This window comes from Maylandia zebra, linkage group LG12 (genome assembly GCF_041146795.1).
Source record: "Maylandia zebra isolate NMK-2024a linkage group LG12, Mzebra_GT3a, whole genome shotgun sequence".
Classification (NCBI taxonomy): Eukaryota; Metazoa; Chordata; class Actinopteri; order Cichliformes; family Cichlidae; genus Maylandia; species Maylandia zebra.
The window spans coordinates 7,086,971-7,155,566 of record NC_135178.1 but is presented as its reverse complement, the minus strand read 5'-3'; the positions used below and the strand labels follow the sequence as shown (position 1 = coordinate 7,155,566).

Below are 68,596 nucleotides of genomic sequence, written 5' to 3'. Positions count from 1 at the left end.
GGTGACGGTGCTGATGACAGTATCTGTATCCTGGTAGGCCTTCTGCACCACACACACATACCTACAGCAGGTTTGCAGAAATGTCTGAGTTTAACTGTGCAAGCAAAAACATCATTTCATAATCCACATATTACCACATCCCCAACCAATCAATCCCCTCCTCTGATTTTATTGGGTACTTACCCAACCACATACATCACCACCAAGAATTGGGTGAACCTGAACACAAATCCTACACCTAAGCTGGGAATAACCAGCGTTTTTGGTGTTTCGTAGTCAAAAGCATAGTGCAGGAATCTCTTGCAGCAGCCTGCTGACTTGCTCATGGCTACACCACGAACCAATGAAGATATGTGAAACAATGACGACTCGACAAAGCCGTCCTTATTCAAATTCATTATATTCAAATCACATTTACTGCTTGGCAAATACAATTTTAAGCATAGTGTTTTTACACTAATTCCAGTTTAGACAACTTACATACTGTCATGGTAAACTTATTTTATGCTGACATTAGACTGTTGGACATGTTTAAGTACATTGCTGTAAATACGATTATTTAACTACTTGTATTGGGTTATTTGATGTAGAAAGCCAAAACAAATATTGGGTCAAAACACAACGCTCCAGCATAGGGCTGCCTCGAGTGCAATAACAGCCAGCCTTGGCTCAAGAAAACAGAAGGATTTATTCCTGCCACCTTTCTACTTCTGAAGAATAAATGTTGGGCCAACATCTAAGTAATATAAATACACATATACAAAGGCAGTAACTATAAGTAACTACACTGGAGAAAATATCAGTCCTGCTAAAGGTTTGCAAGCCTACCTAGTCTTGGGTACAGTAGGCCTATTCATTTTAACTGTATATTATTTTATTCTTTCAAAGGTAATGCTATCCACCCATCCATTCTCTTCCACTTATCCTTGTCAGGGTCACGGTGGGTGGGGATGGGGTTTGGGGGGGTGGGTGGAGCCTATCCCAGCTGTCTTAATGAGAGAAGCAGGGTGAACCCTTGACAGGTCGCCAGTGGTTAATTTAACACATTTTCATAAATGTCACTCGTAACTGTATAAACACATCTCCCTTTTCTCACCCTCAACAGGTTGTGGAGAATGGCTGCCCATCCACGAGCCTGGTTCTGTCAGGAGAAGAAGTTTTCCTTCCCACTGTTGCCAATTGCTTGCTTATAAAGGGTCAGCTTATGATTGGGGACTTCTCTCAGATGTTGTGGGGTCTTTCACCTTACCGTGCACCTTCACCTTTATGACGAATCATGTGGACCCATCTGTTAAATAAACCAGTTCCAAAGTGAGCAAGACGTGGCTGCAAACGAGGTCTAACAGGTTCTTACTGTCATCTCTGCTGTTCAACATCGGATACACACTGAAAGCATAGAATTAGACATAATATTTGATTTCATTTTGTGAAGCGGTGCGAAACCTCTCTTTAAAAGAGTACAGCATCTTCTTTCAAAATGTGGAAATACTGAAAGTGCAGGAAACACAGAACCCTTTGTTGAAACAACTCACCAGAAATTTCCATGCCACTTTCAGATACTGCCAACTCGATCTGATTAAAAATTGTAAAAACAAGCACACACTGAGAACGGCATTGGAGCATTACTACAGACTGGACACTAACATGGGAATTTTCTGTTGTGCGTGAACAATGAAGCAATGAGTAACGGTAAGAAAACAAAAGCAACAGTTAAGAATATTTCTTTATTCGTAACTCACATTGACTTCCATGAACACAGGACAGATACAATGTCACTTTGGTCCAATAGTACCTCAGATATAAATTCTATTAAAAAAAGAAGACCCCTTAGGCTAACAGACACTTTGGCCACCAAGACAAAATGACATAGCTTGCCTTATGTAAAATAATGTTGCATCTCCACTCTTTCAAGTTTCTCCTAAGTCCACGTTGCCATAGTCATACAGTTTAAAAAGTAATCATACAGCAGATTGTGTACATAAACAACATAAAAATGGATACTGTTCATTGTGCAGTTCTTTAAAGGACAGGGTAGACACAAAGACATGGCAATGCATTAATAAAACTAATGATGTTCAAACATTATGATGCATTTCAGTGTTTTTCAATTTTCAAGTATGAGATGAAGGCATCTACACTGTATTGTACAAAAGAAAGACAAATAGTCCACAGTAATGAAGCTACAGTGATGTGCCGATCAGAAAAACTTTGTTCATGTTTGTATCCTTTAGGTAACCCATCATCCATGTCAGTGAACGTCTCACTCACGTGGCCGCCTTTGTTACTGTGTTCTCAAACAGCACAGCCAGTAAGTCCAAAGTGATCTCATATTCGTCCGAATTCAAAGTCCACCCCGCCGTCGTGCAGGCTGCCTTCATTTGCATTATCGAAGCTGTTCTTCCCGTGGATTTGTTTGAGGTGCTTGCGGAGAACTGGCTTGTGAGCAAACACCATGTCACAGTAGTTACAGCGATGTGGCTTATCTCCGCTGTGCAGATTTAGATGATCCAACAACGAGCACTTCTGGGTGAAAGTCTTACCGCAGATCTTACACTGGAAGGGTTTGATGCCGGCGTGAACGCGCATGTGCCGGTGCAGGTTGCCCTTTTGCGTGAAGGTCTTGCCGCACAGCAGGCACATGAAGAGCTTGTGCATCTTGAGGTGGTTGGCGTAGTTCTCGAGTTGGCGGAAGACTCGGGCGCACTTGGGGCACTGGTGGTACCACTGGAGAGGCTTGTCGTAGTTCCTCTGGTGTCCGATGTGTTTCTCTGCAGGTGGAGATGAAGGAGGAGGGCTAAGTGGGTATCCCGTCACGCCAGGCGGAACCGCCATCTCACTGCTGCGGCTGTCAACGGTGGAATTAATGAGCGAGTGCTGGGGCTCAGGGGAGTGGAGCTCTGCAGGAGGGTTGGTGGAGAAGTGACCGGTGATGGAGTTCTCTGCAACATCAGACACAGACTCCACCTTTACTATAGTGATGTCACTCTCCACTATGCCTTGCCTTGGACGCCTGGTCAAGATCTGGACAGGGCTTTTGGGCTGTATAATCACATCATCATCTTCGCTTTCATCATCGTTATTATCCTGCTCCACCTGCTCCACTACCTCTTCCTCCTCCTCCTCCTCCTCCTCTTCCTCCTCCTCCTCCTGATGGACAGTCTGCACCTGAGAGCGCTCTTGTTCTATCTTTGCCTGGGAGGATAAACTCTCCTCCCTCTTCTCCCTCCGCATTTTTATATCCACTTCCAGCTGGCGTGAAGCCTGTGGTTTGATGAACTTGCTGAGGGCCTGAGTGCACTGCTCTACAATGTGGCCCATCTGGAGGAAGCTGGCCACTGTCAGGTAATGCACCAGCTCCAGCTCAGGAAACTCCAGCTGGCCAGTGTAGCAGGACAGCAGCAGCTGTCGGCCAACTTCTGCCTCCTGGATCATAGAGATCTGGACCTCCCTGGAGTCCTGCTGAAGGATGAACTGGTCCCTTAAGAAAGAGGAGCCAGCAGCAAACACCACTTTGTGACCAGGGACCTCCAGCTGGTTGATGCGAACAGTAACATCGCAGAAGCGCCTCTGGTGTCTCAGAAGGTTCATCTTCTGTAGCATGGAGTCTCCAAATGTGGCGAAGCGGAACTGCAGAATCACTTGGTTCTGGGCCATAGTGAACCAGGGGACCACAGCAGCTGTAGTAGACCAACATGAAAATACAAAGACTGAATATCTCTCCTAGGAATAGGCTACTATAAATTTTGCGAATCAAGTCTAGTTCTAAGGCAGGGGTGGGGGACTCCAAGCCTCAAGGGCCAGGTTTTAGATATCACCCTGGGTCAACACACCTGAATAAAATGATTAGTTCATTTCCAGGCCTCTGGAGAACTTCAAGACATGTTGAGGAGGTAATTCAGCCATTTAAATCAGCTGTGTTGGATGAAGGAAACATCTAAATCCTTCAGGACGCTGGCCCTTGAGGCCTGGAGTTCCCCCACCCTTGTTCTAAGGTCACGCACTATCTGGACACCGATTAAAATTTTTAACTTTAGGTGGCAGGTGGTTTTACCTGGATGTAAACATTTTAAAGATTTTGTTTAAAAAAAATTAAAAAATAAAATAAAATACACAGACACATGCATATATATATATATGTGTGTGTGTGTATGTACCCGCCCACTATATAGTTTATATAGTTAACGTCACCTGTGTCAATTACAGCCATACTAATTATAACCACAACAATCAACCTTGCGTGTGCTGCCTGGAGAGCGCGAGGCCAGACTCGATTCACAAACCGGTCAATTTAATAATTACAAGGCTATCGCTTTCAAAAGTTTCTTAGTTAGCGGTTATCTTTCAATGTCCTATTAAAAATGACTGTCCACGCTTTAATTCGGCGTTGACCAGTGTGACATAAGACAACAAAAAATGCTAATTTAAATCGGCTGCTACTATAACTGCTTTTCACGGCGGTAACATCATTGACGAGCAATATTTAAATTAAATATGAAAGTGTTGAATAGCCATTACAGCCTTACTCAGAAACGCATTAAAAGGAAATGTGGGTGTATTAATGATACAATATTGCCAGAATGTACCGATAAACAAGACAATATGAAATTATCGGTCTGTTTTAAGCGAACACTGCAACTTGACTATCGTTGTCTGAGTATATTAGCGTAGCGCCCAGCTAACGCAAGGTTAAAGTCTGGCCTTTATTTAGAGTAAACCTGAGTAAACCCCCCCAAAAAATACATTAATCTGGTATAACACGTCCATGGCTAACGTTAGCTGTACTGTTGCTAAATGGCATCAATCACACAGCTCTATGTGTCCCCTCGGCCTACTCCTTACTGTTCAGCCAGCCGCCCAGGCTGTCCTATAACATGCTTCACTGTTGCTTTATAACGAGCTCTAAAACGGCACTTTCACTTTTTCCTCGCAGTACTGAGTGTTGCGTACCTGCTTAAGCCCTTGTAAACAAACTGGTTTGTGATGCTGTAGGTGAGACGTTGGCCTGTCTGGGGGATATGAGGGAGCTGCTCCGGATGCAAAACACCTTTAAAGGCCCAGTACACACATCTCTCGGCTTGTCTCTGGAAACGCGTTCCACATTCAAATATGCCCCATAATACTGTTTAGTGGTAGTATTCCAGCCCCATCGTTAATACGCCATCTTTTTCTCCTTTCGAGATCATATAATTGGTGTGGACAGATTTTTTAGCTTCCAGGCTCCATCAGATCTGTCATCAGGTTCAGTCTCTGCTGAAGGTCCCAAGAGTAACCTTTGTAAAATAACGTAATATTTCAGTATTTCTTGTGGCAGCAGCATTTTTTTTTTTAGGTCTCTGACAGATAATCGATTATTATCATAATTTAGTGGTTTGCAGGTGAATGATTTCAAGTGCTCACAGCCATAGAATAAGCTCAAGGTGGGAAGGTGATCTGAAAGGTTATACACTTCTTTTGCAAGTCTAGACTAAAGCGAGCTGGTAGTTGAATCTTGAATTGAAATCTATGGAAGAATTTTGACAGATTTGACTTGTGATCCTATACACACAAAGACCACTATGTCAAACCAGTGATTTATGGACCCCTGTCAAATGACTTGGGAAGCAATATGTGTCTATGACAGTTATAATTTATGATACGTCATAACTCTTTAGTGATCAATAATGACATGCACAAAAAAATATGGACTAGGATGATGAATAGGATTTTTGAGATAGAAATGGACTATGGGATCATTCATAATGGTGTAGTCCAAAAAGTAAACTTTTTAGACAAAAAGTTTCATAAATGGTAGTTTTGTTTTGGTTGATTTTTGATTGTATATGCCTTATATTCTAATATTTTTATTTGTGATCCTCATATTTGACTGTCCTGCAGCAACATCTGGAAGAGCCCTCCTCTCCAAGTCTAACAGATACATTGTCTGTGTCAACCACCAGCATTCAGAGCAGTGACACAAGCGATGCTGGATGTCAAATGGTTCAGCCTCTATTGGACAGCATACATGCAAGAAATGTAGATACATACATATTGCACTTACACTTACTGCAATAGCTACACCCTTTTTGCACATGCTCTTTCTTATTCAGCTATTTATCAATAAGTAACATATGTATATATATATATATATATATGCATGTATATATTGTATGTATTGTGCTATTCCTTACTTTTTGTACTGTCTGTCTTTGTTACTGTTTGAACTGGAGCACTGTAACCAAAATAATTTCCCCTAGGGATCAATAAAGTATTCTGATTCTGATACATTACTTAATAGGCTCACACTTGGCTCTTTAGTGACCATTACTTGAAAAAGCTTAAACACGAAGATAAAACAGATTAGAGGAAAACAAATAGTTGTTTGGGTTAAAATTGTCTCCTTTTTTTGTCAGTTGTTTTGTGGTTTGTATCAAATTTATTTAGACAGTGGCGCAGATTCCAACTTCCAAACCAGCAGGGGTGACTGTCATCCATGAGTATGAATAAACTGGGAGTTTGAAAGATTCCACCAGGCGATTAATGGTGAAGATCATTGTAGCTCACATGCATGAAAAGGAAGGGTAAGAGGCATGATGTTTATTCCATTCATTTTTCAAACTGGTAAGAATCTCATCACAAACAACACTTCTGCTTTTGCAGGAGAACTCTAACTAAAGCGACAAAGGAGTTTCATGCACTTGGAATCGTGTCACTCTTCCCATCTTTGAAGGATCTTTACTCCAAAAAGGGATATGTGAGTTTGCACTGCAGCTGTAGTGTGAGATAAGACTTTCAAAGTGTGAGGGGTATATATATATTTATATACACTTTACATTGTCTGCACTTTCTTTCTTTCTCTACGAGCATTTCTATGACATTCAGAGCATTTCTTGAGTGGTGTGTCAAAACTGTGCAACGTTAATCCAAAACCACGACTGCATCACAAAACAGAGTAGAACTAAGAGGGCCCACATCACCAAGGATGTTTGGTTTCACTGATGACTAGCAAACAACAGGTCAACGTGTGGAAGCCAAGTCTCTTCTTCATCACACCATTGACCCGGACATAGTCTTCCAGAAGTTGAGAGACATTCTGCTCACACACTTTCTGTGTCCTGATGAGTGCTCTGACACATTTTAATGTGCTCTGCAGACAGGAAAGACTTGCTTCTTAAAGGACTTTAGTATCATAAACTGACCCTGAGATCCTGGAACAGAAGAGAGGACCTCTGCACACCCAATAATCACAATGTGAGTCTGTGTCAAAAAATGATTTTAATAAGTTTAATATGGTGATAATATTTAATATAAAATAATAACTATTTACAAAATGTACTGCTAGAAACTCAGGACAGTATTAGAGCACGTCAGCACTCAGGAGCATCATGTCTTCTTGAAACACCTGGAAACAAGGACAGAGGGACGTTACGCTATAACTATGAGTATAGATCATTATACTAATATACTGATGGATCAGTGTGTCTACTTAGACATGAAATTATGTTAATAGTGTGAAAATGAAATGTAATGAAGTGTGTGCCATCTTCCATACCAGTGGATACTGTAGCCTCCCCAAATAACCACGGCAACCAGCCCTATGGTAGCTACAGCAGACAGCGATGAAACCCTCAGAGCGTACGATGTAGCTGGAATGAAGAAAGTCTCTGTGACTAAGTGACACTTTGGAAACTGGGGTAAATTGAGAGTGTCATAATGGTGGATAAAATGATCTTGCTGACTGCTTCACAGTGCATTACCTGTTACTTTAGCCCACAGGACACAGGAACTTTTTAAGGCCTAGGAGAGAAGACATGCAGCTAAAGTCCGTCGAACATATTCAGTCATTACTTTTTAACCATAGAATAGCTGCACTCACCGATTTCCACTGACTGACAGCCCGTAAAATGATATAATAGTTCTTGCCACTCTCCAGTGGTGCATTATAAAAGCCACCATAGAGCAGCCCATCTCCTATAGTAAGATTCATCTCTGTTCCAACACGATGGACTTCAAACTGAGCAGTGATGTACTCCGCTGGTGACTTAAGTGTGCTCAAAGGCGGCGCGATTGCAGGAGAGGAACAGTTAAACATCATAAACCCCTCTACAGGAAGCACAAACACTTGGTACAAACTGGGAGAAAAAAGACAAAAAAATTAACTCTAACATGCAACATTTCATGATTTTGTTTGGAAAGGATTCAGAGATATCAGATATCTTTCCCCTTGCCATGCTGATACCTTATTAAGTCCAGTGTGTTGGGTGATCTGCGCAGACTCAACGTTGGTAGAGGAGTGTCAAATTCCCTGTAGTAGACAACTGGTCCTGGAGGTACTATTGATTAAGATCATATTATAAAGTATTTTGCTTAGTATAAAGGGACCAAAGAGAATAAAATGCACAATACTTTTATTTATTTATGAAATATATTTGGTACATTGATTGGAAATAATTTTATCAGACTACAGCAGAGTTGAGGTTAAATTGCTACCTGGTAGACTGGTGTTTGTGGTGACAGAGGCTGTGAACTTGGCAGATGTTGCAGTGATGGTGATGCTATAGTTTGTGACTGGAAGCAAGCCAAGGCAGAGCTTCAGCTGGTCTGCTTTGGAGCTCAGAAATCTCTTCCTTTTGTCATAAAAGGATCTCTGGTAGTCCCTGGATCCAGTGTAAGTCACCTAGAAAGTTTAAACCAAATGTGTCATGGAGAAAAGTCCTGGTTGCTAAAGAAGGTAGGTGATGTTTTATCTGACCTTGTAAACCTCTGTGTCCTCCTCGTACTTTTCTGCTTTCCACTGCAGGCAGCTTTCATTAAAAATAAGCAGGTGATTGATAGGTGGTTTGATTTCTGTGGATGAAAAAAAAAGCATTTTGTGGGATATAATGAACATGTCAACCACAGTATTTACCCACTACAGGCTGGTCATGGACAGTCATGCAGTTGTTGTACTGTATTATTATTGTTATGGTCCTGGGTTTCAGAACCAGTGTTTAATTTGTGGATGTAATTCTTGTTTATTATTTAATGTTCCATTTGGTTCTTAGTTTGATTGTGGTTGATGATCACATTTCTTAGTATCCTGAGCCTCAATTATTTGTTTTGGTTAATGATTATTTCATTAATATTCTGCTTTAGGGTTATTTGGCACAGTCACTTATTTTCTTATTCTTTCTATTGTGTCGTATTATGTTAGTCTTTTGTCTCTGAGTAATTACTTCCTGTTTTATTTTACTTCCCTTTTCTCATCTTCCATCATTATTTTCAGCTGTGTTTCCTTTCCCCCACCAACTCTTGTATTTATTGTTTCAGCTTCTCCTTGTCCTTTGTCAAGTCATCCCTCTAACTGTGGATCATCTAGTGCTGAGTTTGCTTGTGTTTGGAATTCTTAGTATTTCCTGATCTATGGATTCCTAGTTTTCTGTAAACTGCTCTGTGGACTCTGAACTTTGTTTAACACCTGGGAAATCAAAATCAAAGCTTACACCGAGTTTTCTCTCTGCCTCCTGTCTTTGATTCTGTAAAAAGCAACAATCCACAAAGCGTATGACAATTATACTGCACTCTTCCATCAGTTCTGTCTTCAGTTAATAAAAACCATGCTCCATTGGACTGAGATCAGCTGATTTACTTGGCCACTGAAGAATATCCCATTTCTTTGCAACATAAAGCTACGCTTTAGATCATTATCCACATGTACTGTGAAGCACGATCCAGTCTGTTGTGCAGCATGTGGCTGAATCTGAGTAGAGAGTAGCGCCTTGTACACTTTAGAATTCATCCTGCTACTTTTATCAACAGTCATGTCATCAATCATACACTAAAGACCTGATTCCACTGGCAGCCATCCCATGCTAAAGCATTGGCTCTGTCGTGTTTAACAGATGGTGTGCTGTGCTTTGGAACATGAGCAGTTCCTTTCATTCTCTTCCCTTCTTTTCTCTTGCCATCATTATGGTACAATTTAATCTCTTTCTTGCATCAAAAGAATCTTTGCCAGAACCGATCAACCTCTAGTTTGTTTTTTCAGACAAGGACTAATCTGGCCTTCTTGTTCTTGAGTGTAACCAGTGGTTTGCACCTTGTTGTAAACACACTATATTTCCATCCATGAAAGAATTTCTTGGTTGCAGACTTTAACAATCATTCACCTACCTCATCAAGAATGTTCTTATGTTGGCTAGATGTAATGAAAATTATGCAGTCAGCCACTTTAGTTGTCTTCTGCAGTCTTTCAGGCCTTTTGGCCAGCACAGTCCTTTCTTTTAAGAATACTGAGTATTCTGAAGGCCAGTAATCTGTTTTACCAATACCGGTTGTTGATCTGGGTATTATGAAAGGTTTTCCTTTTTGGGGGCTTTTCAGCCTTGTTAACTTGCATCAGAATCTCTTTGGGCCATAATGAAAGATGCACTGAAAAGCTACTAAATACAAGTTAAACAATTGGAATCTCCTCCAGATGACTGTAATGAAACAATGAGAACTGTGGCTTTAACTGTATGCTGACACTTACCTATGCATCTCAGAGTAGCTTTCTGCCACTCCCCGGAGCTCCCGCACACAGAGACATTGCTTCCCCTCCAGCTGTGATATCCTGCCACGCAGTGGTGGATCACAACACTTCTATTATGCCACACGACCTCTGAGTTGGCAAGAAAAGGAGCTGGGCCACATTTAGCTGGAAAATAGCAAGAGTGAATTGTTTAATGACTCAGAAATAGTGCTATTCATTGTTTTTTCAGCATGCACCTAAAGGAAACCAAAATCCTAGAAATAAAGAAAAATATTAAGACCCACAGAGCATGCAGGGACAAACAAATTAATAAGCATGCAAACACATAAACAGCATGCTAATAATCAGAAATAATCATGCTCCCACTGCTGAACAGATACAGAGAGATCGTTACTCTACCTTTGCACTTTATAGATACTTCCCCCCACTCTCCTGATAGTGAACATGTTGACATATTATTCCCACTCTCCTGGTAAAATCCTTCCATACACTCATACAGCACAGTGCTGCCCGGTGTGCTGTTGTGGCCCCACAGGAGGTTAGCGTGGGGGAGGGCTACTGGGGGACCACAGCTTATTTCTGTCTGACACACAGACATGAATGAGCACAGACTGTGGGCTATAAAGAAATGCAACAAGACAGACACACTGTCCAATCCTCCATCAAACATGCCTTTTTTCCATAACAACGACAACAACAGCCCCTGAACATGCATTACGTAATAATCTGCACCTTCACACCACAGATCAATATCCTCCCATAGTCCGTTTTCTCCACATACTGAGTAGTTTCTCAGGCTCCTGGTGTAATATCCCTCTGCACACTGGTAATAAACCACACTACCAATGCGTGATGTGCCATCCCATAACATTTTAGCATTGGGTTTTAAAACAGGCTCCCAACAGTTGATTTCTACAACAAAAAGAAAGCTGGTCATTGTGGGTGATAATAGCTAGATGTATGTTGTCAGCAATGCTTCAATGAGTTTTGAATTGTGTATGGTTAAACTGCACAGTGGTTTAAAATGACTTTACAGTAATTAACACACAAGTTTATAGCTAAATGTCACCTTGACAAAGGATCGGTGCTCCATCCCATTTTCCACTGGCACTACAAACAGATACATTCCCTGTTCCAGCACTGAGATATCCAGGTTTACACTGATAAATAACCTTTGAGCCCACAGTGGAAATTTTATCCCAGTGCATGACTGAATTAGGGATGAGTGGGGGCTTGCCACAGTCAACTTCTACAGATGAAAAAAAATCTATCATTTAACAGAAGAAAATAAACAGTTATTTGTGTCTCGAGAGCGCCAGAAGAAAGATGTTACCTTTGCATGAGATATCTGGTTTTGTCCAGTAACCATTAATTGTGCACACTGAAACATTGTTTCCGTCACTGTGATAAAATTCTTTTTTACAGTAGTAAATTACAGTGCTTCCTGGGGTGGAGCTACCTTTCCACACTTGTCCAGTGTGAGGCAGATTTGGAGGATTCCCACATAATATCTCTATGACGGGATATGATACACAAGGGGAGTTATGGAGGATTATAAAAACAACTGAAAGCACAAGACATTTTAATTTACTTCACAATAAGATATTGAACAATATAGTTTAGTTTGTCATAGCAAGAGAAACAGGTATAATCAAAGGGGACCGACCGGGTCTTAAAATCAAGTGACTTTTTAAAATTGACAATTTAGAATAGAATAGAATAGAATAGAATTCAACTTTATTGTCATTGCACATGCACAGGTACAGGGCAACGAAATGCAGTTACTGAGTGCCACCTTTAAAAAATCTCTTTAATCTTGAATTATCTCATTAAATCTCTACATTAAACCTTTATTTATTTATTTGTTTTTTTTCAAAAGTCCTTATGATGTTTTCCCGTCTTCCTCCTCTTAGCCTGGTTGAAAGAGGGTTTTTCTTTCCCACTGTCACCAAGTGATTAATATAAAGTGCCTTGAGGTGACAGTTGTTTTTTCGGCGCTATATAAAATTGAATTGAATTTAATAATTTAATGCTGTTTTTTTTTTCATTAGAAAACAATCCATTGTTTGATTACCTTGGCATGACAAAGTTGGGGATGTCCACTGACCATTTTCCTGACAGGTGGATACATTATTTCCTCCTTTGTTATAAAAGCCGTCTTTACAGAAATAGAGCACAGTGCTGCCAGGGGTGGAGTTATAACTCCACACCTGCCCAGTGAATTCAATTACAGGAGGATTTCCACACAAGATCTCTACAAGGAACGACAATCACCACAACAACGTAACACAAAGGATTCAGATTAATTCGGTCAGTCAATCATTTTCGATTAGAAATAGTCCTCATCAGCATGAAAGTACAGTGACAGTACCTCGGCAGAGCACAGATGGACCTGCCCACTGTCCAGCTGCAGTGCAGATGGAGACATTTCCCTTTCCAACATTATGATATCCAGAGTTACACTGATAAACCACCTCAGTGCCCATCCTTGTGCTTTTATTCCACAGCAAGCGTGAGTGAGGGACGGCAGGTGGAGAACCACAGTCAACCTCTGGGAGCCAAAGTGACATGCTGCGTGAAAATGTTTTCACCTGAAAATCTCCAACAACTCAAACTGATCCATTTCATAAACAATCCTGTCACTGGCTAAAACTCTCTGGATGTTGGAAAAAACATGCAAATATTATTATTATTATTATTAAGCAAGTTTTTACATTAGTAAAAATAATGCATTAATACTCTTAACAAGTATTAGAGTAACTTGTTTCAGCAAAAAAAACCTAAACTAAACATTTTTTAGGTTTATAAGCATATTAGGAAGAAAATCAGCATTAATACACTCTCCAATGTGACACATGACTTTAAGGTTTTAGTCATTTCTGTTTATGGAATTTAACAAAACTTTCAGCACCAGGGGGCAGCATTTCACCAGTGGATGTGTTCAGATATTTTCTGATATGTGCTGCTGTTTCTAATCTCTCGATTTCCTCATCAGGCTTTGCTTTTGTGTCCCTTGAATGACTAGCCTGGAAAATAAAGGTTACATTCAAATGTATCTTGTGGTACCAATTGGTATCACGTGCGGCTCTCGTTCAGCTTCAGTTCATATCTCGCACATTTCATAGATGCTGTGGAAATAAAATTATTGCGCTTGTTTCTTCACATCTGTAAAAAGTCATTGTTAATTCTGAGAGGGTTAACATATTTTTAAACAGACAAATGTACAATAAGGACCTTTAATGATGTATTTTTAAATGGGTACCTCATCAAAAGTGACCCAAACAAAAGAGTAATGAGCTTAATGATCCTGAAATCCTCTGAATAAGTAAAAATTTGGCAGATAATCACCTTGAGATTCACAGTGTTGTCTCCAGTGTTAGCATGAAAATATCAGTGAATGCATTTTAAAACACATAATGTTAAGCAGAGCCGAACATCACAACAGCTACAAGCACCAAAGAGTTTCATTACCTTCACAGACCATGTCAGGTTTGCTCCACAGACCCTCAGCACCACACACAGAGCTGTTGTCTCCCCTCCTCCACACAAAGCCTTCATCGCAGATGAATGTGGCCACGCTGCTGTACGTAGTTCCTGTGACTGGCACTAGCACCGTGTCCTCCAGTAGTGCAGGTGGGCCACAGTTAACAACTGAGCAGGACAGGATTATACACAACTTAGGTTTACATCCAGCTTTTCTTTACAGCAACTGGTTGCATGGATTTAATTCAAGATTGACTGTCATTGTCTAAGGAGCTTGGTAAGAAAAGCGTCTGGACTTCTTTAAGTGTCCTGACGATGTTTCATCTCTCATCTGAGAGGCTTCTTCAGGCATCTTACCTCACAACACCTACAACATTTCCAAACACCTTGGGCCAGCAACTTCATAAACGCATGGCACAACATAGAGCAACCTCGACAGGTCAAGACTCAGCTGTACGTTTGCATCTAAAGGTCAGAGGTCACTCTTTCGAGGATGTCAGTGTTCACATTTTGGACAGAGAAGACAGATGGTTTGAAAGAGGAGTGAAAGAAGCCATCTATGTCCACTGTGAACAACCATCTTTGAACAGAGGGCGGGGCTTACAACACCAACTGTCTGCCATCTATAATCCAGTTGTGAGATCCCTTCTCAGACGACTTAACGCCCACTCACATCCTGGGTCATTTGTTCTCAATAAATCACATGACAGGGTGGGGTTAGGTTTCACAATGGGTTCACTGGAAACCTTGGCTGATTGTGACCCACACCCATTTTCACACCTTGGCTTGTGTGATTAGGGGCCCTGGGCCCTCTTTGGGACACTCCCAAAAGGGCTTAAAAATCTGGGAGTCTCCACCAATTGCTCTTAGAACTGAAGAAGCTTCTTGGATGAGATGAAATGTCTTCAAGAAACTTAAAGAAGTCCAGACACTTTTCTGTCCAAGCACCTTAGACTACCATGACCTGGATGACTGAGAACCTTCACATTGGCCTTCATTATAATAGTAACCAGATAGTAGTGTGGCAGAGCCAAACCGAGAGCCATATATTTTTGACATTACACCAGAACTCTAGATGAGTGACAAAATGTCCTATAAATACATATGAGCGCACCTTTGCAGGAAGCTTTGTCTCTCAGTGGGTTAAAGGGTTCTACTCCATTATGGATTTTGTATCCAACCTGGCAGCTGCAGTCAAAGCTGCCCTCAAGATTCCTGCATTGAGCTCCCTCTCCACACTGCCCTGTGATCCCGCACTCATCAATGTCTGCACAGCCAAAGAGAGATGATGAACATGTGGCTTAAAATTTGCTCATTTAATAATGTATTTCTAATATCATAGGTGTTGCTTAAAAAACCCTGGGTACAGCGCAAACTCACCCTGGCAGTGGGTGCCATCATTTGGGATGAAAACAGCCATGTTGTTAGAAGGGCTGTAGCCGGCCAGACAAGTACAGTAGTAGCTGCCAAAAGTGTTGTGACAAGTGGTGTGCTGGCCACAGATCTTACTGGATCCTATCTGACACTCATCTTTGTCTGGAGAAACAAAGAAAACGATCAATAAGAATTTTTTTTCTGCAAGTCAAAGGTGTGGAAAAGGTCCATGGGAATAATTACCATTAGAGTTTATAGACATTTTCATAAACCCAAATAATGTGAGATAAGTAACTGCATGATAGAATATTATGGTTAAAATATATACTTTTTAAAAGAATAAACTAAAAAAGAATTTTTTTTTAAGTATTTTAATAAATAAGTTGTTGTTTCAAATCTCCCTAATGAAATTAGCATTGACCCTCTACAAAATACAGTGGAGCAAAAAAGTATTTAGTCAGCCACCGATTGTGCAAGTTCCCCCACCTAAAATGATGACAGAGGTCAGTAATTTGCACCAGAGGTACACTTCAACTGTGAGAGACAGAATGTGAAAAAAAAATCCATGAATCCACATGGTAGGATTTGTAAAGAATTTATTCGTAAATCAGGGTGGAAAATAAGTATTTGGTCAATAACAAAAATACAACTCACTACTTTGTAACATAACCTTTGTTGGCAATAACAGAGGTCAAACGTTTACTATAGGTCTTTACCAGGTTTGCACACACACAGTAGCTGGTATTTTGGCCCATTCCTCCATGCAGATCTTCTCGAGAGCAGTGATGTTTTGGGGCTGTCGCCGAGCAACACGGACTTTCAACTCCCGCCACAGATTTTCTATGGGGTTGAGGTCTGGAGACTGGCTAGGCCACTCCAGGACTTTCAAATGCTTCTTACGGAGCCACTCCTTTGTTGCCCGGGCGGTGTGTTTTGGATCATTGTCATGTTGGAAGACCCAGCCTCGTTTCATCTTCAAAGTTCTCACTGATGGAAGGAGGTTTTGGCTCAAAATCTCACGATACATGGCCCCATTCATTCTGTCCTTAACACGGATCAGTCGTCCTGTCCCCTTGGCAGAAAAACAGCCCCATAGCATGATGTTTCCACCCCCATGCTTCACAGTAGGTATGGTGTTCTTGGGATGCAACTCAGTATTCTTCTTCCTCCAAACACGACGAGTTGAGTTTATACCAAAAAGTTCTACTTTGGTTTCATCTGACCACATGACATTCTCCCAATCCTCTGCTGTATCATCCATGTGCTCTCTGGCAAACTTCAGACGGGCCTGGACATGCACTGGCTTCAGCAGCGGAACACGTCTGGCACTGCGGGATTTGATTCCCTGCCGTTGTAGTGTGTTACTGATGGTGACCTTTGTTACTTTGGTCCCAGCTCTCTGCAGGTCATTCACCAGGTCCCCCCGTGTGGTTCTGGGATCTTTGCTCACCGTTCTCATGATCATTTTGACCCCACGGGATGAGATCTTGCGTGGAGCCCCAGATCGAGGGAGATTATCAGTGGTCTTGTATGTCTTCCATTTTCTGATGATTGCTCCCACAGTTGATTTTTTCACACCAAGCTTCTTGCCTATTGTAGATTCACTCTTCCCAGTCTGGTGCAGGTCTACAATACTTTTCCTGGTGTCCTTCGAAAGCTCTTTGGTCTTGGCCATGGCGGAGTTTGGAGTCTGACTGTTTGAGGCTGTGGACAGGTGTCTTTTATACAGATGATGAGTTCAAACAGGTGCCATTCATACAGGTAACGAGTGGGGGACAGAAAAGCTTCTTACAGAAGACGTTACAGGTCTGTGAGAGCCAGAGATTTTCCTTGTTTGAGGTGACCAAATACTTATTTTCCACCCTAATTTACGAATAAATTCTTTACAAATCCTACCATGTGGATTCATGGATTTTTTTTTCACATTCTGTCTCTCACAGTTGAAGTGTACCTCTGGTGCAAATTACTGACCTCTGTCATCATTTTAAGTGGGGGAACTTGCACAATCAGTGGCTGACTAAATACTTTTTTGCCCCACTGTACTTCTGGATTTTTAAGAGATGGTGCAGAAAACTACATCTGTTCAGAAGGAAAAACAATCTTGGAATCTTACTGCATCTGTGCAAAAGGAAATAGCTGCAATGGACAGATGTGAGGATATCAGTGGTTACACCTCTGTGGAGCAAAGAGGATGCAGGCTGTATCAGAAGATCAGGTTGTCTGATACAACATAAATCCTCTTTATTGCATGAGGGTGTAACCATCAGTTTCCTTGTATCTGTCCACTGCCAGCCAGTTTATTTTTTGTACAATATCCGGCCAACTCTTCCAAGTTCATATGACTCCACATTTCAACTTTTTTCTCAAAATAGTATTTGGACTTTAATCTATTTTTTAAAAAATTGGTTTTTTAATCTGGCCCGAATACTCATTCCTTTTAGTGGTATGTATTAATACAACTCTGTAATTATTATTTTTATACTTCTTACTTATTCACGCCTTTATTAAACTTGCTAAACCATTTCCATACCCCTCAGCATTAGTTGCATTTTGTGTTTTTGCTAATTATTAAATGTAATATGATGCTAACATGCTAAATTAACATCACTGCGAGTATTAGTCACTTCTAATTAGCATTTAGCTCAAATCACCTTTACCCAAGAACAACCCATATAGGTACAACCTCATAGAGCTGTGAGTATGGATTAGACTCTGTCTAGGTTTGGCCTCTTGGATAGAAACTATAATAAGATATACCTTCAAGTGTCAGGAAGCAAGGGGTTGTTAACATACTGAGCAAAGCAACATTTGGAGCTATATTTGTAGCTTGTGAGCTGCTAAATACTCCATCATGCTCACCAGCTTATTAACCTCGCCTGTGGCATAGCCAGCATAAAACATGGTTATAGCTTCAGGCTAGGAAAATAAAGCCAATGAAACTTTGCCTTAACTCATGTAACTTCCAGACCTATTGAAGTCTTTCTGATGTGACCTCTATAACCACGTTAAACTCTGTAAAAACTAGTTTGGGGTCATATGGAATAAAAATGGCATCTACTTTGTTAATTGTGGTCATACTCTGTTTTAAAATGATTGCCTGTGATATAAAACTTTGGCTAACACTTTGTCAATCAGACCGCCTCTTCTCCTCACATCCCTCATTTTGCTGCCAAGATGCTGACAGTGGAGATGTTCGTGTGAAAACTGTACAACAGGTAGATACGTGTAATGTTTTAGTCTGTGGGCTGTTTGGTTACATACTGTTTGATTGCTGTGCAGCAGCAGAGTGCTAACAGATCACTGCTGTTGCTAGAAATGATCCTGATGTTGGCGGTAAAAAACGATAAATTTGATGAAACCAAAATAGTTAGCATAAAGTCGTTAAAGAGCTGTTTGGAGTCTTGGAAAACTGTACAAGTGGATGCTGATTCGCTGTGGGTTTATCCCTATGAGCAGCCTCTTTTACATTACATAAAGTTACTTGATTAATTTTTAATATATTAACTGGAGCAGCAGTACAGATATTTATTTTTTTCCTACCTTGACAGAAGGTTCTTCCATTTCCAACAAAGCCGTACTTGCAGTTACAAACTTTGCCCGAGCCATCTGACTTGTCGTCACACGTGGCATTAGCATGGCAGGTTGAGCACACATCCAACAGACTCTGACCCTCTGCTGGCTTACCTGAGAGGATAGAGAGGACTCTTCTCCAATTATCATGTTGATACTTAAAGTTGTTCATTATGTCATATATATCATACGTTGTAATTATAAAATCAGAATTGTGGGGAGAAAAACGTCACCAGGATTCTCACCTGAAAAAACGAAGAGCAGAAAGAACACAATCATGCTTTTGGTTCCTTCATCCATCCTTCCAGTCTCCCCGTGGACTTCACCCGACACAAAACCTCTTCGTCCTCATCTTCGTTTTTTCTATTTTTTTATTTTTATTTATGTACTTCCTTCTTGTGCACCATTATTAAGCTGAGCGCATTTGATAACCAGAATTGTGAGTGGGTGAGCTGAGGTCACCCTGGGAAAGAAACTCCTTTCTCAATGGTCCTCTAGCAGTTTTGTGGTTTTAGCTGTCATCGTCTGGCATGTTCAGTTACTACTCGCATCTGCAGATGATACGTTCACTACTCACAGTGGACTGCCCACTCAGCTGTGGGAGCTGATAACAGCTATATTTGGCCCCATAAACCTGCTGAATTTCCTCTTAAAAAACATGGTGTCACTTTGTAACAGTTAGTTTTGTGCATATTAAACTCCTCATTACACCAGTTTGGTGTTAACCACTGACACAGCTCTTATGGATTCATGAAGGTTAAGTGCAGTTTACCCGATGCTAAGTGATGGCTCACTTAGATTAGACTCCATAAATATATAAGCGGTGTTTTAAGTTTTTGTATTTATGTTGAAACTAGGGGTCTGCAGTGGGTGATGTGGGAGGGGGAGATAAGTCTGATGAGCTCCTATCTCTCTGCCCAGCAGGGTCCTAACTGGGGTTTTCTGTCACTCAAATTAGTAAGCTAAACTCTTCATAGCTGTGGCTCTGTGTGTCTGTGTGTGTGTGTTTATATATTCACGGGCCAGTTTTAGACATTTTTGTCCAAACTAAAGATCAAAGTGAAAACTGTGTGTTTGTGTGAGCACACATCAGGTCTGGGTAATCACAAAACCATTAGTTTAGTCAAACATCAAGGAAGTGACCCCTTTGAACAAATGAGTAACATCACGTGGAAAAGAGAGAAAATAAAAAATAAATGAATAAAAAACTGAATAAACTTACAATCCAATAGTACATGATTGTTTAAATACACAGTTTATATAATTTTCTCCTCAAACATTTCACATTTTCCCCAAAAGGTTGATTCTCTTCATCTGGACGTAGAGTTTTCAGTGGGAGAAACGTTTCGTCACTCATCCAAGTGACTTCTTCAGTCTCAGCTGACTGCAGGTTTCCCCAAACTTATAAACAGTAGATTTCTACAGTGACTGAAACCAGCCCACTGAATGAACAATGGGCTGTGAGGTCAGTTCCTTGATCATTAATATGCAAATTCTCATGACGAATGATCAACAACCATTGATCAGTGGCCAGAAGTACCATTCACAGAGAGTTGGGGAATGGCTTTAATCACAGCATTGTAAGATGGTAAAAGATGTACCTTTAGGCCCCCTCCTCGATTCAGAGATGGTCTTTCCCTTTTCACGTAAATGGCCTCATGACTTCGTGCTCAAACCAGCTTTCCTCCCCATTCAGGATGTGTACATCCTCATCATTGAAAGAGTGTCCACTGGCTGGTAAGTGTCAATAGGAAACTTTTTGGGATTTGCTTACCTGGATGATTGAGCACGCATCAAGACATTTCACATTTTTACTACTCAAAACAATACTGAATTTATACTTCTTTACACTTGGTCCTTAGAATTATATTGCATGAAATAAATGCAAAATGTCCAACCGTTATGAATAAATAACAATTATATTTATGTAAGTCTATGGGACATACAATATATGTAAAACATGAACAAGTGTTTTTCCTTTCTTTTCCATAAGTTCCCTCAAGTCTGAGGGGAAAACAGTATTTAGCAAGGTTTCAAATGATGTAAACATCCAAATAGTTCCTTTTAAAACTGAGCTTCCTCAATAAAACATGCACAAACGAACAATAAACCATGTAAAGAAGCAGACTACAAGTTCAAGCTTGTCTCAGCCTCAAACTCATCATGTGACAAGCATGTGTTCGACCCCTGAACTGAAGACAGGCCTCTTACACATGAAAACGTGCATAAACATGCTAATTTATTCCTGATATTGGTAATTCCTTATCATCAGCAGATTAGACTTGAAACTCTCAAGTCTCCAGACAGCTGATAACAAACTGGCTAAACAACAACAGCTGGTTAAAAACTAACATTATAAGCTAACCAGCTAATGTTAGGGCAAGTGCCCTAAAAACACAGTTTTCCTCTGATAAACAGTTTGATTACATTCTCACATTGTATGAGAGAGCAGACCCTAACAGAGGCTCAAAGCACTACTTTCTGACAGAAAAGTTAAAGATATCCTCAAGAACTCACCTCAGAAATACTGCCATAGGACAGAATTTAGCATTGCTGTCTCGTCGACTCTTTTTGGACTCCTTTCACAAAGGTCTTCAGCCTCTTCCAAAGCAAATAGACATGGATACATATTGACAGCTGAAATAAACAGGGGATTGACAGCCTAGACTCACTACAGATAAACAGTGGCCAGAGCTGATTGTTCTACAGCAGCTACTGTAGCTAGGATTATGCACTTGAATTGAAAGGGTAACAAAATATAATCCAGTTGACTGCAATTTACTGACATCTAGTGGTGAGGTTTTACACACTGTACCTTTAAAATAATCCCAAAGGTGAACTCCAGACAGTCTCAAAGAATCAAGTCTGTCTGAATTTGTCCTTCTTTAGAGATCGTTTAAGTTTGTATCAGTCAGGCTCTCACTATAAATCACATCAAGAGCAGAAAATAACCACTCACTAGCTCCGTTCTGGTGTGAGAGTAGCACAACTGGACATCATGCATACCTTGTGCTTTCAGGTAGCTGCTGAATAAAAACAGCAGATCAGAATGCACTGGCTCCTGCATTATCACACACAAAAACGTAGTGTAATAGCCAGAGAAGTTCATGGACACAGCGCATGTAAGGAAAAAAGGGTTGTATCTTAAAGAAACACACAGTTTGTATCTTTGAGTTCTGACAAATGTGTTTCACATATTCCTTCCAAATAAAAATAACACTCAGGTGGCACTCAGTTATTTTTGCCTACGCCAGCTGTTGATGAGCACTGAACCATTGCGCCAACATATTTTATGGCGAGGGAACAATGCAGTTAAAAAGAGGATCTATTTGTAAAACAGGATCCAGGGCAACCTAAACCTAAGACTCTCTCTGCATGATCAGTCATTGTGATCTTTGTGCACTGCTGTTACAATTATTAAAGGTGGCGTTATCTCAAATGGACAAAATGAAACTGGGACATTAGTAATATAAGTAGGCGGGACATTTTAATACTGAAATTTCTTATATTTTTTGTTAGCACCTGATATTTCAAGAACCAGCCGTTTATTGCAGAAACATGCATGTATCAAATCGTTCTTACTGTAACTTTTATCAAATGCACCATACTGTTTCCTACATTTCATATTTATAATGAAAAAGCAGTTTGACTGAAACACATTAGTGGTTGATGTTTGAACATGAACATGTTTTGCTGGTTGCTAAAAAAGCATGTCAGGAATGTAATCTTCTTCTGCTTCCCATACCACGAGTGACTGCTCAGGTTTCTATCACAGACAGTATCACGGTTCATATGATGGACACAAAGCTGTGAGATCCTGAAGGGTCATAAAAGTGTGCACAAACAGCAGCTTTTCTTTTCATGTGCAGCTTCAGGCTCCTCAGGAGGAGGCGCGTCAGGAGCAGATGTTTCCTTGTACTCTGACACTGAACCGCTGGAGGTGGACAAAAGCCTGCTGCACACCAGGTCTGCAGCTTTTCCATCCATCAAGGACACGTCTGTCACTGTTTTCTCTCTTAGCGACATATCCCCGTCTTCATCATCATCTATGAGCACAAACTCCTTGAGATAAACCATCCCCACTCCGTGGAGACTGCGGCTCTCTGCTGACTCCTCCGTACTGCGTCCATCCACAAAAGTCAGAGTTGAAGTCTCTGTCAGGGTCTCATGTGGGTCTGTTGAGTTGTCTTCTGGCCCCGAGTAGCCCTGGCTGCTTGACTCCATCGTCCTTATGAAGCTCCTGTGGCCAATCTCGTCTTTCGTGCTGCGCTTTTCTTCGTGGCTGATGGAGTTGATGTCTGGAACGTTGGCACTAGCTCGGCTGGAGAGCTGGTCTCTCCTGGGATGAGAACTGTTTTCTGCAGCATGACCATTTCCAGAATGCATCTTGAAGGCCACCTTCTCATAGTCATGGTAGACCTGCACACTGCTGCTCCCTGTTGGGGAAGAAATGGGGATGCTGGCAGTGTTTCCTTTTCCTTGCTTCTTCATGTAAATCTGCCTTTCACACTGAGACCAAACAAAAAACTGGAGGTTAGCCTCTGACCTTAGAAACTGTAGTCTGTTCACTGAGGATGACTGCAAGACTCAGTTCAATATTATTTATGTAACACCAGCTCACAACAACAGACACCTGGGGCTGGTTTATTTTGTGAGCCCAAAACAATATAGAATAATCCAGTAAATAGGCCTTCCTTTTTTTTAACAATATGAGAATATTTAGCAAACAATAAATACTAATATAATCATTTTAAGATTACTACTACATAGTAAACAAAATGGTCTAAATGAATAAATTATGACATCCCTGCTTTTGGAGGGAAGCTTATTGATTTTATGAGTCTGCATTGTATGTAACGGGAAAATTGTTTTTGCTTTGCAGATTCTAGAAAAAGCAATACAGTTCATTTTAGGAGGCCACATACCTTTGACCCAGAAAACTGGGGTTTGTGCCCTGAATTGTATCATTATTTTATGTATATTGTGTTCATTCTTTTTTAGTTTTTTAAGACTTATGAAATCTGTAAAAAAAAACAAAAAGTCTTTGTTCACCTGGACGGGTATTTTATCTTTTAGCTGTAATACAACTGTATGAATCTGATGAATTTCCACCAAAGAAATTAATTGATGCCAATGTCAAGAAAGTGTCAAGAACATGGCACTACAAAATTACTGGCCCTCTGACGTCTGAGGGTCTGTGAAGATCCATCACAGGAAACAGTGACGTGCAGAGCATCACCTGACTTGAACTGCTTCCCACAGAAATGCTCCAAACTCCTCAAACAAACAAACTGGCATCATGACCAACATGGACACTGATGGTGCAAAATAAGCATATGTTTGCATCATGTATATTAAAATGCTTGATAGTATAATTAAACCCTCTGACAGGAAACAGTTGTTTTCTCTTGAAGGGAAGGAGTATGTAATCGTTTCCATTTGTTTGTCTGTCTGTCTGTTCGTTATCGGTCCAGTGACCACAGTTTTAAAGATATCATTTTTAATGTTGTCTATCTAGACTGGCTAAATATTTGACCTTGACCTTCACTGTTAGTGCCCACAATCAAAGTTGACCTTGAAAGAAATAGTCAAGAAACCATGGCTGGTGTCACATATCTAGTTATTACTAAGGTCTGAATAAAGGTGCTGCTACATGATTTGAGGTCAACAAAATTTACCCCTACTTTATTTATTTAATTTTTGAATTATTAATGCACAATTACAAACTGACTACATCATGCAGTTACATTATAGTACAGTGTTTCGCTAACAGTGTAACTGGGGCAACAAATAGTGGACTTGTTTTATGCGCTGGCCTCTCTGAATAAATAAAAGAAGCCGTTACTTTTAAAGGAAGCAAAAATAACCTGAATTCCCGAAGGACCGGCTCTGTGAAGGTGGAGACAGATGAAGGCCTCAAAAGTGCTTTAACAAACCAAGGAAAGTGAGTGTTTGATCTCTTTTAAACACACCTTCCTCCTCCCCTGCTGCCACACAGAAACATTTCAGATGAAGTGATAAAGGCACTGCTCATCAGAGCATCCTGGAAACCTGCCATCCTACTTATGGGTGTGGAATGCTGACAGATTCGTGTCAGTGGGCAAATCTTCAAGCTTTAGTCCCGTTTTAAAGAAAGGACAAGCGCAAACAAATGCAAATGGGAATATGCAATAAATATGCACACTGGAAACTGTATTGAAATACTTTTCTAGAGGATTTATAGCTCTGTGTGCTAAATGCACTGCACTCTGCACAGGAGCTTTACAAACTGACCCTCTTACACTTGACTGACTCCTGCAAGACAGAATTGGGACTCTATAAATGAATAATATCTGCAGTGTACATGTTGGAGTGGGAATGCTCCAGTTTGTAGAGGTGACTGAGCAAGAACAAGAACAGATGAAAAATAGATAATGTTTTAAACACGTTCATTGGTTTATGGCTTTAGCTTCACATGGCTGGCGACTCCTTTTGTCTCAGCAGTGAGTACGAGCAGCCTGGGAGAAGCGTTATCTCTGGGAGGAGGAACTATGTGGCACAGCCAGGAGAAAATGGACAATAATTTAATATCACAGAGTTGACTTTTTAAAAATGTTGGGCAGTATAGAGTACACTTAATGTATGATGATGGCTATCTGAACGCTAACATTACTTAAAACTGTCCTTTACACATCAAACACACAATTGATGCAACAATGAACATCCACATTTCTGTAAAAATACACATCAATTTAATAAAAACATGCCTTTACCTTAAGCTTTTTAAGCCTGAACTCTTCCCCGGGTCGATGTAAGGAAAATCACATGGCATAGATGGGATGATCAAGCAGGCTTCCTCCTGCTCTGCTGTGCCGCTGGCAAAACTGATGTCTCCTGCTTGCAGAGTATTCCTTGTGGTCTACAAACAAGAAATCCTTCACACACGCCCTCCCCTCATCGTATCCACTACAACTGCTCACAGCTGTAGCTGCACAGAGGCAGACTCGACGCACTCACACCAGAACCTCTTATTTTAAACTTTGTGATTTTCTAATGGATTGACCTTTATATTGATTCTGCTTCACATGTTAACCATCCAGAGTTGACTTTTGAGTTTTCATTAAATTAGAAATAACAAAAAGGCAAACACCACCCAAAACAAGGAAATGAAGAAAGGTTAATTTATTGCACATTATTTGCCATTTTGGAGAATATGCTAACGTGCTTATGCGCAGACAGTTAATAATAACAATATTAAAATAGACAGCTTATACAGTGAATACAGGCTCTTTTCAGCTAGTTTTTAATTAAAATCAAAATGTCAATCTAAAGTTGGCGCTAACTTTTACTGGACCTGGCAGTGAAGTCAGATTATACCTGCAGTCCCTTCCTGAATTCTTGTTTACGCAGAACTACAACAGACACTTGTCCTGATTTTGTCCTTTTAAAACGCCACTTTTTTCAATCCCATGCACTGAACGTTTTCTAATATATAATACAGGCTCTAAGTCTCCGTGTTAAATATTGTGACAAATCCTTGAATTTAAAAATTTCAGCTATTCAACAAATATTGTGAAGTAAAACAAACAAACAAACAAACAACACACCCCTTTCAAAAAATTCTTTAAAATTAAGACTGTGACCTTACAATAATGACTAAATTGGGGATTACTTTATTTTTTTCAGCGAAAGAGAAGGCTCAAAGGAGATGCCACCTGTCAGAAAATGTATTTCTTATGTTGAAGGAAAAACAGTCTTTAAGATTATGTTTGACAACAATTTGGTGTAAACTAAATAAAGCTCAAACAAGGAATGCAAGAATATTTACAGCAAACCCTGAGGAATGCACCAGAGTCATGTGTTAAAGCACCAGGTGCACTGATGCAGAGGACACTCAATGTTGAAACTGCGTCTGATCTTTCACAAGTGATTTCTTATTTTCCAGCAGGTTTTTAGGTCAGAGGCGGTTGTGCACGGGAACTGTGCACCGCACCTCTAAATTAGAAAACCAGTGCTTTCTACTCTCTGTTCTTACTCTTATTGTCTGAGAGAGCAGCTGCTCTTTAGCTTTTTGAGACATTTTGACTTGTCACCAGTGTTGGTCAAGTTACTTGAAAAAAGTAATCAGTAACTAATTACTGATTACTTCCCCAAAAAAGTAATCCCGTTACTTTACTGATTACTTATTTTCAAAAGTAATTAATTACTTAGTTACTTAGTTACTTAGTTACTTTTTAAAAACACGATTTACAACCTGAAGAGGTGATAAAGCGATAGATCTTTCAGCCCAATTCTACTTTTTCTACATAATCCATCATACAAAATGTAATCAAATGGAAAAGTCTCTTTTTTTTAACTTGTTTTATCATTTTTAATCTTTTAACTTTATGCATCAAGCAAAAATTTAATTATATGCAACATTCTCTGACTTGAATAAATGAGTTTAACATTTAAACCTATTTTCTGCACATTCCAGCACATAAAATAAAATAATTTTTTGTGTTTACACTCACTCTTTCAAATAGATGCAAGTAAAACACAGCAGAACATAAATAAAGTCAAAGACTCAGCGGTCCTGTTGCTCTATTTTCACCTGTAAAGCAGGACTGCAGTAGGCGGAGGTTTACCCTGGTGCAGGTGTGCAGCGGTCAGTGGAAGGATACGGTAGTGTCTCTGTGAGTTTCCCATTACGTCGTTGCGCTCTTGGTGCTTCCTTGGAAGTTTAGGGGTTTTTTTCGCTGTAAAAAGAAGTTTTCTTCCCACGCACGATGGACGCTAATGTTTTTGTCACTTTTTATGGAATCAAACTCAAAGTAAGGTCAGTACTTCCACGCTTTAAACGCTGCATGCTCATACTCTCTCCCGCACTCGATATGTGATCCATTGTTGATCTGCACACAGCTGTTGTCACTAACGGCGCACTCGCTTACGTCACTGTCGTGAGACATTCTCGCAAAAAATCACGGTTTTAGTAACGCAGTAACGCAGCGTTCCTACGGGAAAGTAACGGTAATCTAATTACCGATTTTGCAATAGTAATCCCTTACTTTACTCGTTACTCGAAAAAAGTAATCAGATTACAGTAACGCGTTACAAGTAACGCGTTACTGCCCATCTCTGCTTGTCACAAAGGGAAAAGCACATAAATAAATCAAACGATGCCTGAATACCATTTAGCTGCTTTAGCCTCAGGGTCCTGACATTGTGCATGCTGCCATGGTTTAATGGGACACTTTAAGTCAGTGGTTCCCAAAAGTTTTTTGCTAGCCCCCCTTTGTTTTACAAGAAAAATGTGCGCGCGCGCACACGCACGCACTAACACATCCTCCAACCACACACACCCATATTTTGCTCCATTGCTGTTTATTTCACACCTCAAACATTTAGTAAACAATTAAGCAAATACAAGTAATCTGCAATAAATTACAGGTTGTAAGAAAATAAACTACTAACTCTTTAACGCTACGTCCGCACCTGCGCGGGTATTTTTGAAAACGCAGCTGTTTCGTCCACACGTAAAACGGAGATTTTTTAAAACTCCTTTTTTGCGTTTACGTGTGGACGAGGAATACAGAGTTCCTCATGCAACGTCAAAGGTATGTGCCTTTATTCACGTCACGCTGTGCGCCACGTTATTGTTTACATGAGATGAATTGCAGAATAGCAGATAGTCAGATTAACAATATTTTGTCTCTATCTTCAGGTTTTACACGCTTACACACACGCAGTTACTGTCCCTCTATTTAGAAAGGCAGAGGCGTCACGGTGTAATTATTTTACAAGTAGTTGTTTTTTTTCCTGTGTAATAATATTCAACATTGTTATCAATACATTTTTCAAAAATGCCTCTCTGTGCAAAATGGGTTTAAAAACATAAACAACTGTGGATACTGTTTGTCCGTGATTTGAAGAGCCCAGCGCTGCTCCCGATGAAGGGAAAACTAATTCTGCAGGGGAGACCTACCTCGGCATTTGTGCAGGTGAAACCAAAGGGCAGATATGCTTCACCATATTTTCTAGTCTTTGGCTTAGAATGAAGTTGGTTTGGAAACATATTCAGTGATGCTTCATCTCCTGCTTTGCGTTTGTGTGGGCGCCCCGTGCTAGCAGTGTCCAAGCATCCCCCCCCCCATGCAATGACTCTGCGCCCCCCCTAGGGCGCGGGCCCCACACTTTGGGAAGGTCTGCTTTAACTGATCGGAGATACAATTAATGATATTATTACTCACAAGGAAATACCTGGAAACACCTTATCTGCTTACTGGTAAGCACTGAATGGTAATATAGTATATAAGTAATATTTAGTCAGAACAGAATGAAAACATCCACAAGTGTGCTCATTTATTCCTCATTTATTAGACACACAACTCTCCTCTGAACAGCCGACAATGAGCCGACAATGAGCCGACTAAACGAAAACAGCTGGTTATGAGCTAACTCAATACCAGCTAACGATAGGATCAAGTATCCTTGAAACCAGCATTCCCTCTGATAAACAGCTTGATTATATTCTCACATCATATGAGAGTTAATTCGCCAAGTGTCTGAATCTACTTCAAAGCAGCAAACAAGAGCAGCTGGCAGACTAACAGCAGCAAAAAACAGCAGCGCTTATGACAGAAAAGTTCAGAAAAGTTTGACATTATTCAACATATTCAAAAATACTGTGTAGAAAAACATATTTGTTTTACACAAACAGTAGTAGAAATACGCCAGCCAGCAGCAGCTGGCTAAATGTAATGGTTTTGATCTCTCTTAGGTGACTAAAACTTTTTGTTCTATAACAGCCACCGTAGCTGAGATTATGCACTTGAATTGGGAGGTGTAAGAAAACAGAATTCAGTTGACTGTAACCTGCCAATCTACTGACAGTCAAACTGTTAACAGTGAAAATCTGAACAACAAATAACAACATTCTTTGTTAATCATCAACACCTAGAAATCAGTCCCACCAGGTGAGCTTTGCCCCCTCTGTGTTGCTGCATCTGAAAGTAGAGGCTTTGGGACTGATGCTTATTTTCGGGTGCTTCCCAAAAACTGACCGTCACCTTTCCTGGAACCAGCAGAGGCTCCTTAAACTGGGCAGTGACGGTAATGGGAGCGGTGATCACTTTAACCCCTGTTGGCAAAACAGAGCAGCTAGCTGACACCCTAGAACAGGACAGAGCCATCCTTCATAGAGATAATTAATACTGTTATCGTCTGATAAATCGCATTACCTTTGTGCTTTTCAATTTCAGCCAAGCAGACAGAGAACATCCAGAGACTCGGTACTCTGTGAGGAGTGAATCTAAAGAGCCTGGCCGGCAGAGAGAGGAGCTTACATGGAAAACTCCATGTACACTTCAGGTCAGGAGTCCAGGGAACTTTGAGCTCCACCTGCTTCAGAGTGTCCGGTGCTGGCTCATCTTTCTCACCTGCCAGAACAAAGATCAAAGTCATGGTGATCAGGTGAGTTAAAGCCCCAAGTGTGCCGTCGCTTTAAAAACACAAATATTCTGAAGGGGAACCACCGTGACACTACTCACTCTCATTTTCATTCTTAGGTGAACATCTGATGGCTTTGTGAAGCTTGTTTTCGGAAAGCAGTGTCAGGATGCTCTCCCACACTACGCATCTGGAGCGGGAAGTAGCAGACAGACAGATGTCCACCTCCACCCCTAGATCAGTCGGCTGGTACCCCAGGACTTGCACCCGCAGGGTGAATGGACCCTTCTTCAGCTCATCGATTGGCTGAAAGGTTTTTAAACTCTGACGCACATGGACAAGACCTAAAAAAAACATTTAAAACACTCAAAGTTGGATAATTTTCTTTTAAAACCTGCAGTACACATAAAATGATGAAGATTGAAATCACTTAAAAAAGTAAATACTGTACATAATTTCAAATGATGGACTAAAAACATTTAAATATTAAAGTTTTTTTTTTTTACTGGGAAAAACACCTTTTTTGGTAAACAATGTAGTCGGTGCACTAAGTCAAGCTTTTTAAAAAATGGTTAGTTTTCATTCCTGTCCTTGTGTTTTCCAGTAAATTTGAATTTTCTTTTAGTTGTGACTGACTGCTTTTGTGAGCAAAGTGAAATAAATGGATAAATAGATACTTTTTGTGGTTTTCCAAGGTGAGTATGTCTTCAGCAAATTAAAATGGCACTTGTGGGGTTCTTGCATTAGCTGGTTTGTCTTCTAGTGAAACTCATTTGAGCCTGCAATACTGGTGCCTTCGCTATTTGTTTGAAATCCATCTGTCCATACATTTTCTACCACCTGAAGAAAGAGCCAACTCTTCACGGGACAAAAGACCAGGAAGGCACCAAGTCCAGATCGTGTGCCACCTTCTGCACTGATCACCTGGCCCCATCTTGACACTGATCTTCAGCAGATCCCTGGAGCAATTCATCACTGTAGGGACACTCTCCAGCACCCCAAGAAGGCTGGGTACTCTGACCTGTAGTTCAACTGGGTAGTGAATCGGGGTTGAATACCCACCTCTGCCTGCTGCCTCTCAACGAGGGCAACTCCGGATTGGTACAAACTCCAGCCCCTGTCCAGCAGACTGCGGTGAGGTGAGACTGACTATATCTAGGAAAGATCTCCCAACCTCTCACCTAAGCTCAGCATCCTTCCCCACCAGAGAGGTGATGTTATATGCCCCAATAGCCAGCCTCAGCAACCAGGGATTAGACATCGCACACGACCATTACAACTTCTCTTGTGGGTGATGACCCCACAGTATGGCCCACTTGGGATCACTACTTTTAAATGTAGCCACAGAGTTTTGATGTAGTATTTTGTACAACAATCAAATATTGAAATCAAAGCAATTTTGGCAATAAAATGTACCCATCAAGTTTCCACTGAGTTGAGATATCAGCAAAAGAATCAGTCTATGACGCCGTGTCATAGAATCATAATACTTTATCATTCCCTGAAAAAGCTCTATAAATGTGTGTCTTGTGTTATCTATGTCTTACCTGCTGGGCTGAGCCTGAAGTTTTCATGAGTTAACAACATAAGGAGAGGTCTGCCGCAGAGAAACTCCGGGAAGCACAGCGGGATGTCTCTGTATTCACTGTCTGGATAATCCCAACCATAACCTGCAGCACTGCAGAACCTCCGCAACAGAGCATCCTCCACCCTTAGAGACACATACACAAACTCAAGAGGACCTGCTCCCAGCTATTTTACAGTTCAAATGCATGCGTAAAACGTTAGGCCGCACTCACCTGCAGCTGACCACTGTATAACCAGCTTCTTGTTTCTCTGTACCGTATAAGCAGCCTGCTCTCCGGGTCACTCTTCTGCTCAGGTATTTCATGTAAACATACGCATCACTCGGAAGTTTGTCGCTATGCAGTTCGGTTGTTTTCAGCAGCTTGTGAGCGCAGTAAACGTGAACGTAAACCAAATACACGGAACATACAGACAGTGAGGCCACAATGTAACTCTGCGCATTCCCCATTATCGATTATAATATCCATGTAGGCTCACAGATACCGCTTAGCAAGGTGAGCTCCAAGTGCATGCAACAGTACGGCAAGCGCCCTGGGACAAACAGTGCGCTTTCGGCTCATCAGCAATGAAACTCGCACTCGGTGACGTTTTTAAAAAAAATCTTTACTGTCGATGCACAATCACTTATTCCACAATTATTTTACATATTTTTCAGAGTATAAATTACAGCTGTTTCATAGTCGGCTCCTCTCACCAATTTACTAGTACAGTGTAAAAATATTTATTTTTGCTTACTGTCTGAAAAGTTCAAACTATTCAGCAATTCGCTATTTATTTATTTATTTATTTTTCCAAAACGAAAGGGAGATGTCACTCTTATTGGCTGCAAAGAGAGCTTAACAAAAAAACAAAACCATCCAACAACTCATGTATAGAAATATACAAAGAGAACATTCATATCCAGGCTGAAGGGGACATTGTGTCTTCTTCAGTGGTTCCTGAGGTGACGGAGATGTCCTGACTCATCTGTCCCGTCCCCGCTTTTAAACTTCTTCACCCAAATAGAAGCAGCAGTACAATGCAGACTGAATTCACTGCGATCAGCGGCACTGCAGGGGAAAATAAAACATGACATGGTCTGAGCCAAGAGAAGTTAAAATGATCCAAGTCACTCTGTCTGAAGAATACTGAGTGTGTGATAAAGTGGAAACCCACCTCTCATGACTGTCCTGACGGAGCGGATAAGATTCATTAGCTGGACTTTGATGCCTGGTTCATCACCAAATCCCCCGACACTTTGATCCACTCCCCAGCCAACTGAAGATGGTTAAAACGAACGGATTTGTATTAAGTAGAGTGGGAATTAAAAGTACAAAATGTAAACAGACGAACAACATAAAGTCTTCCTGTCAAATGGATAGAAGGTGGTGTAGCAACTTTAAACAAAGCGAAATCACAAACTTTTGCCATTTAAATTGTTCTATTTGACTAGCCTTTTAGCATTAGCCAGCTTAAATGCTGGGCCAATTCTATACATGACCTCTTGAGAGCCTAATATCTGAATTACAGACACTTACTTTTCCTTAGAAATCTTTCTTCGTGTAGTACAGCGACAGCATTGATGCACAGAATAGCTGCTTGTATAAGAGAGTATAAGGTAAATGCCATCTTGTCTCGACAAGTAGCTAGCTAGCTATATGTTAGCTGTAGCTGGCACTATTTACATCCGGAGGCCGCTCTGCTTTGATTGGTCGTCGGGCTTAGGGAGTGGGCGGGGCGCGTCCAATCCAGAACCCTCCCGTAAGAACTGCTACGGAAGGACTCCATCTGTCTTCAAGCAACAACTTCTGACGTGCCCCACAACTACTGGTAGATATTTGCCTCTTGGGCATTTGTGAGAAATTTTTCTTTTATATTTTTGTAGCGTTTACTCACAGTTTGGTTAGGGTCAGGAGAAGACTATTTCTGTTAAATTTATTTTTAGAAGCTTGTCTGACATAACGCCATAAGGCCAAACTCCCTCAATATACAGGCAGCTGAGAACAAGGCCCCTTTCAGAAATCTGGCTTTTCAAGTACAAAAAGTGAATTGCAGTTAGCTTTTCACAATCTGCCCCTCACTCATATAAAACTTGACCAAAACAAGATGCAAATGTATAACCAAGAGCTAAACGTTTAATAATTGTTGTTTGACAGAGCCTTGGGAAATGTCTTGATATTGAGGATGCCATAGTGCCACCACCCCTGAAAAGCAAACAAAAAACCGTGGCAGTTGGCAGGTAAGGGCTGCTGCAGTATCCCTACTTCCCACAGCCTTGTTTGACGAGCATTATGTGTAACATAGCCTCAAAACACCACTTTATGCAGGATGTTTCCTCCTGTAATATCTCATAATGTTATTATGATGTCATTATTGATGGTCATGCCACGGCTGGCATGGTGGATAACTTCGTAAGGCATGTAAATACATATTTAATGGTGGAATTTATTTTTCCCCCCATGTATAACCTGAACATACAAACTTAGCTCTATATGCTGCACAGCTCCAATTTGTATTTGAGTGTTACTTACGGAAATGTACCACTTTCCACAAGCTGCCTTTGATGAAAATGTCATCAGCTGCCTTTAGTGATCTCTACTTGAATTTGACGATTCAAATAGCAGGACCTTGGAAATCAGTGTTGTACAAATTCTCTCAACTCCTTGATTTAAGAAACACAAGAGGCTGAATCATGAGAATAAAAATCTTTATTAGTGTTTTATGAAGTCTGCATAATATGCGCACGCCTGAGAAGCTTATGGTCAGAGAAAAAAAAAGGAAAAAAAAAAAAAAAGAGAAAAAGAACTGCTCTATCAATACCGCCCTCTACTGGTAAAACAACTGCCACATCTACTGTACTGACTGCTTTGCAAAAAGATTACTGTTAAATACACACATACTGTACTACTGTTATGTATATATGTATATGCATGTCTGGTCCACATCAGTTTTTGTAATGCAAATTTTTTTTTCCACATTCATATGTTGTAGGCCAAAGTCAAAACAATGTAACACCGGACCCTAACACTTGGTTCAGTTCCCCAAATCCAAACTTCACTAGGTGCACTTAAAGTACAATCACTACTGCCATATGGTAAACATATTTTGGGGGCGGGAACATGTTAAACTCGCAACAGCCACAAAATGAGTTGAAGCCATAAAGTCTTGTTGTACATACTGTATTTTATAGACAGAACAAGTACGATACAAACACTAACACAGAATGTCCCAGTGTGCAGGCACATTCGCTCCTCTCACAGGAGAAAATAAACACTCTCCTTCCGACGTTCCTGTAACATTTTGAAAGCCAATTATATCTGGTTCATCTTAACCTGCCTGCCGTAAGCACCAGAAGGCTACAAGAGGTCATGTGTGTTTTTTCCAAAAATGAAAGGGGGTGGGAAAAAAATAAAATTGAATGAACTGAATGGCCGAGCTGAATGAACAAATGGCCATTACAAAGTTTTACATGCCACTGGAATCATTCAAACCATTACAGAAAAGTTGATTTCAGGCAAATCTGTTGCTGTTTTAGTGTACTTTAAATGCACCAGATTTTTTCAGAAGAGAAAAAAGGGTAGATACAGGCTGCACATGTGTGGCAGTGATGTTTTTTTTTTCCTTAAACCAAGACAAAGAGCTGCTTAGAAAGTTTTGAGGGAGAGAAAAAAAAAAAAAAAAAAGGAATGATCCATGCCCTCCATGTCACTTTGGAAACAACTGTGGTCTTTATAATATTATTTTAATAAAAAGTGGACGACAGAAATTGTAAGTATATTTATATATAAAAATACATGAGAATACAAAAGTAGCAAAACAATGGGGATATAGGCTAAAAACAGAATGAATTCATTCATTGAAACCTTCAAATTCTCCCAGTGAACCGCTCTCTACTTCACCTTGGAGAGTCCCAGGACTCCCAGTGTCTGTCAAAAAAACAAGAAGCTTTTTGATTAACAGCTGATATTCTCTGGTCCCTGCCCAGTGCACCCTGCAAAGCCTGGCCCACCACCTCTTCAGCTTCCATACCAGGCTGTTCAAGTGGGGGATGTAACTAGACTAAGCCAAGGACACATAAGAGTGCCATATAATGACAAAAATCATAAACTCTTGTCAGACTGAGTTAGCACTTCGTTTTTGAAATATTTATTCAACCAACACTCTTTTCTCCATTACGAGGAATGTCTTATAACGACACCCATCAAGACTTAAAATAAAACTAAAATAAAATTTAAAAAAAAAACAAAAACTGAGGTGTATGTGTGTGCGTGTGTGTGTGAGGAAGGGGTGTTCTGGCAAAGACAATCAAATCACTTTTTAACAAAAACAAAACAAAAACACCGTGGCGTTTCCTTGAGGGGAACGGCCACCAAGGCCATCATTTCTTCACTAAGTCACCTCCCCCTGGCAAGAGACGGGGCAGAGTTTCCCAGAGAAAAGTAAACTTATGTTAACAATGTTTGGGGTAGGCTTTAAAAAAAAAAAAAAATCATGTTACTTATACAAGCAATCTTCAAATACTGAGAAACTATTCACAGATATTTTTGGTATCTCCTCTACCTCCCAGACTAAAAACCAATATACATTTTATTTGTACCACAAATAGATCTAATATTAAGGTTTTGGGAAAACAGTTTTAACAAGGTGCATGACATAGAGGGGTAACAAAGTGCCAATTTTTGTTGTTGTTGTTTTACTCAAAAGTCTGTATCTGTGTGTGTATGTGAAGTTAAAAGAGGGATGTGGAACTGGGCCACAAATACTATGAAGTATGTCACAGAAAAATCAATCTGTGGGATTTCCTTTTTTTAAATGAAAGGACTCACATGTTTAGAATTTAACGAGCTTTATAATGGGCTTTTTTGAGGGGGAGGGGCTATTTTAGGACATACTGGAGCAGCGTGCGGATGGGGAACCCATCTGGGTCAGAACTTTGTCCAGCCACTGCAAGGGCCCGTTCAAATGCAGCTCGATCCAGCAAGGAGTGCTTGTGACAGTCTGCCGCCTGGAAAATAAAGATAATTTCATGAGCTGACGTAGCCTTTTCATGTTTCACGACATGTGACTTATGATGCTTTATGATGAGCTTTGTTAAGTGAAGCACCCATTTCTACAACTTCTTCTACAGGAAGAGGATGTTGCGGTTTGCAGCTCTCTACTTGAAATTCTTAAAAACTACTTGAAAATCTGATCACACATCCCTGGAATAACCTGAACCATTTGCATCCCATGTGATGGAAATAGTTCAGGTCATTATTAGCTGATGTCACTAATAATGGCTCAAACTGTATGCATCAAAACAAAACAAAAACCCCCCAAAAAAAACATTTGCCACTAGGGCTGTGCGATATCACCAAAATCTCATATCCCAATATAAGACATCTATCGTCCCGATAACGATATAAATCACAAAATTTTAACATTTTCTGTAAATTCGGGAGGAGGCCCCGGGGCAGACCCAGGACACGCTGGAGAGATTATATCTCTCGGCTGGCCTGGGAACGCCTTGGTATTCCCCCGGACAAGCTGGAGGAGGTGGCTGGGGAGAGGGAGGTCTGGACCTCTTTGCTTAGGCTGCTACCCCCGCGACCCGACCTCGGATAAGCGGATGAAGATGGATGGATGGATGGATGGATGTAAATTCTTGCGTGACGTGTTTCCAGCTGCGCGTCATGTACCTGGAGTCGAGTGTTTTAACCGATGCATTTTTAAACATAAGTTGTAACGGCCGCCGTTTTCTTTGTGAGTATTTATTACATGGCGTGCTGCGGGGAAAAGCCTGTTCTAACGTTTGAATCTAAGGTTTATTTTTTAGCACCTGAAGGCTCTTTGTTGCTTTTCATCCGTAAATAATCTGCTCTTTCACGTGATTCAGTTTATTTTGAAAAGTCTCAACAGGATCTTGAGCTTTATTGTGAAAGGTTTATGTAGAAAATAAACAAGCGGACACGCGATGGTTTTACCGTTGCTAATGACAACGCATAAAAACAGGCGCTTGTCCGTCCGTAGTGTGGTTATATTAAATATAAGAGAAAGAGAACTTTAATAAATTAATATAGCCACTACAGTGACCATCAAAACGATGAATTAGAAAGCACTTTGGGCAACTATGCTGTTTTCTAAAGTGCTCTGTGAATAAACTCAGATTGGACTCTTTAACTTGGGCTCATTGTCGGCTGTTCTATGAACGCTCTGTTTGGTCTTTGTTATTTGTCCCCTCAAGCTTGACTAATAAATTAATCAATTAGTCAAGTCATTAAGTTCACTAGGAACAAAACTGATAGCGAGGAAGAAAAACTTTACTTTTACTCCATGACTCTGCAGTAATAAGGCCCACAAAGGACCATAGGGTGCAACTAAAGTTCGGCGTACAAGGCTCCACTAAGATTAACTGTTAACGTTTCAAATCAAATTTCCACATATTAAGTATGACTACATCCCATGATTTCCACAGTTTCTGGACCAGTGTTCACCTGTACTCAGCTCCCCAGCCTTTGACAAAGCTCATGCGGATAGTGCACATCCTGGTGAGTTGGTAGACGGCCTCAAAGCCCTGGTTGACTGACTGAGCCAGCAGAGCTGCAAATTCCTGGTTGTTAAAGATTTTTAGGTTACAACCTGAAAGGACAAAGAGAAAAAACAGGGCCGTCGGTTTTTGCTGGTGGTAAAAGATGAATCACAATGAGACTTTGGTTGGAAGTGGTCTGTTATTGTTTTTGCTGTGGATAATTATTAATTACACAGACCTTTTGTGATGATTCTGCTGGCCTTCACCAGTTAGTGATTTGATTAATTTAGCAAGTTTTTAAATTCCTCTTTTCCCACAGAACTCCTTTAAAAACTTTTTATTCTGATATACTGTGAATTAGCATTCTGAGTGCATTGCAGAGAAGTGGACTTTCAGAGGTGATATGAAAGGTTGCTATGGAAGCGGAGACACTGGGAGTGTAATTTCCATTTTCACCTTAAAGCAGGATGCTACACAATTTTAAGAGAGAGAGAGAGAAACTTTTATCATCGTATTTTTTCTTAAACATCTCACCTGGAGGAATTTTACACACTGTTGCTGGATGCCAACCATACCGCTGGTTGCAGTTTGGACTCTGGACAAAGATGGCGCTATCACTCAGGCACTCAGCAAATACTTCCCCCCCAATATAGTAGAGTCGAACTCCTCTTCCTGTAAACACAGATAGAACCCAGTTATTCAGACATACTGAATCGTGTGAATGTAAAGAAAGTAATTTTGAAGGCTTAAAGTGCAACAGGTTTCCTACACACAGTTATACACTCCTAACACATACTGAGCTGTGCCATACCTATGTGCCTTCGGGTCATCTCTACAGTGGCATTCCTGTTAACATTAGACAGCAGGCCGAGGCAGAAGCGTTCAGAGTTTGATGGATCTGTGAATCCATCCACTGTCAGTGAGGGCTGAGAGGCGTGAAACGTCTCCCCGACGCGCTGGTTCAGCTCATAGTACGCTATAGAGCACCAGAAGGCCGGCTCCGAGTAAGTCACTGGTTGCAGGTCTGCAGGAGAGGCAAAACTACACATCAGTTACGAAAGACCAGCACTGAAAAGTTTTCTCTGTGTATGCACAGATGTGTCTGCTTTCCTACTGACAGGCAACCACAAGACCCATCCAAAACCACCACCTCACTAATTTATTACCATTATTGTGATTACCAGCAAAATCCCCGCCCTATGTGTAGGTTTTGCCAAGTCTGCGGCACTTGTTCGCTTCACTCATGTATGCAAACACAGACTTGTTAATTCATCATGCTGGGTTTTTTTTTAATCTTCATTATCAGTTGTACATAGAGCGATGCCAAAAAACACCAAATAACTGAATAAAAATGTATCCTGTTCTTTATAAGCTAAACACTTGTTTTTGTGTTTTTTTAAAATAACTAATTTAATTGAATTTTTTTCACATGGTTCCCTTCCATTCTGTCAGATTTAACATATTCAGTTACACAATTTGTTTGAGTTAAAAACAACACTTACCCATGCTGTGATTGACAGGAGACAGAGTGCTGGGGGAGAGCTCTGCTGGAGAACCTAACCAGAAAACAAGAAGTCATGGGTGTGGATGCATTAAAATGCAAAAAGGTGGATTATATCTTATAATGAACCTGGTGCCTGTCTTGCAAAGAAAAGCCAAAAGGATACCATAAAATGCATCTGCTTGCTTTACAGTGAACAGAAGAGATGCTGTCTACTGTTGCCATAACACTCGATCTGTACATCTTCTAGATGAGAAGATAAAGTTTGAGCTACAGCTTCTTTCACTGCACTAAGGGTGAAATGGATTAGTTATAAAACAGTAAGTAGCTCGCTGCTGCAGTTGAGGTTATCATTAACAGCACACCAAGCTACTTTATTCTTACATCCATTTCCAGAACAAGACACCGAGCGCTGCTATAGAATCTTACAAAATAAAACATTTAACTTCTGTGACTTTAAACTTTAAATGCTTTTCTCATGTTTGCTCATGCTTCTGTGGAAAAAAAAAATCTAAAAAGATTCAATCTGGATTTTGTCCCTGCCACCCTCTTTAAGAAATTGAAGGATACGACACATTTAACCCTCTGAGGTAAAACAGAGGGGGAAGCACAAGAGTTAGAATCAAGGTGGAGGACTGAATCAAGACGCTTTCAATAAAGAACAAGCACTGACAGATTGATGCAAGGTGCTACAGTGTGTCTGACAATAACAGCAGCTTTAAAACTGTTCTTATTCATGCCTTCCTGTGTTGTATATACATACCCATGTCTGAATGACACCAAGCTCTCACTTTAGTGGCCTGATAAGGCCAGCGCGTGGTACAGTCAAAAACTCACCTTTGAACCAGTAAGTGAATAAGACTGTAATCTCTTGACGCAACAATCTAAAACTATGTGTTACTATGAGCATACTTGATCTAGGATGAGCTTTGATGGACAGATTTCATTGGTACTAATCCATGATGACAAATAATCACCAGGTAGATCAGGTGACTACGTGACACATGGAAGTGCAGCAGCACAGGTAGAGTCTGACCTATCGCCCTTTACTGCATGTCTTCTTCTTCTCTCGCTCTCCCTACTTTCTTGTCCATCTTCACTGCTCTACCATCCAATAGAGGCAAAAATGCCCAAAAATGATCTTAAGAAAATATTATAATCATCAATCAAAACTCAGTACCTTCAGTTATCAACTTAAATCACTCAAACAAGTTATATATGGTAACTGAACTGGTGACTGGTCCTTATATAGAACCTTTCCACTCTACCTGAACATTCAAAGCACACTATACAACGTGCCTCATTCATTTACCCATACATAGAAGCAAGCTTTTTCAATCTAACATTCACACTCCAATGAACGCATCGGAGTTCAGTATCTTATCCAAGGATACTCTGACATGCAAACTGGAGCAGGCGGGGATCGAAGCACCAACCTTCCAACCTGCATTCAGGTATAACCTGCAGCTATTGCGACTCATCTGACTAGTGATGTGAGACAGACAGGAAAAGAAGGAGGACCACTAGTCTAGGGTACCTGTGTCCATACTTTGATTCATCTGCTGATCACTGGCCTCCCCATCCTCACTGATGTAGCCTGGTGGAGGTGTTTCTGTTGAAACACACACAAAAAAAGTGATCTTGAACAAAACTTGAAAGCATGTCTTCTCTCAAATCACATTTTCTTTCCCGACATGATGTAAATACAAGAAGCAAACTCACCTGGTATATAGTTGTTTGGAGGTTCGATTCCTGTTGGAAAATTTGTGTTCTCAGGTATGGAATGAGTGTAGTCATCTAGAGGTGGCAGCTCTGGCAGGATTTCTGAGTGTCTTGGCACGAGAACAGGAGGCAGCACTGAAGTGTTGGGGAAAAGTTACCAGAAGAGATTTACATATTTAGAAAAATGGCTTTAAAATGTTGCCGCTCACCATTCATTACAACTTCTCACATTCAAACGGCATGATTTGGCTCACCTGGGGTCTCCACCCTCTGGTAGTGGTAAGGGTTGATGCAGACTTCGTCCTTCTTGAGGTGAAAGGCATACTCACAGGCCTCAATGGCACGCAGCTCGTGGTGGCTGTGAAGGTCTGGCCATCGCCACAAACGGCAGTAGATAACATGGGGAAGGCCCTTCCTGTGGGAGACCTGGAGACGGCCGTCCAAGGATCTGATTGAACAGCAAACAGGAGATGGTGGTGAGAGGGGCAGAACACAGGGGAGGTAGAGGGGGAGGAGTGATACATAATATGGCCAGGTAGGAGAGGTAATGGAGATGGATTGACGAGAAACAAGGATGTTCTCAGCAACCGTCACCTCCAACACTATGATGACAACTCTCCCACATCAAAGTTGTATACACAATAGTTGAGATAGTCACCTGGTTTGGTCAGGGTAGTTGTAAAGGCCTGATGTATCCCACTGTTCTATCGTATTTGGTGTACTCAGTCCCCATATTTCAGAGCAATTGCTGCACACAGAGAAAACAACAAAAACAAAAACAAAAAACAAATGATAAACATGGGACATGACTCATTCAGAAATATCAGTATGGGTATGTAAACACTAAAAGGCCTCTTTTATTGGAGTCTCATGGCAAAAGAAAGACATCAAATTTCAGCTCTGAAAATGAAAGATGGGAACTTCAAATAAGAGAAGCCTTTTTCAACCGAATCAAGGGAGAGAGAAAAAAAGCAAAACCCAAACATGGAATTTGCTAGCACGCACAATGAGTGAGACAAAGGGCATTCTTCACATTGTGGCATTGTATCAAACACTGAAAATAACTCTTTCACTATGATTGTTTATGTCAGAACTTATCTGGAGACATTCAAACAAACACTGAAGGAACACAGTGGCACAAGAGAAGGGGTGGCAACCTTGGCAAAAAAGAAAAAGAAGAAAAAACCTTTCCATTCTCAAAACACTGACAAGAAAATGGGCAGAGAAATGTGAAATTAAGACAAATGGAGAGTAGTTGCTTCTGAATAACAGGACAATAACAGATGCTACGCATTATAAGCTAAAAATACACAACAACATGCAATAGACTTCGTGATTGCAGTGGGATCTCTAAACTGACATTTAAAGTTGGAGTCGTCTGGCTCAAGACAAAGCTGGAAATCCATTTTAGTCCACTTACCCCAGAAACTTTTAGCTCATAATATCAAGTTGTGTTATTAGCAATTTCTACTGCAGGAAACTGCATGATTGCAACCTAATGTCAACGTGACACCTATCAAAGTCACTAAACGCTATAAAACAAACCAGTATAAGTACAGCTGCTTGAATGACATTACTTTTAGCTGACGTAGATACCATTTCATTCACACTGAGCCAGTCACTCTATCACTAAAACCTAAATGTCCTAGAACAACTCTCAGGAGATAAAAAAAAACAGTTATCTATAGACATCCAAACATTTGATGTGGTACTTGGTGGAACATCATTGAAAGATGTCTGTTAACACGGTGTTCCCACTGAATGCAAGTCTGGGTCATGAAGGCTGGCTGACAAAGATCCACATCAATTGAGCTTTCAGAGTTTCTCTCCCATGGGACTAATGCAAACTGTCTAACAGCAAATATAATAAAAGCTTTTAGTCACAGAAACATGAAAAAGCAGAATCACCAACAATCAGCAGTATTATTGTACCTGGGGATGGTAACACACTTTGTGTTACAGTTCTGTGTGGTGATGGCCTTCTCGAGCTCATCTAGCTGACCCGTCTTCTTCAGCTTCTTCACTAAGCTCTTCACGGCCTTCTCGCACCATTTTTCCTCTTGTCCGTTCTGCTCTGCGCCGCCCGCTCCTCCCGGGCTGCTAGTTGATTTCTTCCAGCCCAAAAGCCTCTTCACCACAGGAGGGGTGAATGGCAATATGGAGGACATCTTAAGCTGGACAAGCCAGGAGTCTCCACAGGACTTAATACAAGTTTTCTCTCACACACAGACAAGAGGGGACTGGGAGCTACAGTTTCGGGTCCTTGCTCTCAGGAGCCCCTCTACTGACCACTGAGTCACAGGATGAACTCCACCGCTAGCAGTGTAAACTCAGAAGAGACGGACACCTTGGGAGACAGGCATACACAAAGTACATCATTACAAAAAAAACTACAGAAAAACAACAGCATTTAAGCTTATAAAAATAACAGGCAGGCATATACAGTGAAACGCTAAAGTCTTGAGATACCCTTCATGTCTTTATACTTTTTCTAGGAAACTGGGAAATAAGTGTAGCGATTAACTAAAATGTGTGCAAACATAAACAGAAATGAAATACAGTTTATAAGGCAAAAACCTTTAGGGTCTTTAAGTATTTTTCGGGAATAATTCTCTAGGATTCCCGAAGGACATTTGATGGTATTCTTTGGATTTTGTCTGCCTTTTGTTCTGTTCTCTCTCAAGATGATCCTATGCTTGTTCAATAATGCTGAAGTCAAGGATCTGTGGAAGCCAGTCCATGACTGACTTTGCTCCAGTGTGTGTTTTTATAACCAGAAATGGTTTTACTGCACTGGCAGTGTGTTTGGGATCACTGTCATGTTGTAAAATTAAGCAGCAACCAGTCAGATTTGCTCTTGATGGTACTTTTTAATGCCTGTCATTTCACCGGTTTTGACAAGATACCAAACACTGCTAGTGGAAATGTAGCCCCAAGCCATGACAGAGCCTCCACCATGTTTTACAAATTGCTGTAGGTGCTCACCAATATGCCATATCTGTATTTATTGATATAAACAAAAAGAAATTCGAATTTGAATTCACCACTCCATAAAACCTGTTGCCACTGATTTCCAGTCCAGTTCTTGTGTAATGTGGCACACCACAGCTATTTCTACTTAATACTAGTTTATGCTGGCAAGTCATCTTTTGCATTTCTCAAATATTTAACTAAAGGAATGGGAACAAGTTGTGTTATGAGGCTGCCTAAAGATACACTTTAGGCATCACTTAAGATACAAATATGTATGAATGAGTCATAGGTCAGTGAGAATGGTTTAACAAACAACGGGACAGGGTCTAGGCTAAAAATGAGTAAAAAGGGAGCCAATATCCAAAGAAAACCTTTGAAACACCCTCAGAAAGCTCGGAGAACTACTGTTCAAAACCACTTAAAAAACAAAAGAAAAATGTTAAGAAATGAGGGCGGGCTTAAGCCTTTTGCACACTATTGTACTAGACACCGTTACTTCAAAAAGAAATAAGCAGGACCGTTTTGTCAGCAGCACTGACTCTTGTGTGAAGTAAAGAAATGCCCACCTGATGTTAGCTAGTCAAACACTGCCTGGCACCTCAACTATTTAGCTTGCAAAACAATAAAGTTAGCAGACCGGGTGTGTCTCTTCCGTGCCCAGAAACTAGCACGACAAACTGTTAAAGGGCGCTGTGAATCATATCAAATCAATGTGAGAGCATTTTGTGACAGCCAGTTAGTGCTAACACTGACTGGCTTTGGAAGGCCGGCTGCTAGCTGCCTGATAGGGGCCCTGCCTGGATCAAGTCACCACCAAATCAGTTTATCAGAGCTAGCTTGTGAATTTCTGTAATAAATCAAGCAAAGAGCGAAATGCAAATAAAAGCCACAGATAATGAAATTCAATAAACGATAGGTAGTTTACGGAGAATTCATAATCTAGCTAAGGCAGCTAACGTTAGCTTAAGCAAGCTAGCTGCCAGCTTGTTACCAAAAATCCTTTTGTTGTGATCCACGAAACAGCCTCCTATGCGCAACAGTCAAGTCGCGCTACTTTTCTACCTACCATCAGGCAGTCAAATACAGATAAGACACAATTTATCCAATCTCACAAAATGTCACCATAAGGGTATACACAATGTAGTCCATCAGTTGAATAAAGCTACCCGTTCTCTGTGTCTTTTACTCAAACATAGTAAAATGAGCTAGCATCTTGGACGAACTCTTCCAAACTGACCCTGTCTCCCGCTGGCTACCGGAGCTACATCTCCCACACAAAACAACACGCTTCAAAGTCAAGAAAGCCGCTCTAAACGTTCCAATAATTACCCCAGTCTGAAAATTCCAGCTTCCAGTTTCCGAGGAAGAGATGTGCGCCTCTCTAAACGCCTTGGTGACATAAAAATACATGAACGCTGCTGTACTGCAGCTAATTTTGACAAGGCTCTTCTCAACTTGCCACCAATGCTACACAAGCTAGTTAGCTATGTTAGCTAGACCGGAACAACACAACAAACCTGTTGGCTACGGGCAAGCGATTAGGCCCACCTATCAAAAACGTGATTGGAGGATCGGACGAAGACGTAACTGAATACTGGCTCTTGTCCTTGACAATCTTCTTTGTTTATTTGACAGCATGTGTTTATATCTGTCATCGTTTACGGAGGATTGAAAGCAAAACCGGTTCATAGCAGCATTTTTTTTATTACTTGGGTTATCATTATTTACATTTTCCCAACAAAATTAAATAGTAAATTGAAAAATAGGATAAGTTTTATTTTTCACTCCGGCTTATTTATGAAAATGTATCTTTAGAGCTATCAGGTTTGCTGAAAATTTAGTCAGAACCAATAGCTCCTCCCCTCAGGCAGGTGTTCAATTAGGTTATATTGGCTTCAGCTGGTGTCATTATAAAACGCTACATCTATCCACCTCTTTTGGCTCGTGTTTGTTTTTTGTGGCAATGGGTGGATGTTTGTTTCTCTGTCTGGTGTTATTATCAGACTCCTTACAGGGTGAGTGTGGGGCTACCAAAACTGCTTTTCTAGACCTTCTAATTTTGCAGTGACTACATTTTTTTTTTTTGTTGTCCTTTTTCTCTCAACTTAATTCATGTAGTTCTTTCTGCTGGAAGTGGTCTCAGAAGTTGCACCCGGGACTCTAAACTGTGCAGAGATGGTTCAGAGTGTGTGCTCTACAGGTATCTGTGTGATGGAGAGCGGGACTGTATGGATGGTTCAGATGAAGAGGATTGTGAAACATCATGCAGCAAAGGTATGAGACAGTGTGTATGTTAGATTAGACAAATTGAGTAGCAGAAGTAGTTGAAGATCACAACGGCAGTCACATGAAAGCACAAATAAAGACCATACAATAATTGAGGGGAAGCCAGATTACCCCCTAGAAGTAACCACCTGGTGACAGCTGGAAGGAAAAACTCCTATTTGACAGGAAGAAACCACTGGCAGAACCAGGCTCAGGGACAGCCATCTGCCACAAACAGTTCAGGGTGAGGGGATGTAGAGCCAGAGATAATAACTAATGATTAAATGCATGGTGAGTGAAGTAGAAACACTCAATGAAGCCTAGACCTAGTGCAGCATAACTAAGGGAGGATTCAGGGTCACTTGATCCAGCCTTAACTTTAAGCTTAATCAAAAAGGAAACTTTTAAGCCTAATCTTAAAAGTAGAAAGGGTGTCTATCTCCTGAATTCAAGCTGGGAGCTGGTTCCACAGATAAGGGACCTAAAGGCTGAAGGCTTTGCCTCCTATTGTACTTTTAAATACCACAAGTAAACCAGAATTCTGGAGACAAGGTGCTCTATTGGGGTTATTATGGTACTATGTTTTATGAAGAACTACGATTGTGCATGTGACTGTAACACCTGTAATGCCTGCACACAAGCAGATAAGTTCCAGTGTGCCCATGGGAAGATGTGCATCGAGAAGAGCCAGGTGTGTGACGGTGTACCTCAGTGTCAGGACCGCTCTGATGAGCTTCAGTGCGTGACGCTAATGAGGGGCTGTGTTCATCACTGTGACAACAAGACCCGCTGCCTGCCTGCAAACTTCCTGTGTGACGGCGAGGAGGACTGTACAGATGGCACAGATGAAGCCACTTGTGGTACCTTCTGATGTATTTATAGTACTGAATTGACACTCGTTTTTATGTTGGACTTGTGCATTTGTTTATTTTTTTGGTTTTGAATTATAATGCTTTCCCTGCTGTATTTTATTTTTATTATGTATCCAGGAGAAGACAAAAAGGAAGAAGAGACCATTACAACCTCTGTGCCTACAGTCTTGGTTGGCCCTTCTAAACAGTCCACCTCTTCTCACCCCATTAAGTGTTCTTTCGGCTTCATACCATGCAGTGACAACTCGGAGTGTATCCAGAACCACTATTTCTGTGATGGTGAAGCAGACTGCAGAGATGGTTCAGATGAGGCAAAATGCTCATCGTCTTGTGAAAAGGGTAACCTGTTTGTCATCTGCTTGTTATTAATATGGCTTTACTGCCATCTAGTGAGCAACGCTAGTTTCACATCAGTATTGGTGCATGGCCAGTTGACACTTTGGCTTTTTACTATCAGAGCACCCCTAAAAATTACTATAGCGATAGTATTTTCTTAAGTTATATTTTTCTAACTTTTCTATAGATGACAGGATGGAATGAAAACAGGCTAGATATCCAGTGTTGATGATGTCATGATGTTACAGTGTACTCACACAGAGCCAGGTTTGTCATTAACAGTCTAATAACTCTTGTTCCTGCGGCAGAAAGACGATGCTGAGGTAATTTCATGACACAGATAATTACAAGGCACTGCATATATGACATTATGATTGGGAGCTGAGCCCCCCCAGCATTGCCACTGCAAACTCTGACATTACATGGAGCCAGGGCACTATATGCAGATCAATAAATGTAGACCTAACTGTGGAATTTAGGATTAAAATCTCTTATTGTAACTGAAGCTCAAACTGCCAGATGATATTTGTATCAGCAGATAAGCTGGACAGTTACAAACAATCTAATGTGTATGCAGTAGGATGGTCTATGTGTTTGTAGATTTACAGATGTATGCACTACAAGCCTGAGCCCAAGTGAGAGATTAATGTGAACATAATAAAAAATCATTATACAATCTGTCCTTTGTAGACCAGTTCCAGTGTGCCCATGGAAGGATGTGCATTGAGAAGAGCCAGGTGTGTGATGGTGTGCCTCACTGTCAGGACCGCTCGGATGAAGCAGAATGCACAAAGTACATGGAGGGCTGTTCTCATCAATGCGACAACAAAAGCCGCTGCATTCCCAGTAGCTTCCTTTGTGATGGGGAAAGTGACTGCTCTGATGGCAGTGATGAGGCAAAGTGTGGTATGTGGGCATACTAATGTCCTACCTGGTTTCAGCTTTGCTTGCATATGAGTAATCTTTAATGCTTTGTTTGCCTCCCTCTTGTCAATATAGAAAAGGAGGACTGCAGTGACACAGAGTTCAAGTGTACCAGCGGCCAGTGTGTGTTGGCCGCAATGCGTTGCGACGGTCACCCAGACTGCCGGGACCGTTCGGATGAGGAAGACTGCACCAAAGTGCCAGCCTGCAAGACCAAACTTCGCTGTCCCCAGAGCAAGGAGTGTCTAGTGCAGGAGTGGATCTGTGATGGAGACCAGGACTGCAGAGATGGCACTGATGAGAAGGTGGATGCTAAAAAGCAGCTTCATGCATGCTAAACTTTGAGGAGCAACCATAAAAAATCTTTTAAAAATGATTTGGGGAGTGGTGTGGGGTTTTTTTTTTTTTTTTTTTTTTTTTGTAAGGAGCTAGTGATTTAGTTCAGGTCCTGTTTGTGGATAAATGAAGGGGAAATCATTGTAAATAAAACCAGACATTAGATGTTAGCTGCAGTGTACATCGATGTTGGTGTATTACTGTCATGCCCCTCTTCCTCTGACAGTTTAGATGTCAGGTTCAGAAGACATGAAGCAGGGTTTCTGCATGTTGTTGAATAGTACTTTACTCTCCTTTAAAACTGCTGCATGTCCTCTGATGGGCTAAATGTTCAGCTGGCCTCCTGCAGTTTTTTTTTTTTTTTTTTTTTTCTCTCTCCCTCCATGATCAGGAGTGAAGTGGTAAAGTGCATGTTTAGATGATTAAAATTTAATTGGACTTTCAGGATTGTCCTGTGGCTCCAGTGAACTGTGGAGAGTTCCAGTGGTTGTGCAAATCCAAGACCAAGTGCATCCCTAAAGCCTGGCTGTGCGATGGCATGAAGGACTGCAATGATGGCAGTGACGAGACTGAATGTGAGTAAATTTAGAATTATTCACAGAATTAAACATCAATGTGAAAACTTGTAGCAGTAAGGGTCTTTATCTTATTCCAGTTTTACCACCTGCTATATCTGTTTAGCACATAGTATAAAAGAGGACATAAAATATGTCGATGTTTGTCTGAGAATATTCTATTTGCAAAATGAGACTGTCCCAATTCTTTAATTCAAATTGGGATGTTTAGTTATATGAGCTGTAAAATGCCTGTAATGTGTAAATTCTAGCTGAAGAGTAGTAAATGGATAGTCATGTAATTTAAACTGCTGCTTAAACTTGTGTACATGAATGCTGTTCATGTTTACAGGTCCGGCTGTAACATGTGCCCCTCACCAGTTCCAGTGTGGCAGTCAGGAGTGTCTGGATCCAAACCTGGTGTGCAACGGCATGACAAACTGTGCAGATGGCTCAGATGAGGGAGGAAGCTGCCATACAGACTGTGCAGAGGAAAATATCATGCACTGCTCCCAGGGCTGCTACAACACACCTCAGGGACCGGTGAGAAGTCTGTCTTTAAAATTCTGTGTGCTCGATCAAATTTACCCAGCAGAGACGGTGCCTGAAAATGGATTGAAGGGTGTATGTAGCAATATTGCCATGTAAAGTCTGATTGTTCTGGATAAACGATCTCTTTTGTTGATCCAGTAAAGATGTATATGAAGGCTATGAGCCTGCAGTGACTCAAAGTGAGTAATCTAAATGTTAGATTTGCATTTGGTGTTTCTAGCGCTGTCGCTGTGCAGCAGGTTTCAGGCTCATGGAGGATGGGCTGGCCTGTGCTGATGTTGATGAGTGTGAAGTTCAGACTCCAGGTGTGTGCAGTCAGCTATGCATCAACGCTCCAGGCTCGTACAGATGTGACTGTCAGCCGGGCTTTATAATGGAAGCAGATGGACACCACTGCAAAATCACTGGTAAAGCTCCCTTTAATAAACAGCATGGCGTTGTCACTCTTGAAGTGGAACTGGACAAAGTTGAAAATGTCAGCACGCTGCAGCCACACCAAAAGCAAATGGGTTTGACTTTTGCCCATGCCCCATTTCAAGATTAATAACATTCTTGCTGCATTCTGTTAAATATGACAAAAGCAGATTTATATGTAAAGTTTGTATCTGTCTTGTGTGAAACTTGTATGAAAAGCACACGAGTGAAAACAGATAAGAGCCCTTGAAAGATTATATAAATGAAACTTGTATGTTTTGGATACTTACTAAAACAACATGAAAGTAATGAGAAAGTGGCCACTTTCATGAGTAAATCATATAAGCCTTATATGATTCACTATATGAAGTAGGCCACGTCTTATGCAAGTCTTTTATACGTTTTTTTTTTTTCTTTTTCTATTTCTTTTCCATATGGGTAGCGGGACATTTTGGGAATTGCACCCATTTTATTTATTTTCATTTTTAACGAGTACGCATGCATGTCTGTTGAAACACTAAGCCACATGCAGGAGACCACAAACTGGAAGCGGGGGTAAATACAGGGTGAGGAACACTCATTTTTCTGGTGTGTGACACATTTTCACTTCATTCTCACGCTCACAAGCTGCCCAAAGAAATCTCGTGCCAAATAAGGGCAAGGATCAGAGGGAGGAGAAGCAGTGGGCTCACAGTTGGTGAAATATTTTTATTTTTGTAATGTCCTTATACAAAAGCTTCTTTCAGCTGCTTCCTTAGTCAGAAGAGGTGACAACAGCAGATGGATCTGCATATTTGATTTTTATCTGGAGGACTTTCCTGATACAACCCTCTGAGGGACTCACTTCCTGCTCTCCTCAAACTGGCATCTTTTGTGTGTCAGGCAAATATGTAAACCACAAAATCATGTGTTTAATAGCATTACAAAAATCTAGCCATTCTGCTGAAAGACTCTCCCCTGCTTTTTCACAAGATTTTGCTCACATTTATTGAGTCTTATATTTTTTTTAAATCAACATTAAAAAGGTGAAATGGAGCAAAAAAACCTCAGTGTTGAATAACTTATGCATTATGATCATTTTCTTATCCCTCAGGTGAGCCCCTGCTGTTGTCCTCAATCCAAACGGATATCTACTTGTATGGCTTGCGTAGTCACAGCTTGGTTACATTGCCCTCTTCTGCAAAGAAGGCAGTCTTGTCTCTAGACTATGACTGGAAAGGTCAGAAGGTCTTCTGGGTCAGTCTGGAGATGGCTGCTATAATGTGGTCTTCTCTAGATCAGAAGATGACAGGAAGTCTGATTAAAGGTTCGTACAACTCGAATGTGGCTGGAGCATTCAGAGGAATGTCAGTTTACTCATGTCTGAAAGTTGTATCACGGAACACCTGTGGAAACAAGATGCCACTTGTTTCCACAGGTGTTCAGGCTGATTCTATAGCTGTGGACTGGGTCGGGAGGAATCTGTACTGGATCAATGGGGTGAAGAGTTATATTGCTGCCATCAGATTGGCAGCAGCCTCTGCAAGCTCACTGTACCAAAGCATCATCTTGGATGAAGACTTGGATCAGCCCCGCTCTCTTGCCCTGCTACCACAAAAAGGGTTGATATGAATTTAAAAAAAAGAAAAAAAAAAAAAAAAAGACAGAACTGTTTCAGTTTTTGCAGTAAGCGGCATTCGTGGTCTCTTATTTCATCAGGCTGATGTTCTGGACAGAGATTGGTAATGTAGTGAAGATTGAGCGTGCTGGGATGGATGGGTCAGAGAGGAGGGCACTGGTGAACTCGAGTTTGGGCTGGCCGGGTGGTGTGGCTGTAGATGCAGTCTCTGAGAGGGTCTACTGGACAGATGAAAGACTGAAGGCGATTGGATCTGCAACTCTGGATGGCGACGACATTAGGGTAAAATGTATCTATTTAACCTATCCCAAATCTGCTGTTCTAGCGTAAAGGTTATCAAGCTCTGTCTGTGAAGGCTCTCAGTCATCGTAGTCTAAGGAGCTTGAAGAGAAAAGCCTCTGAAGAAGCTTCTGCCTCTGAAGAAGCTTCTGCCTCTGAAGAAGCTTCTGCCTCTGAAGAAGCTTCTGCCTCTGAAGAAGCTTCTGCCTCTGAAGAAGCTTCTGCCTCTGAAGAAGCTTCTGCCTCTGAAGAAGCTTCTGCCTCTGAAGAAGCTTCTGCCTCTGAAGAAGCTTCTGCCTCTGAAGAAGCTTCTGCCTCTGAAGAAGCTTCTGCCTCTGAAGAAGCTTCTTCAATCGACTTAAAGAAGTCCAGATGCTTTTCTTTCCAAACCTCTTAGTTATCACGCTCTCCTTCCATAACTAAAAATATCACTTTAGATAAGATACCTCTTTATTGTCATTGCGCAGTCATACATTGTTCAATGAAATTGGAAAACTGTCTCATGTCAGCACTACATACGGAAGTCTTTTCCCTAAATGACTCAAGAATATAGAGATGATGATTTTTGTGTAGCAATGAAAAATGTCTAACCTAACTGGTGACTAATACCCTTTTGTGTGTGTGTGTGTGTGTGTGTGTGTGTGTGTGTGTGTGTGTGTGTGTGTGTGTGTGTGTGTGTGTGTGTGTGTGTGTGTGTGTGTGTGTGTGTGTGTGTGTGTGTGTGTGTGTGTGTGTGTGTGTGTGTGTGTGTGTGTGTATATGTAAAATAATATAAATGCCGTTTTCAGATTCTACAGATAAAGGAGACCACAAACCCCTTTTCTGTGGCAGTGTTCAATGACATGCTCTACTGGTCTGATGCCAAGAAACGAGTGGTGCAGGCTGCTCATAAAATCTCTGGTAAAAACCATCAAGTTGTGCTGAAAAGGCCCAGACAGCCTTTTGCTGTGAAGGTAAGGAGTGATGTTGAATTAAAACATGTTAGGAAATGGGGTGGCATAATGTACAATTTTTGGATCCTTTCATGTGTTAAGTGCTCATACAAAGCTATTCCATTATGTTTGAAGATTTTTATTTTATTTTTTATTTTTTTTGTGTTGGAAGCAATTAAGAAGTTTTTGGGCACACCCTAATGGTTAGTCCTGGAAAGCTTGCTGAAGAGTTTTTAATTTAAAATGTTACAAACAGGCTTAGAAGTTTTTTTTTTTTTTTTTTTTTTTTTTGTTTTTTTTTTTTTTTTCTTCTTTTAGATCATCCACCCAATGCTCCAGATGGGCACTGTGAACCCCTGCAAGAAGATGGGTTGTTCCCACATGTGTGTGCTTGCTCCTGGGCCCAGGGCTGTGTGCAAGTGTCCCCCTGGTCTCTTGCTGGCAGAGGATGACCTCAACTGCTCCAACCTGGTCAATTCGGCATTTCTGCTGTTGCTGTCTCTGTCCAGTGTCACTCAGGTTTTGCTAAACGCCTTAATTTTACTCAGTGTAACCTGCATTGGCAGAATATGCTGTATATGGATATGCAACTCAAATGTCTGATAAATTGGAACAATCTGCTCTGGGTAGAAACTTTCAAAGTGGGAATTGGGTTCTGAAAGAGGACAAAATCAAACTGATCTCACACACACACACACACACACACACACACACACACACACACGTATAAAATGCATCCTTTTTTTTTTTTTTGCTTTAGAAATGGTGTATAAATAACTGATGCAGCTTTCCTTTATGTGTATCCTTGGTTTTGGGCTCTTGAGCATTCTGTTTTGCGTCTGCACACCACCACAGTAAAATTAGAATTTTGACTTTGAAGACTTCTTGAATCACAGCTGAAAGTATGCACTTCATTCACATCTTCTTTGTTTGATTCTAAAGTCAACTGTGGTGATGAACAGAAGCAAACATTAGATTGTCATTGGACAAATACTAACTGGATTTAGATGCATTTATTAGGAAATGCTATTAAGGTTACTTGGCAAATTGCTCTGCTCTAAACTAATTGTTAAAACAGAACTTCACTCAAAAGTGAAGCAAACTCCACCCCTGCCCTTCTGGACAGGCTGTATCACACAGCAAGCTACATCACTAATCGAGTAATGCCATTAAAAATGGAAAGACTTTTATATAAATGCTTAATTATTATATAAAGACTCTAATCCCAGCAATCTCTGTAGATCTACTTGCAGTCCCAACACACCACAGCCGAGCTGAAGGGCTGGCCCGAGCATCTGGCCCTGCAGATACCGAGCGTGAACAAAGCCAATCTCATGGACTACATCCTCAAGGAACGCACTCTATTTGTGACAGATGATGCCACTTCTTCACTCAGCTCTTTCAGGCTGAAGGACTCACTCCTGACGTCTCAGGGCCAGCTTCTTGAGCTGCTGGATGACGCCGTCACTGCCATGGCAGTCGACTGGATAACACTCAACATTTATTGGAGCAGTTACAAACAGCCCCACCTGCAGGTCACTGCTGTCACAGGCACATACACAGCCATTCTCATAAAGGAGGGGATCAACAGAGTGGGTTCGATTGCTCTTCACCCACCCAGTGGAAGAGTTTGTTTCACGAATATGGATCTGGAGGCTACGGGCAGCACGGCTACAATAGTGTGCGCCAGCATGGATGGTGGTGAGCAAAGAGTGGTGTGGAAGGATGCTGTCCAACCAACATCTTTGGTCTTCTCTAATAATGGGGATAACATTTTCTGGGCTGACACGAGTAAGCTGACGCTAGTTTACTTTAGTTTTGTTGTTCCAATAGGTTGTTCTCTTAATGACTTGAGTCAAATGTTCTCAGGTTTGGGGACCATTGGCTCTGTCCTGATTGATGGATCTGGATATACAGAGCTGAAGGTTGATGACGGCCTGGCTGCTGTGGCTGTAAGTGACAACCTCCTCCTCTGGATTACAGTCACTGGTAAGAGTCCAAGCATGTACTGTAATAACTGACTATAATTCCTAAAATTCAAATGACATCTTGGCCCGAGCAGCTTTGGTAAATGACTACTTCATAACATGGATAATGGCTCCACAGGAATCAACATCTTTGAGTATAATTTAGTGGTACAACTGACCTTTTTGTTCCTTCAGACAAGACCCAACTCTGGTACAAAGACGCTCAGCAGGATAAGAAATTATGGTTTGAGGTTGGCACACAAGTGGTCGGCTTAAAGGCATTCAGCAAACGGAGTCAGATGGGTATGTAAGAACCACAAACGGAACACCTGGAAAGGCTAACCTGCCCTTTTTAAAGATGTTTCTACATGTCATGTACAAAAAAACCAAACTACCTCATACCTAATTATCTGCTTGATTTCATCAGGCTCTAACCCATGCACAGAAAACAATGGGAACTGTGAGCACTTGTGCCTCGCCACCCCAACAAGTCGCACATGCAAGTGCTCTTATGACCACATCCTTCTGAATGCCACTCAGTGCAGCCCAGAGCAACACTGCCCAGCTGGCAGCAGGCCCTGCCTCGATCACCTCTCATGCCTGCCTGTGGAGAAGTTTTGCGATGGACATGCAGACTGCACGGACCACTCCGATGAGAACTGTGGGACACAAAATTAAAGACTAAAACTGCTCCTGTAGATTGCACCATGGCTAAAACTTTATTTTATTTTTTTCCCCCTTTCATAAAGGTGTTGGCACCCAGCAGTGCCCAGGAGCTGAGGTCTTGGCTCCCACTCAACCTCACAGTTCTCCTCCTCCTCCTTCCAGTGTCTCTCCTGTCTCACAAGTCACAGGTCTGAACACAACACTGAATGTCAGCATTCAACGTGTGAACCTGGATGCCCAGCAGTGCAGCCAGAGGCGCTGCAGTGGTAACGGACACTGTGTAGAGACGAAGGGAGTTGCTACATGTGTGTGTTCACTGGGCTACAGCGGTGATTCCTGTGAAAACCGGCTCGTGAAAACCATGCAGGGTCCCATTGTCTACGCTGCCGTGGGTCTCTGTGCAGCAGTTGTGATCATTGTTGTAATAGTGCTGGTGAAGAGGAAGAAGAGTGCCAACTTAAGGTTTTTTGTTTTTTTTCTTTATTTAAATCTCAAATTTAACTTTTTCCTTGCTCTCTCTCTCCCCGTGGGTTTTGGTGTGGGTGGGCTACAAGACTTGGCAACATTTGTCCCTTTGCAATAGATGGTGTCCTTGGGTTGCAGCAATGTTTAGTTTTGTACACCTTACTGGGAAGCATTTGCACACATTAACCTACTGGTGGTTTGATGTGATAATTATTTTACAGCTCTTCTAATAGCAGCTCTAAGACTTGGGCACAGTGGCTATATGGTGTGAAATGCTAGCAACAGAATGCTAACGCTCAGGATGGCATTTATATCAACGTTATTAGATGTGGGTTAAAATATTATTACTATATTGATTTTATAACTTGAAATCTGTTTAATTGGAGGTTAGTTCTATTGGCTCTCAATTAAGCATATACAGCAAACAAGGATAGTGGTGATCTGCAAGAACGGATGTCCATTTGTGAAAAATCTGTTTGGATTTGGAATAATCTCAAGCGTGTGGGTTTTAAAATGCCATATCAATCCCTTAGTCGGCACATCTGGTTTCAAAATGGAATAGAATAAGCCTTTATTTTCATTGTACAGTGGTCCCTCATTTATCGCGGGAGTTGAGTTCTAAAAATAGCCCACGATAGGTGAAATCCGTGAAGTAGCCAACTTTATTTTTATTTGTTTTAAGGTCATAAAACCCCCTCACTACACACTTTATACACTTTTCTCAGACAGGCATGAACATTTTCATACTTTGAGAGTATTTAAACAAGAGAGAAAAGTTCATACATTCGTAGAACAATAAGTCCAGTATTATAGAATGAAACCAAAGGCACCCACGGTTGCCTTTGACGCTGCAAAACGTTTTGTCAGAAAACTTGCAAACATACAGTACAGCACTTCCAAGATTTATGAGAATTTGACAAGCTGAACGCATTCTGAACTGTGCAGGAGACATGGCACGGAGGAGATTGAGAATGGCCTACAGCTGATCAGGACATCGCACTGTAAAAATAAAATAAAATAAAAAATAAAAAACATGCAAAATTGCAAAAAAATCACTGAAGCTGGGAAAGGTGGACCACTGTACAATGAAAATGCCAAGATGGTCAAAACAAAAAATGCACATCTTAGGTTTCATATGAGACTTCATAAACCAAGTGGTGATTTCATGATAGCAGGTTCCATTTCTTATATGGTCTGCCCACCTTCCATATACAGTATCTTTGTATTAGGATATTTTCCTGTGACTACAAAGCTAAAACTGGGCGTAACCACTTGGAATGATGTCAACGGGAGTAAAAATGTTTGTCCTGTCCATTTGTCTGCTACTGAACCAATGCAATGTAGTGTTGCTACCATAATATTTGAGAGAAAATCCAACATGGTTTATAAGAAAAGTGAGCAGGCTTCAGTCTCTGGGCCATGAATCTCAGCACAATTTGCATAGTAATTCACTGATTCAATTATCCAGTCTAGACTATGCTGTTACGTTTGGATAATCAAATTTTTGCCAAGTTAGTGTGGTTATGGATGGTGCATCATTTTCATTTAAAAACAAAGTCAGGAACTTGATTCTTATTCAGACTTTTAGCGAAAATAACTTGGTGTCTCTACAGTTTGAGAACAGAGCTTTTCTGCATCACAGAATTAAACATGTTCTTGCTGCAGGGGAACTGGACCATCAGCAGGCAAGGAGATGAGCATGACTGACCTGGAGAGCAAAGCGGAGACCATTCCCACATCCCATACTGCCTCAGCAGAAAAGCCAGAGGTGGACCTCCCTTAAACCAGCAGCTTCCCGTTTTGTTGCTTTGTTGGGAGCCGTATCCTCTGTGGAATCGAGCTGATTTATGAACAAGTGATGTTTTAAATAAACAGTCTGCATTTTCCACAGTTTCCTGTCATGTTATTTCAGGTTGTTTACTGTTAGACCATCATTGTGAAGTTTGACATGAATAAGCATGAACACTTGGATTATAATAGATGGTAAAATGTGAGTGCAAGTCTGACTTTAATGCCTTGTTTTGACTAAAAGACCTTTACAGTTGTGTAAAGGGGGGGACTATTACTTAAACTGAAATAACTACGGTGCAAAAGTCTTGACCCAGCCCTAATTTCACAAGATTTTCCTAGGAACATAGGAAATGGGTGCTGTGACATAATGAAACTTGTGAATGCACAGGAAAAATGATACGAGGCAAAGACATTGTTTGTAGAATTCTAGCAAACTTAAACGTCAGTATTTGGTGTGACACATGATCATTGTCAAAATCTGACTGTACTTTCCTCATAATTCTGTGGGTTTTTTTTTTTTTTTGGACAAGCTCTCAAACACTGGCTGAAATGTAGCACGAAACCATGACAGAGCCTCTGTTTTACAAACACTGTTGTACTCTTCTCCTTACTACCAGCATACACATTGACAGCAGTTTGATTTGTCACTCATTGATGAATATTGTCAGATTTTCCCTGTCCACTTGTATAATTTGGCATACCTCAGACTTCTTTAAAGATTGGCTTCTTTGGTCTTTCACTTTTTTCTCCTCCAGTTCCTTCCATTTTTCATCGTCACACACCATGTTGATTTATGTCCAGTTTCTGGCTAGCAGCTTTTTGTTGCAAAACTACAATGTACGCCTCTCAAACTTTTGTCCTTAGCATTTTATTTTTGTAGATTCAACTAAAGAAATTACTTTTTTGGGGGGGGGGGGCAACAAGCTGTTAGTAACAATGTGCCTTACAATACAACAAAACTGGTATTTTGCTACATTTTCTGTTGTGTAGGTGTTTTCAACTCTTGAATGGCTCGTAGCTAAGGAAACAAATCTTCTAAAAATGGACAGATACTGAACTAAAATTGAGTGGGGAAAAGCAGCAAATGGAACTCCTTCAGAAAACCTCGAACTTTTGCTAGAGATCACATTTTAAAAATTACTAGTCTGGCTCACTGTATGCAAAACAAAGAAATGAGTGGTGGCTTAAGACTACAGAGGACTGTAAATGATCAGAAATGTCACTTTTAAGTGTCATGGCACACAGTTGAAGCTATTATTGTTATGATTAATGTTTTATTTAGGTATTTAGGAGAGACATGGTTTGTAACACTTGTGGACAGACACTCTGCAAGGCTTTGTAGTCTTCGTGGTGATGTCACAATCAGCTAGGAAACAATGAATTGCAGTGATCCTTACTCACCTGAATTGTCTTATTTGACTGTTCTGTAAAACACAGGGAGACAAAACGGTGTCCATATAGAATATGTTGTTTCAGTGTCTGCGGAGACACTGGATATTTAATTAATACTATGGAACATCAAAACAATCCAAATCACGTTAGTACTTTTGCACTCAGTGCAAACACTATGCATGAAACTTTGTCTAAAATTCCTTAGGTATTTTACATCTATTTAAATTCTAAACCATTGTTTAAACCAATACCACAAAACACATGTTTACTGTGCTTATGAATAGGCACTTCTGGTGGACTTATTCTTCTACAACCATTGTCCTAGAATTTTTAGCGATCTGTCATTTCAGTTTAGCTGGGGGTGTTTGGTGATTTAGCTTTCATGGTTTTAGGAATCAGCACTACAGTGCATAATATATTGCCAGGAACAGGAACCCAATGATGGCCCGGTACCCACACATTTCCACGGCTATATAAAAAGAAGGCCAACCCAGATGTTCTATTGTTTGCTGAGGACTGAGCAGAAGTGAGAATTTACTGTAATCAGTCTGGAGCGTTTCTATGGTGAGGACACTCGACCATTAAGGTAGGTTCTCAATCATAACTTAGCATTTCACTTTACTGAACTTGTTTTAGTTCAAGATGTTGAACAACTTTACTAACATTCAATAATGCATTTAAATTGAATTCTAAAATGTTTACTTGTGTTACTCTTTAATTCCTTCAAATAGTAATAGATTAGTGGATGCAGCAATACCCTCATTTAAAACTTAATGAATTTTATGCTTGAGACAGTTAAAGGCAATGTTAGCAAAGGGTTGACAAATTTAAATGTAAATCAACCCCTCCCCCCAAAAAAGAAAAAAGATCTGTGCCACTACAAACATGATTCCAGAAATGTCTTTTTTAACAATATTTGAGGTGGAAATCATTTTTAACTGAACCAAGAAGAAGGTACTCTGTTTGTCTCTCGATGTACACACTACCAGTTTACCAATATGGTTCTTTTAGTTTGTTTCAGCAAATACAGGAAGGACAGCAATGGCAGTCCTGAGGGCCACCCTTTGCGCTGTCCTCATGGTGACTCTAGTGACAGCTAAACCAGTGAGTAGCTATACTACTTTACTGCTACATTTTCCCACTGTATAGCAAAGATTGGTGGATTTGTGACAGTTTCATTATAAAACAGGTCCATCTGAAAGAAAGTGAGGATTCACCCAAGTCATCAGAGTCCAGTGAATCCAGTTCATCAGAAGAGACCACCACTAATGATAGGTCTTCACAGGAAACCCTGCAGTCAAATACGCCGGATGCTACAGAGAACCCCCTGGATGCAGCACCGCTTCCCTCTGCAGATGCAGGACCTTCTCTGGCCACTTCTCCTGAAGACCCACAAACCTCTGCTGACCCAGATGCTTTACAACTTGTGCCAGATCCGTCTCATACTGCGATGAGCGTTGATGTTTCTTTAGATGTGCCCAATTCTGGTCCCACAAAGGACTCTGTTAACGCTGTTAACCCTACCCACATTCTACCAAACACGCATCCTTCAGGGCTTTCAGAGACTGGTGTAGTCATAGGTACAATTCAACCACAAGTCATTACCACATACCAAGGATCCACCCAGGGTGTCACTCCACCCTTTCCTACATGTGTCATCCAACCAACACCTACAGCCCCACCACTGATACTCCCTATTGGAACAACACTAGATGGTGGTCCTGTCTGTTTCACTTTCCAGGTCACAACTGCTGAGCCAGATCCACCTAGAGGAGACAGCATTTGATCCCCAACAGAACACAGAAATTGTTGTTCATTTAAGTTTGAGTTCAGCCTAGGTGACCAGGACAGACCACACTATGGCTGTACATATACACAACCTTGACTTGATACTTATATAGATGTCCTAACTACACATGGCTTTTACTTTGCCCTCAACCTTGGCAAATAGGGGGGAAAAAATGGTGCTAATGTATATGCTGTATATATACAATAAACACATCTAAAGCTGTTGCAATAACAAAAGTACAGTCACAATAAATAAATTAATAAACAGCTGAAAATTAAACTGATTAAATGTTTGTCTCAAATCCGGTGAACTGTTTAGTAAAATGAGTGTGTTTTTTTTTTTTTTGTTTTTTTTTATTTGGTTGATCTTTGTTTTTATTATTTATTATATTTTATTTTCAGATGTTACAGACGGGACAGACATGAGTGAAATAATAACTGTAAAATAATATTCATTTCTTCGATAAGAAGTGTGTGCTTCTAAAAGAAGCTAAAAAATTCTCAGTTATCGACTGGGAATGAAGAGATTATAAATATATTCGAGAATGCATATAGAGATGGACCCTATCAAAAAATCATTTACAAATTATATTGTTCACTGATCAATCTACGGGGTCATGATACAAGATATGTTAAAGGAAGATGGGAAACAGAGAGCAATCTATTCTTAACAGGAGAGGAATGGGACGGGATTTGTAGGCAGCAGTGGTCAGTAACAAGCTCCCCCTCGTGGAGGGAATTCAGCTGGAAGAATGTATTTCGTTATTTTATTACCCCAGCCCAAAAATCCAATTATTCTCAGAACACAACATGCTGGAGGCATTGTGGACATGCAACAGCAAATCATTTTCACATTTTTTGGGAAGGTCCCCGTGTGGTTCCATTTTGGAAGGAAATACATAAGGTCATGGAAACAATCTTCCAAAAGAAAATACAATTTCATTTTGCATTATTGTACCTAGGCAACCTAGAGAGTCTTAATCTATGCAAACCGGATAAGTATTTGTTCAGTGTGCTGTCGGTAGCTTGCAAAAAGGCCATAACTGGCCTTTGGATTAAAGAGGATATTCCTACCATAGATGAATGGATTGATGTGATATATAATATTTTTGTTATGGAAAGAATAACTTTTAGGCTAAAGTGCCAGGCGGACGGGCATACTTCTTAGTGAGTTCGTGGAGGGGTTTGGCTATAGAGATTGACAGACCACGTGACTTTCGCGCATTGCATGCCGGTAACTCGTGGCAAAACAATCCAAGTACTGCATCAAATGCAAGCATTTGCAGCACCGCAAAACGTTCATTCTTCGGTTCCAATAAATTCTTGCTTTTTCTTTGCCCCCCAAAAAGGTATGTACAAAACGAAGGAGAACAATGCTGGTCCGTACAAAGACAGACTTAATGAAAAGTCAAAGAAAAGATACGAGGAAAAAAATCAAACCAGTGAAAGTGTCAGACCCTTATGAGCACACAGAGGGACAAAATACGTTAGCGTGCTGCCCAACTTTCACCACGCTCAGATTTATAATTATACGATTCTTGGAGTGAGTGGATACACTCCTGAAGTTTAGTAACTTCAGGTCACTGCAACAAGCCCAGGTACAGTTTACCGACGGATGGGTACAGGACCTTGAAATGCACCGTGTAGAACGAAAGACCATCGTACGTATCATAAGTTTACCAGTCTCACAAATCGTCGTCATAAATACACATTCGTTAACCGTTTATTAATAGGACCTTTGAGCTCAACGGTAATTAATTAGTAGTGGAAATAATTTCTGGTAGCATCACAGAAATGTAGCACTGACAATAATATTGTATGCTGTAATCGTACTGGGCAATTAGTGATACAAAACAACTGTTTTATCCTGTGAATAAAAGTATATGTTTTTGTCAATATACCATGGTAATAACAGAAGCGAAACGCAATATTGTGTCAGGACAATTCACTATTTATGCACAATAAATAAAGGAGCATTTGCTGTTGCATGTCCACAATGCCAATGGATTTTTGGGCTGGGGTAATAAAATAACGAAATACATTCTTCCAGCTGAATTCCCTCCATGAGGGGGAGCTTGTTACTGATCACTGCTGCCTACAAATCCCATCCCATTCCTCTCCTGTTAAGAATAGATTGCTCTCTGTTTCCCATCTTCCTTTAACATATCTTGTATCATGACCACGTAGATTGATCAGTGAACAATATAATTTGTAAATGATTTTTTGATAGGGTCGATCTGTTTATGCATTCTCGAATATATTTATAATCTCTTCATTCCCAGTCGATAACTGAGAATTTTTTAGCTTCTTTTAGAAACACACACTTCTTACCGAAGAAATGAATATTATTTTACAGTGTTGCTGAATCACATACCACCATGCCAATCAGATTACTTATTCCATGTGAGGGTGAGGAGGTGACCCTCCTGGATAAGATGGTGAAGGTTTGCTGCGTTTTGGTGAACAGTGTGATAAAAAAAAAACTGATGTGATGTTCTATAAGGTGGTTTTAATAAAAAAAGAGGCAAAAATTAGTTCGTTTCTTTATTCAACTTTTGAACAGTGGTGCTAACCCTAACCCTACTAACCCTAGTGGTGCTAACAGTGGTGCTAACCCTACTAACCCTAGTGGTGCTAACGGTGGTGCTAACCCTAACCCTACTAACCCTAGCCCCCTAGCCCCTTACCCTAGCAGGTAAACGGCACCGAGGATGGTGGCCGTTATGGGAAGAGGTAGAACTAGACCTACACCTAGAACTAGACCTACGTTCCTTGTTAGGTTGGTAATGTCACTCATTGCTTTCTCACACCTTACACGCCTGTGTTGCTTCCTCAACTCTCTTACAAGGTTGTCTATCCTATCATTAATCACTATGCGTTCCTCTATGAGGAGCTCTAGGCGCTGAGCTATTCTCTCCATTGGATCACTTTGGGGCTGCTGCAGGGACAAGGTCCAAAACGGCGGTACCTGCTCCACGTCACGGGTTCTATTTATGGACTCACCTGGCAACTTTAGTGATGTCACTGCTGATGTTGTCACTGTTGGTGTGACCTCATGACTCATTCATGCTATCTGAACTGTGGTGTAATTATGAGGTCACAGGGGGATGTGACACAACAGAGAGATGAATCTGGCATTGATATTTGACATCACACCAGAGAGATGAATCTGGCATTGATATTTGACATCACAACAGAGAGATGAATCTGGCAGTGATATATAATGCCATATATCAAATGATCACTATGGCATTACTGAGAGTTGAAAAACTGTCTAAAGTCTTTCATCTTTAATAAAATGATCAGCGTTCTGCTCTACCAGGTGTAACAATTGAGTTTAACATCCAGGCATCCATGAAAACGGAATTTATGACATTTAACGGAGTTAGAAGTTAGCAGGGAGTTAGCTCGCTAGCTTCTATCTGAATACAATATAGCATGTCCTGACTGCAGGGTTTTGGAAACAAATTAAAACGTACAACTCTGCTATCACTTCCAGCATAAATGAAGACAGAAAACTAAACAGCAGTGACGTTTGTGGGGTTACTGAAGTTTGGCTAGCTGGTATATAATGATGTGCTACGTGACCGCTAGCGACACAGCTACGACACAGCTAGGTCCACCCTACCAGTAGGGTTGCCAACCGTCCCTTAAAATACGGAATCGTCCCGTATTTCGAAACAAAAGTACACGTCCCGTATTGAGCTAATAAGGGACGCACTTTGTCCCGTAATACAGTGAGAATCAAAAGTAGTCTATAAATGTTTATGGAATTAACGCTTTGTTTGAAAACATAATTCCCAGCCCCTCTCCTGCTTTGTGACCAATGAGCTGACAGCACACTTATGACAATTCGAGTATGACAATTCAAATTACCGCTCATCTCATTGGTCGAGGAAAGGTCGCTTACGGAGAAAATACCGGAAGACAACAGATGACCACAACAAGAAGCATGGCCAACAGGGAAACAAACGCCGTCACTGTGGTGCAAGTCTCGGACGACAGTACACCTAAAGCTGGGCAGACACTGTGCGATTTTTTCAGTCGCGTTATTCAGCTCCTGCTCAAACTGCACGATTGACTCGCAGGGGTTAGAAGTTGGTAGGTCACGATGCAGGTCTCACACTATCCGGTTGTTCAGTCTGACGTCACTAGCCGTGTCTGGGTCTAAACTCCACTGCAGGTCCATATATCAAACGATCACTGTGGCATTACTGAGAGTTGAAAAACTGTCTAAAGTCTTTCATCTTTAATAAAATGATCAGCGTTCTGCTCTACCAGGTGTAACAATTGAGTTTAACATCCAGGCATCCATGAAAACGGAATTTATGACATTTAACGGAGTTAGAAGTTAGCAGGGAGTTAGCTCGCTAGCTTCTATCTAAATACAATATAGCATGTCCTGACTGCGGGGTTTTGGAAACAAATTAAAACGTACAGCTCTGTTATCACTTCCAGCATAAATGAAGACAGAAAACTAAACAGCAGTGACGTTTGTAGGGTTACTGAAGTTGGGCTAGCTGGTATATAATGATGTGCTACGTGACCGCTAGCGACACAGCTATGTTAGCATAATATAAACAAGCTAACTTTTTTTCCACTCGATAAAAGTTAACGTGAGTGTTCTCGGTGGTCAGAAACAAATGTAATCGCATGGCAGGATGCTGTAAAAGGACCAAACTTCAGCCAGGAGAACAACTGAGATAATCCATCCACAATACGAGGTTAGTCATTCATATACTGTTGCATGGGCTGGGCTGTAGTTACATCCTAAGGTTTTAAAAACTGAGCTTAAATAAATGATTAGTGGTAATAAAAGCCGAGGGAGGTCAACAGGGATCACTGACTGTTTTAGGAGCTTTTTGAGATCAAATAGAAGAAAATACAAAACATTAAACATGTTAACAACACAAAAGCCATATTAAACGCAGACTACTTTAGACCCGGAAGTAGGATTCGTCGCGTCATCACTGAACAACCGGATACCGCCCGATGCTCTGATGCGACCTGAGTGCTCACACTGTGCGTCCATAAAATTAAGGTTATAACAGAAAATCTGTCGCTCGCTCTCTCTGTCTCTCACTCACACAGACACACCACCACCATCAACTTTGCTAAATTGCTAATGAAAAACATGATCAGGCAGCTGTGATTTAGCAGCGATGTAGATCCAACTATTTTCACGGTTGTTGTGGTCGTGATAATTTTGTGAGGCCACATCGAAAAGGCTCGGATGAGCTTTTCAAAGTTCTACAAGTTGTGCCTCCATCGCTTGTGTCCAGATCACACGCTGCACAGCCGTGCTGCGCCATCTTTTTCACGGCGTTTACGTGTTTGCGCGCGAGCAGTGTGAGCGGCTCACGAGCGATTGATGATCGGGAGCTGGTCGTGAGGTGTTAATCACTTCTCGTTACCCCACGTATACTACACGACGCACGATGAAGGCCAAAATCGGTCCGATCACTCAAAAATCGGCTCAAAATGGGCCTAAAACCGCACAGTGTGAGCCCAGCGTTAGAGCAGCAATGTTTGTTCCCCTCAGAGAAAGGGAAGAATGGGAAAAGGAAAACACCTGGCTGGAAAAAGTTAATATGGGCATGTGCAGTGAATATCAGCGCTATGTGGCCAGAAGTGTGATAATATAATTTATTTTGTGTAATAAACGACTGCAAGGATAGATGATTACAACAAATAGATGACTAATACATAAAAGTAATACATAGATGAATAATGATGATGAGTTAAGATGCGTAATCATGGGAACAAGCGGGTTTTCAAACGGGAGCAGCTGATTAGCATTAGAAAAGCTGAAATAATACCTCAGCTGAAGCCAATTGTACTAAATGCACTAAATGTGCACTGTTACAAGAATATTTTTCTTTCTATTGTTTTCTATTATTTTAAGTTAAGCAGGACAGAGTTCTTTTAAAGAAAGATTTACTTATATTCTCAAAAGTTAAGCATGACAGGCTTCTGTTTAAGAAAGAGACCTGTTTTATGTGTTAATGTTGTCATTTTGAGCTAAAAATAAATGGCTAAATGATCATTTGTTTCACATGTGTTCATATCACAAAGAATACACATCTACTTAAATCAAATTCAAGTCAAAGGGTTAAAAAAAATAATTTCACACACAAAAAAAGAGCTAGAAAATTCACCACACTGGGAAGGGTGAAGACAACTGGGTCGCCCGGCCCTGGCCACGAGGTGTCCCTTATTTATTTTTCAGGGAGTTGGCAACCCTATCCACACTGGAGAGAGACCGTTCAGCTGTGACTTGTGTGGAAAGTCTTTTTCCTTGAAGGGTTACCTAAAAACACACCAACTCATCCACAGTGGAGTTAAACTAAACTATTTGCTAGTTTAGTTTAGTTTTTATTATTTGATATTTTGAATCACAGCAGAGAGACGAATCTGGCATTGATATTTGACATCACAGCAGAGAGACTGGATGTGATGTCAGAAAGATGACTGTGATGTCAGAACCCTCTAAATGTTGTAATTTACAGATGGTAAATGGCCTGCAGTTGTATAGCGCTTTACTAGTCCCTAAGGACCCCAAAGCACCTTACATATCCAGTCATCCACCCATTCACACACCGGTGACGGCAAGCTACATTGTAGCCACAGCCACCCTGGGGCGCCCTGACAGAGATATTTAATTCCAAATTATTTGACTGCATCATTGCGTCTTTGAGTTATGACCCAAACTCTCTATCAACTTTGTGAATAAATTCACGTCCCCCTGTGACCTCATAATTACACCACAGTTACACCACAGTTCAGATAGCATGAATGAGTCATGAGGTCACACCAACAGTGACAACATCAGCAGTGACATCACTAAAGTTGCCAG

General features: G+C 40.9%; 7 protein-coding genes and 1 non-coding gene across 18 annotated transcripts in view; 2 read left to right on the top strand and 6 right to left on the bottom strand.

Moving 5' to 3' along the window:
- p2rx4b (purinergic receptor P2X, ligand-gated ion channel, 4b) overlaps positions 1-5,068 on the bottom strand; it is an 8,409-nt gene extending 3,341 nt beyond the window's left edge. Inside the window, exons 1-4 of one of the 3 annotated variants that reach the window (XM_076890630.1) lie at positions 4,948-5,068; positions 1,533-1,572; positions 1,097-1,288; positions 1-61 (exon numbers count right to left, since the gene is read on the bottom strand). The exon at positions 1-61 is cut by the window's left edge and continues 87 nt beyond it. Coding sequence is in view for 1 of the 3 variants with exons in the window: in XM_012923561.2 (XP_012779015.2) it covers positions 1-61; positions 184-398 (276 nt within the window). In the remaining 2 variants the exon portion in view is untranslated. Of the gene's footprint in view, positions 62-183; positions 1,055-1,096; positions 1,289-1,532; positions 1,573-4,947 lie in introns of those variants that run through there. The other 2 variants (XM_076890631.1, XM_012923561.2) reach the window with 2 other exon arrangements.
- Positions 1,706-5,084, bottom strand: zbtb26 (zinc finger and BTB domain containing 26). Of its 2 annotated transcripts, none has more exons than XM_004567308.3 (2): positions 4,948-5,084; positions 1,706-3,677 (listed from the first exon to the last, which is right to left on the bottom strand). In XM_004567308.3, exon 2 carries the CDS (start codon positions 3,652-3,654, stop codon positions 2,326-2,328), a length of 1,329 nt encoding a protein of 442 aa, XP_004567365.1. In that variant the 5' UTR covers positions 3,655-3,677; positions 4,948-5,084; the 3' UTR covers positions 1,706-2,325. The 2 variants fall into 2 exon arrangements, with proteins under 2 accessions (XP_004567365.1, XP_004567366.1); XM_004567309.4 differs by lacking the exon at positions 4,948-5,084 and adding an exon at positions 3,831-4,925.
- Positions 5,085-7,232: 2,148 nt separating this feature from the next.
- susd1 (sushi domain containing 1) lies at positions 7,233-22,742 on the bottom strand. 5 transcript variants are annotated; one of them, XM_014408415.3, is made up of 20 exons: positions 21,431-22,742; positions 19,159-20,687; positions 18,884-19,027; positions 15,350-15,505; positions 15,084-15,236; positions 13,958-14,137; positions 12,858-13,037; positions 12,561-12,740; positions 11,820-11,999; positions 11,556-11,735; positions 11,219-11,398; positions 10,886-11,065; positions 10,487-10,651; positions 8,729-8,823; positions 8,467-8,653; positions 8,216-8,309; positions 7,853-8,108; positions 7,734-7,773; positions 7,529-7,622; positions 7,233-7,378 (listed from the first exon to the last, which is right to left on the bottom strand). In XM_014408415.3, exons 2-20 carry the CDS (start codon positions 19,211-19,213, stop codon positions 7,360-7,362), a joined length of 2,718 nt encoding a protein of 905 aa, XP_014263901.1. In that variant the 5' UTR covers positions 19,214-20,687; positions 21,431-22,742; the 3' UTR covers positions 7,233-7,359. The 5 variants fall into 5 exon arrangements, with proteins under 5 accessions (XP_014263901.1, XP_076746742.1, XP_076746743.1 ...); XM_076890627.1 differs by having other exon boundaries at positions 10,886-11,398; XM_076890628.1 differs by having other exon boundaries at positions 10,886-11,398; positions 19,159-20,647.
- Positions 22,743-29,226: 6,484 nt separating this feature from the next.
- si:ch211-12e13.1 (uncharacterized) lies at positions 29,227-32,456 on the bottom strand. Its single transcript, XM_004567302.5, has 5 exons — positions 32,119-32,456; positions 31,867-32,030; positions 30,421-30,663; positions 30,112-30,309; positions 29,227-30,011 (listed from the first exon to the last, which is right to left on the bottom strand). The coding sequence occupies exons 1-5, from the start codon at positions 32,352-32,354 to the stop codon at positions 29,821-29,823; spliced, it is 1,032 nt and encodes a 343-aa protein (XP_004567359.1). The 5' UTR covers positions 32,355-32,456; the 3' UTR covers positions 29,227-29,820.
- A 32-nt stretch (positions 32,457-32,488) lies between these two features.
- Positions 32,489-33,588, bottom strand: LOC101471634 (immediate early response 3-interacting protein 1). The gene is made up of 3 exons (XM_004567301.5): positions 33,424-33,588; positions 33,062-33,163; positions 32,489-32,955 (listed from the first exon to the last, which is right to left on the bottom strand). The coding sequence occupies exons 1-3, from the start codon at positions 33,512-33,514 to the stop codon at positions 32,900-32,902; spliced, it is 249 nt and encodes an 82-aa protein (XP_004567358.1). The 5' UTR covers positions 33,515-33,588; the 3' UTR covers positions 32,489-32,899.
- Positions 33,589-34,575: 987 nt separating this feature from the next.
- LOC101470473 (mothers against decapentaplegic homolog 2) lies at positions 34,576-46,092 on the bottom strand. 4 transcript variants are annotated; one of them, XM_004567296.5, is made up of 11 exons: positions 45,919-46,092; positions 43,549-43,963; positions 42,275-42,364; positions 41,871-42,064; positions 41,617-41,751; positions 41,432-41,506; positions 39,896-39,949; positions 39,205-39,417; positions 38,928-39,065; positions 38,359-38,503; positions 34,576-36,890 (listed from the first exon to the last, which is right to left on the bottom strand). In XM_004567296.5, the coding sequence occupies exons 2-11, from the start codon at positions 43,782-43,784 to the stop codon at positions 36,767-36,769; spliced, it is 1,404 nt and encodes a 467-aa protein (XP_004567353.1). In that variant the 5' UTR covers positions 43,785-43,963; positions 45,919-46,092; the 3' UTR covers positions 34,576-36,766. The 4 variants fall into 4 exon arrangements, with proteins under 4 accessions (XP_004567353.1, XP_004567355.1, XP_076746741.1 ...); XM_004567298.5 differs by having other exon boundaries at positions 41,444-41,506; XM_076890626.1 differs by lacking the exon at positions 45,919-46,092 and adding an exon at positions 45,827-45,847.
- A 356-nt stretch (positions 46,093-46,448) lies between these two features.
- Positions 46,449-58,655, top strand: lrp13 (low-density lipoprotein receptor related-protein 13). The gene is made up of 20 exons (XM_004567300.4): positions 46,449-46,604; positions 46,708-46,863; positions 47,499-47,714; positions 47,844-48,065; positions 48,753-48,968; positions 49,062-49,291; positions 49,768-49,897; positions 50,229-50,419; positions 50,649-50,835; positions 51,936-52,148; positions 52,260-52,443; positions 52,541-52,742; positions 53,528-53,692; positions 53,990-54,190; positions 54,913-55,462; positions 55,541-55,660; positions 55,834-55,941; positions 56,066-56,299; positions 56,388-56,766; positions 58,435-58,655. Exons 1-20 carry the CDS (start codon positions 46,553-46,555, stop codon positions 58,550-58,552), a joined length of 4,074 nt encoding a protein of 1,357 aa, XP_004567357.1. The 5' UTR covers positions 46,449-46,552; the 3' UTR covers positions 58,553-58,655.
- Positions 58,656-60,422: 1,767 nt separating this feature from the next.
- LOC101470183 (uncharacterized) lies at positions 60,423-62,134 on the top strand. Its single transcript, XR_013101087.1, has 3 exons — positions 60,423-60,538; positions 60,964-61,056; positions 61,142-62,134. It is a non-coding gene; the product is annotated as an uncharacterized LOC101470183 (transcript).
- Positions 62,135-68,596: the final 6,462 nt, after the last annotated feature.

Excerpts from the sequence above, each read along its gene's own strand:
- zbtb26 (XM_004567308.3), bottom strand. The coding sequence starts at position 3,654 with ATGGCCCAGAACCAAGTGATTCTGCAGTTCCGCTTCGCCACATTTGGA.
- susd1 (XM_012923559.4), bottom strand. The coding sequence starts at position 19,213 with ATGGATGAAGGAACCAAAAGCATGATTGTGTTCTTTCTGCTCTTCGTT. Across the intron at positions 15,506-18,883 it reads TGGAAGAACCTTCTGTCAAG|ACAAAGATGAGTGTCAGATA; the intron begins GTAGGAAAAAAA and ends TTGTTTCTCCAG. Across the intron at positions 11,736-11,819 it reads ACCAGATATCTCATGCAAAG|AAGTTGACTGTGGCAAGCCC; the intron begins GTAACATCTTTC and ends TTTCATCTGTAG.
- si:ch211-12e13.1 (XM_004567302.5), bottom strand. The coding sequence starts at position 32,354 with ATGGGGAATGCGCAGAGTTACATTGTGGCCTCACTGTCTGTATGTTCC. Across the intron at positions 32,031-32,118 it reads TATACAGTGGTCAGCTGCAG|GGTGGAGGATGCTCTGTTGC; the intron begins GTGAGTGCGGCC and ends TGTGTCTCTAAG. Across the intron at positions 30,310-30,420 it reads ACCTAAGAATGAAAATGAGA|GTGAGAAAGATGAGCCAGCA; the intron begins GTGAGTAGTGTC and ends TTGTTCTGGCAG.
- LOC101471634 (XM_004567301.5), bottom strand. The coding sequence starts at position 33,514 with ATGGCATTTACCTTATACTCTCTTATACAAGCAGCTATTCTGTGCATC. Across the intron at positions 33,164-33,423 it reads AGAAAGATTTCTAAGGAAAA|TTGGCTGGGGAGTGGATCAA; the intron begins GTAAGTGTCTGT and ends AACCATCTTCAG. Across the intron at positions 32,956-33,061 it reads CGTCAGGACAGTCATGAGAG|TGCCGCTGATCGCAGTGAAT; the intron begins GTGGGTTTCCAC and ends TTTCCCCTGCAG.
- LOC101470473 (XM_004567296.5), bottom strand. The coding sequence starts at position 43,784 with ATGTCCTCCATATTGCCATTCACCCCTCCTGTGGTGAAGAGGCTTTTG. Across the intron at positions 41,752-41,870 it reads CCAGAGGGTGGAGACCCCAG|TGCTGCCTCCTGTTCTCGTG; the intron begins GTGAGCCAAATC and ends CCAACACTTCAG. Across the intron at positions 38,504-38,927 it reads AGTGTGTAAAATTCCTCCAG|GTTGTAACCTAAAAATCTTT; the intron begins GTGAGATGTTTA and ends TTGTCCTTTCAG.
- lrp13 (XM_004567300.4), top strand. The coding sequence starts at position 46,553 with ATGGGTGGATGTTTGTTTCTCTGTCTGGTGTTATTATCAGACTCCTTA. Across the intron at positions 46,864-47,498 it reads TGAAACATCATGCAGCAAAG|ATAAGTTCCAGTGTGCCCAT; the intron begins GTATGAGACAGT and ends GCACACAAGCAG. Across the intron at positions 55,661-55,833 it reads CCTCTGGATTACAGTCACTG|ACAAGACCCAACTCTGGTAC; the intron begins GTAAGAGTCCAA and ends TTGTTCCTTCAG.